The 72,089-nt window shown below is 38.8% G+C and overlaps 3 protein-coding genes across 3 annotated transcripts in view; all 3 read right to left on the bottom strand.

Moving 5' to 3' along the window:
- The window catches only part of sst1.1 (somatostatin 1, tandem duplicate 1), a 4,633-nt gene extending 3,621 nt beyond the window's left edge, over positions 1 to 1,012 (bottom strand). Inside the window, exon 1 of the mRNA XM_059331654.1 lies at positions 712 to 1,012. Within this exon, the coding sequence (XP_059187637.1) occupies positions 712 to 861 (150 nt within the window). The 5' untranslated portion in view covers positions 862 to 1,012. The remainder of the gene's footprint in view (positions 1 to 711) is intronic.
- A 16,153-nt stretch (positions 1,013 to 17,165) lies between these two features.
- Positions 17,166 to 21,029, bottom strand: sst1.2 (somatostatin 1, tandem duplicate 2). Its single transcript, XM_059331858.1, has 4 exons — positions 20,985 to 21,029; positions 20,720 to 20,898; positions 17,993 to 18,211; positions 17,166 to 17,295 (listed from the first exon to the last, which is right to left on the bottom strand). Exons 2-3 carry the CDS (start codon positions 20,894 to 20,896, stop codon positions 18,005 to 18,007), a joined length of 384 nt encoding a protein of 127 aa, XP_059187841.1. The 5' UTR covers positions 20,897 to 20,898; positions 20,985 to 21,029; the 3' UTR covers positions 17,166 to 17,295; positions 17,993 to 18,004.
- Positions 21,030 to 30,603: 9,574 nt separating this feature from the next.
- On the bottom strand, positions 30,604 to 69,997 carry col4a3 (collagen, type IV, alpha 3). The gene is made up of 52 exons (XM_059331091.1): positions 69,914 to 69,997; positions 57,076 to 57,132; positions 55,505 to 55,594; positions 54,868 to 54,912; positions 54,695 to 54,739; positions 53,983 to 54,045; positions 53,507 to 53,560; positions 53,328 to 53,354; positions 53,135 to 53,209; positions 52,859 to 52,921; positions 52,720 to 52,755; positions 51,946 to 51,993; positions 51,723 to 51,797; positions 51,573 to 51,617; positions 51,384 to 51,446; positions 50,258 to 50,302; positions 50,117 to 50,170; positions 50,001 to 50,042; positions 48,799 to 48,880; positions 48,178 to 48,213; positions 47,877 to 48,041; positions 46,775 to 46,867; positions 46,501 to 46,596; positions 45,766 to 45,836; positions 44,521 to 44,709; positions 43,954 to 44,122; positions 43,380 to 43,472; positions 43,146 to 43,250; positions 42,968 to 43,062; positions 42,503 to 42,653; positions 42,311 to 42,424; positions 41,950 to 42,117; positions 41,598 to 41,687; positions 41,366 to 41,500; positions 41,054 to 41,152; positions 40,782 to 40,871; positions 40,367 to 40,506; positions 39,999 to 40,125; positions 39,824 to 39,904; positions 39,592 to 39,693; positions 39,451 to 39,498; positions 39,170 to 39,355; positions 37,958 to 38,088; positions 37,670 to 37,742; positions 37,483 to 37,554; positions 37,236 to 37,361; positions 36,492 to 36,590; positions 36,199 to 36,411; positions 35,270 to 35,447; positions 34,420 to 34,534; positions 32,807 to 32,979; positions 30,604 to 31,395 (listed from the first exon to the last, which is right to left on the bottom strand). The coding sequence occupies exons 1-52, from the start codon at positions 69,995 to 69,997 to the stop codon at positions 31,314 to 31,316; spliced, it is 4,998 nt and encodes a 1,665-aa protein (XP_059187074.1). The 3' UTR covers positions 30,604 to 31,313.
- Between the last annotated feature and the right edge of the window lie 2,092 nt (positions 69,998 to 72,089).

Raw genomic sequence — 72,089 nt, 5'->3', positions numbered from 1 at the left:
TTGTCACTTGACATTAAATTAACATCATTATATTGTGAATTATAATTTGTTTTTCATGTTCAGAGTGACAAAAAATGGTTTAGAATATTAAAATATCACCAATGCATATATATGTGTGTATATATATATATATATATATATATATATATATATATATATATATATATATATATATATAGACATATCTAGCCTATATTGATGGAGTATGTGTTATAATTCTGCTGCAATGAATTTATCCGTCCAAAAATTACAACTAAAAATGTAATTGTTTGGCATCAAGACAATTAATTTGAAGACATTCAAACAAATAAGACAAACATTTTTATCAGCGACTTATAAACTGATTATTTTGCATTTTCTTTCAGACTATTTTAGCTATTTCCTAAGTCTTAATGGAACAAATCAGATTCATAATGAGAAAACTTATTCCTTTCTACATTTCTGTTTATTTCGATTATTATATTTTTTGGCATATTTTGTGTTTGTCTGTGAAGAAGAGATTCGAAATCTCACTTTTATGGTAGAATGTAAAAAAAAAAAAAAATCAAAAAAAGAAGAGAAAAATTCTCTCGAGCTGATTTATAAAGTCTCAAATGTCAAAAAATAGGAAGTTTAAACGTTTAATTTCTTTATGTTTCACTAAAGGAATGTCCCGCGTGTCTGTGTGTGTGTGTGTGCGTGCGTGCGCGCGTGTATGTGTGTTGCTCGGACCTGTTTGGAGCCCAGCAGCGGGGTCCGGTGCAGCAGCAGGCGGAGTTTGGAATCTCTCTGTGCGGCGGAGGAGCAGCTGATGGAGGCGGTGAGGGAGAAGAGGAGCAGGAGGAGGCAGCGGAGGCGCGAGGAGGAGACCATCGTCATCATCTGTCTGTCTGTCTGTCTGTCTGTCTGCTGGTCGGAGGATCTTCTGGGTCTGTCCCGTCAGAGCGGCTCTTATACAGCCCGCTGACGTCACTGACCACCGTCTGTAACGGGGGGTGGAGGTGGGGTGGGGGGTGACTGATGATGATGATGATGATGATGATGATGATGATGTTTCCACCGCCTCCCGCTTTAGTGAAATGGTCCGTTTTTCACTTTTTCTCTCCTTCCTGCTGCTCAGTTGACACAGTTTCTCAGCTGGAGGCTCGCGGACCCCCTGAGGGCCACTGAGAGCGCATTTAATTCACTGATCATTCTCGCAGCGATCGATATGTGTTTTAATATTCAAGTTGAATCTAAACTAATCTAATCTAATATTTCCATTTTAAGTCTACTGATGTTGCTGATTTCTTGAATAATAAACTGAGGCTGAAACGTCACTTATTATTGTCCACAAACCTTCTTACGAGCTCTTTTTACATTTTATTCTGTTTCCTTGTATTTCACTGCAATATATAAAATCTGTATAAATCTATAAGACCTGCGTGAGAGCAAGAAGTGAAGTGAGAGCAACTCAAACATGTATTTGTGCAGAATATCACAGTTACAGTGACAGAAATCAGGAAATGAATAAACAAAAACACAAGTGCCCACAAATTTCATGCATATGCTATATTGAAGTATTGTCATGTTTCCACCTTCTCCTGTCCTCTCCTCTCTGCTCTGTGTAAACAGCCTCTCCTGTCCTCTCCTCTCTGCTCTGTGTAAACAGCTTCTCCTGTCCTCTCCTCTCTGCTCTGTGTAAACAGCCTCTCCTGTCCTCTCCTCTCTGCTCTGTGTAAACAGCCTCTCCTGTCCTCTCCTCTCTGCTCTGTGTAAACAGATTTTCAGTGAATATTTGTCACGTGACTGTTTGTCTCAGCAAATGTATCTCAGCTTTGTTTTTGTTACTTTTTTTTAATGGAACCTTTTGCAGCTGATGATCCGTTCATGGACTGTCTGAAATTTCAAATTTTGACAATAACACCTGTTTTTACAGTTTCTTTCTATGACAAACTTTTTTTTACGTCTATTTTTGTCTCTGTGGCTATATTGTGTCTCTTTGTGATGGTTTTATGTCTCTTTGTGGCTATTTTGTGTCTCTTTGTGGAGTTTTCTGTCTCTTCTGGGTTGTTTGTGTCATTTTTCCGTGTCTTTGTGGTTATTTTGTGTCTATTTGTAGCAATTTTCTCTCTTTGTGGTCATATTTGTATCCCTTTTTGTGGTGGTTTTCTGTCTCTTTGTGGCTATTTGTATCGCTTTTCTTCATAAGGGCGACAGGCCAGCTCCATTATTCTAATCACCAATCAAATCACCATGTCCATCTTTCGCCGGCCAATCAGATGGCCGTGTTCATCTTTTGGGGAGAGAAGAAGCTACACGGAGGTTAGGGTACGTCATTCATAATGATTTCTAAATAAATGTATATGACATAAACTCCATATTTTAGCCGGCTGCTAATTGATAGTTTGCTCGTCGCGATAACGTTGGTTAGCGAGCGGGTGGACTGTAACGCCGTTGTAGTAACTTTCACCAGCTTTCACGGAGTTGGTAGATCGTTCATCCAGTAACCGGAAGGTTGGTGGTTCGATCCCCGACCATGGCAGCCTACATGTCGAAGTATCCTTGAGCAAGATACTGAACCCCAAACTGCTCCTGATGCTGCGTTCATCGTGTGTGAATGAATTCCCAATGGTGGCACACTGTAAAAAATGTTCGTAGAAATTACAGTAAAACACTGTCAAATTGCATCAGAAATAGGTCGTAAAATTGAACATTGTACATCACCGTAGTAGATACTTTTAATTACTGTAAATCAAAGAATAGCATAAAACTTTAAATTCTACTGTCATAAACTGTAGAAAACACACAGTTGTGCTGTAAAAAATAAACAATTTTCATGTAAAATGAATGGAGAAATACCATGATGACACAATTATCCTGAAAGTAATGGGATTATTCAGTATAAATTACAGTTTTTTTGCTGATATTTACATTTACATACGCTCACTGTATTTTTTACGGTGAAGTTCTGGCAACCAAAGCTGCCGGTATTTTACCGTAAATTAAACTGATTTTTTTTTTACAGTGTAGTTTAAAGCGCTTTGGATAAAAGCGCTATATAAGTGCACCCCATTTACCATTCATGGTTTATTTGGTGTCTCTTTATGGCATTTTGTGTCTTTTTGCGGCGTTTTCTGTCTCTTTATGGTATTGTTGTGTCTCTGTTGTGGTTTTATGTCTCTTTGTGGTTATTTTGTGATTTTTTTAAATGTTTTTTTTCTGTGTCTTTCTGGTTATTTTGTGTCTATGTGTAATGGTTTTCTCTCTTTCTGGTTGTTTTGTGTCTCTTTTTGTGGCAGTTTTTTGTCTCTTTGTGGTTATTTTGTGATTTTTTTAATGGTTTTCTGTGTCTTTCTGGTTATTTTGTGTCTTGGTTTTCTCTCTTTGTGGTTATTTTGTGTCTCTATGATTTTTTTGTCTCTTTGTGGCAGTTTTCTGTATCCTTGTGGCTATCTTGTTTCTCCTTGTGTTTTTTTGTCTCTTTGTGGCAGTTTTGTGTGTCTTTGTGGTCTTTAAATTGACAGTCCAACAAAAGATGTTCACAGTCACTTCAAACAGAGGCTCTGGTCCAGGGGCCAGAGGGGTTTGGGGGACCCCTGACTGTGCTGGTAGACCTGTTCAGTGATTCATCTAGGATCTGACTTATCTGCCTCAAACTGTTGATAAATGTCAAACATGTCACTAAGCCATCAACTCTGTTTTTAAAATATTATTTCCTTGGTTTTTGTTTTGTGTTGTTTCTGTTACACAGAGCCGTCGGATCACTGAGCACGTTGACGCCAGCTGTTGGTCGTCACTGATGTCGTCCTGCTGCCTGCAGGTCTGTCATTGAAAAGCTTTTTACCTGCTCACACACACACACACACACACACACACACACACACACACGGCTGAATGGTTATTAAACCTTTTATCTTTGCTCACAGATGTCTCCACAGCTTCTTATTGTTTCAGCTTTAATGAATTCCTCCTCTACGTGCGTAAAATAATCTGAACTCCATCACATGTCACATGACTCACTGCTGCTGACACGCAAACAGAAACTGATGTTGAGACAGGAAGTGAAATGAATTTGAAATGAGGAAATTAGTCTACTGACTAGATATAGTCAATTCATTCAATCTTCTGTTTCTTTGTAAAAATTGCTGATTTGGTTTCAAAACTTGCCATTTTGCAGATTTATATGTTTTCAGTGACGTATGTCGAGCACTTGTGTTATGTTGCCTGCTGAGAAACCCCCTTATTGTAAATATAGTGTGGAAAGCCATCCATCCTCTGAATGCTCCAGGTCTCTAGTTTGTGGATGTAAAGTTTCATGAGGCTTCTGATTATCCTAGAGATCACAGCAGCTCATTTTATAACAGTGAGCTCAAGCATCACTAACATCATCACAAATGAAGAACATTGGGCTCATTGGATCCACAAGAGTCTAAGCTTTCCAGTTAGACCCGATTTATGCAACTCACAGACTGTTTAGGGACCCCAGTATGCACAAATATTCACATACAATAGGACAACATGAAACATTTTACTGTATGAGAAAAACAAACTACATAGTTTTTGCATTAAACTGCTGTGGGTAAGCATAAAGTGGGCATGTCTGGAAAGAGGAGGCTCATGGATAGAACCTATTTTTATTTGGATCTTATGTTATCGAAGGTGAAGAGAATGCTTTGAAAATTACCATGCAAGTTTTTTCCCTCAATAAAATGCTCATTTTATACACTGAGCTCAAGTTTCACTGACTAACATCATCACACATGAAGAAAATTGGGCTCATTGGATCCACAAGAGTCTCAGCTTTCCAGTGATAACCGATCTTTGCAACACAAGGGCCCAAGTATGAAGAAATATTCACATATAATGGGACAAATTGACAAAAACTGCTTAATCATACTAATGTATTCCTGACGTCTTGTAGTTTCATATTTATATATTCACTCAGCTAATATAGAGAACTTAAATTACCACAGAAAGCTGTAAATGTAAGCACCAGTTGAGTCACTGTCAGCTAACACGTTACGTTAGTTCAGATCTTAAAGTCACAATAACACAACAAACATGACGTAGCGTTAGAGCAGACGATCCTGTGTTCTGTGAGTCACTGTTTTGGGCTTTTTTATTTTGCTTTTACTGATCTATGTGTCCTTTTACTGCACTATTTTGGTCAGTGGAGTCTGGAGACTTTGAAGAGGTCATAGCAGCTTTTGTTCCGTCAGAAAGAGCTGTCTGATAGGTAAAGAGGAGAAAATATTATAAATATGACGTACACTTAAACTGATATGGATTTTTTTTAGGTGTTTAAAGACGGTTTACCTGCATCCACAGCATAGCATTCTCTTCAAAGCCACCAGAATCAAATGTGAATTGCTTGGATTTATAGAGAACACGACTTGGAAAATACAAAACAATATAATAACAACAGAATAAAGGAATAAATAATGGGCACACTCTTTAAAGCAAATAGATGTAGTGGAGACGAGCGTATGGACTTGGATGTGGATGTTTGTGTGTGTTACTCATTTTATTTTAACTCTAACTTTATTTTACCATTCATGGTTTATTTGGTGTCTTTTTGCAGCATTTTCTGTCTCTTTATGGTATTGTTGTGTCTCTGTTGTGATTTTATGTCTCTTTGTGTCTATTTTGTGATTTTTTTTAATGTTTTTTGTGTCTTTCTGGTTATTTTGTGTCTATATGTAATGGTTTTCTCTCTTTGTGGTTATTTTGTGTCTCTTTTTGATTTATAGAGAACACGACTTGGAAAATACAAAACAATATATTAACAACAGAATAAAGGAATAAATAATGGGCAATGGAGACGAGCGTATGGACTTGGATGTGGATGTTTGTGTGTGTGTTACTCATTTTATTTTAACTCATATAAAAAACATCCTGTTGAGCTCATAATGTTCAGTAATATGTTGAATCTGTGGGAGTCTCAGTAATGAAGCTTCAGTCACAGCTTCCTACTGTTAAACTGCACACACACACACACACACACACACACTTCTTCACTGTTTTGTTTTTTAAATTTTTTTGCAGAAGCAGAGTCCATCAGACCTCGATGCATCGCTGTGAGGTTTGTGTGCAGCTTTAGTGACCTGTCAGCGCTGCCAGGAGGAGGCGGGGCTTCAGCCGTCAGGTGGCTAACAGCAGGAGACAAGACACATTTCACACATTTCACACCTGTCCAACACTGGACCACCGAGACGCTGACCAGTGACCGGCCACATTACAGCCGCTGATTCTGACTGCTGATTGGTTCAGCCTGTTGATCCGAGTTAGGGGACAGACAGGGGGACAAAAAGGGGGACCCTAGTCCTTTACAAGGATTAAAAAGCAATTTAAAAAAAAAACAGTGGGCATGAATGCATCGTTTTTCATAGAAAAATACTGTAAAAACAGGCAGTATCGTTTAAATTCTACCTTTCCGACGCTCCTTGAACATACCATAGGTTATAAACGTTTCCGCCTGCAGTTTGCATACATCTGAGAATAAATTCAGAATTCTGACTTTAGACAGACAGACAGACAGATAGATAGATAGATAGATTACTTTATTCATCCCCGAAAAATGAATTCGAAAATTCGGTTGTCACAGCAGTCCGGTATTCAAGTACAATAAAATACAATAGAATAAAATACTGAGGTAGAATAAATAAAAACAACAATAGAAAAAAAAACACAGCATAACAAGGACACTTAAGAAGTTAAAAAAAGAAGATCAGTTGGTAGGTTGGCAAGATGATGGTAGTTATACTGATATATATTTAAACTCAGAATTCTGAGAAAAAAAGTCGAAAATCTGAGAATAAAGTCAGAACTCTAATATTTTTTTCCTGTGTGGCCCTAATCCTCTTCCGTACTTTTAGTCTCTCTAACTGTCCACCCGATGTCCCAGCAGCTGGTCGCCCTCAGTCACCTGTTGCTCCACACCTGCTCATGGTCCCCTCATCAAACTGTAAGTCAGAACGTGATGTTTCATTTTCTCACATGTGTGTGTTTGTGTGTGCGAGTGTGTGTCCTATATTATTTCTCCTCCATTAACATAAAGTATCTGAGTATCTGCACCAACTGATTTACGTCAAACATTAAAGAAACCAATCAGAGATCTGGATTCTCTTCTAATGTTCTCTCTTTTTCTCCTCTCCCTCTTGTTTCCATGTTCCCTTTCCTCCCTTCCCCTCCTGTTTTCCTCTTCTTTTTTCCCTCTCTTAGTTTCCTCTCTTCTTGCCTTGTCTTTTTGTTTCCTGTCCTTGTTTAATCATTCCTTGTCTCCTCTTATTTCTTTGTTTCCTCTCTTTCCACTCCTTTTTTCCATGTCTTCCCTCTTTGTTTCTTCGTTTCCCTGCTTCCTCTCCTCGTTACCATCTCCTCTCATTGCCTGTTTCCCTTCCTTGATTTCCTTTTTCCTCCCATGTTACCTCTCCTCTTTGCTTCTCCTCTCCTCTCCTCTTTCCTTCTCCTCTCCTCTCCTCTCCTGACTGAGACATTAACTTCATGTCAGCAGACATTTTCTCGCTGCCTGTCAGCCGCAACAGCTCTCCCAGAGTCCCGCTGGGTGTTGGCGGGGGGGTCACATGGTTTGTGCTGACCTGCTAATCATGTGGACGAGGCAAATCAGTGTGTGTGTGTGTGTGTGTGTGAGAGAGGCAGACACACGCCTGCTGTGTCTCTGCTCATTGATTAGTCCAGACTGACGGACACATTCACCACCATCCGTGCGTTTGATTGGCCGGCCCACGCGAAACATTTTATTGGCCGGCTGCTCGGCGGGGTGTCGATGTGACTCAGAACCCACACCCCCCACACACATCCCCCCTCCCAACTTGACCTTTAAACCCATTAAAAAAAGCGTTCCACACATACAGACATGTTTATTAGCTCAGCCTGGCGAGGACACAGTGACCGAGGACAGAGAGAAATGGTAAATTGACTGCACTTATATCCAAAGCGCTTTACACCACAGACTGCACACATTCACCTGTTCACACACACATTCATACTGGTATCCTATATGGTGCCACCTGCCACCATTGGGAATTCATTCACACACCGATGAACGCTAGCCTGGGTATACCCAGACTGCCTTGCGTGCTCGAATTTAATTTCGAACCTCCATCCAGTCTGGCAACCAGGAAGCTTTCTTAGCCCTGTTTTTAGGGATTCAATCACAGAGCGGGGAGGGACGGCAAGACGATGACGCGTACTACTCGGCACTTGGAAGCTTGTAGTTTTCTTACGGATCCAACATGGCTGCTGCAGACGCGAAACTCTCTTTAGTAATAGTTTAGAGCGAAAGTTGAAAGGTCTCTCGCCGGCTTCGCTGTCCCCTGGCTTGCCAGACCAAATCTCATTTGAGATTTGTCTGGTGTTAGCCAGGCTAGATGAACGCAGCATCGGGAGCAATTTGGGGTTCAGTATCTTGCCCAAGGATACTTCGACATGTAGGCTGCCATGGTCGGGTTTGAACCACCAACCTTCCGGTTACTGGACGAACGATCTACCAACTGAGGCACAGCCACCCCAGAGTCTGTCTGTCTGTCTGTCTGTCTTTCTCACCTGTCTAAGCGAGGACAGAAACAGATGTGACTTTTAGACTTTAGACACTTACAGCATGATAGGCAAGTACTAGTGGCTGGTCTACCGAGCCAGCTAACAGCCACAAACATTCTGGCTGTAAGCTTAAGTTAAGTTTTTCCACTGTGAGTTTGTATACTTTCCTACAATGCACAGTGTTGGAGACGATCTCTTAAAAGCCAACAAAAAGATTACTGACCTGAGAATCGACATTGAAAGGCTGAGCTACGGAGCAAAGAGACTATGTTAGCTAGTTTTATGGATTTAGCCGCGGATCAGGCTCAGCAAATTGTCTCCCTGAGCGTGATAATTCAGGACACTGCTGTCTCGGCCAGCTTCTTGCTGAAGGCTCCAGCTCGCCTCGACCTAGATCCATCTCCGAGATCCGCGTCTGCAGCCACTGCAGATCAACTGGCACCAGTGGCTAGCGGCGGTGAGGGGACTCGCTGCCGGGACCAGTCCAGCGCTCCCTATCGCAGACAGCAATCACCGCTGCCCAAGAAGGCCGTGCTCAGGCTCTCCGGAGGTCTTCCTCGCCCCAAACCAGGGAGCTGCTCTTCCACATCCGGGGCCAACGGCATCGCACGGCACTCAGCTGTTTGCCCCCACAGTGCAAAGTCTGACCACACGGTCTCTGGCCGAGACAACCAGCGGCTATCTCCCCCCCACACCTCTCTTCACTCCAACTACAGTCAAAGTTGGAGACTCCATAATCCGGATACGCGGTTCTTCCTTTAAATCAGGACTAAAAACACTATTGTTTACTGCAGCGTACTCTTAACTTTAACACTTATCTGCTCTACTCTACTGCCCTTACTTTTTAACTACACAATGTTATTTTATCTCTTTTTTTATCCTACTGTATCTTATTTTATCCTATTTATATTTTTATTTCTATTTCCCTGTTTTAATTGACTGTTTTTACTGTTTTCAATTGTGTCTTGCTGTTTTTAATGTGTATGTAAAGCACTTTGAATTACCTTGTGTTGAATTGTGCTATACAAATAAACTTGCCTTGCCTTCCCTTGCCTTGCCTTGCCTTCAACACCACCACTTACTGCTTCCCTTGAACCACGGTTCAGGACCTGCTGAATAAACTCCCGGGGCTGCTGCACTCACTCCTGTCCTCTGTCAGGCGAAAAATAGTTCATGTGGGGACGTGCGAAACAGACCAAAAAAGATTTTAACATTATTTTTCATTTTTTAAGTTCCTGCGGAATGTCTGTTTTTATCTCTGGTCCCACCCCTTCACTGGTCCACGGGACAGGACTCCCCACCTCCACACTCGGCTACAGTCCACCTCCACAGCTTTTAACTTTGGTTTTATTTTTTTGTTATTTAAGTTTTTATTAAATTTCTTGTGTCAAACATCATACAAAATAAATCAAACTTCCACACAAACAAATTGACCATATCAACCCATAAGAACCCACGGTGACACGGGTGTCACAAACATTTTAAGTGTTCTAGTAATGTTCATGTATGTTTTTTCAAGTACATAAGTGTGTTTTTCAGTGTTCTACAGCCACAGTAGCTTGTTGAGAAGCCATCAAATGATGCAGTGGTATTTATATTCACTTATTATTGATTTATTATTTTGTTACTTAAAACAAATCTGAAATGGAATTTGTAGTCTAACAACACTATTAATGTCACAATTTTTATATATGTTGTGGAGATTCAAAGAAAAAGGCAAATTTGTGTTTTTGTAAGTCAAGTCAAGTCAAACTTTATTCATAGAGCACATTTAAAACAACCGGGGTTGACCAAAGTGCTGTACAGATATCACAGTAAGCAGAAAAGGTGTCTAGTTTATTCATTCAAAAATAAGAAATATCATAAACATAAATTTCATAAATGCCCAATGTATCATATATGTCGGATCAAAGATCTTTGACATTTAGGGCTAGTATTTTTCTTTTTTTTTAAAAACATCATAAATGTGTTCTATGTGTTCTGTTGTATATTCCCCCATAATTTTCCTTTAAGGATTACTGGGTCTGGGTTCTTATGGGTTAAACAAAAATACATAGAATAAAAACAAAAAATGCAAACACATGTAAATATACATACACACACAAATCCCATGTACACACACAAGTCGTCCTCTCCTTACATGTTATGGGCACCTATTCCCCTTATATGATTCAGAAAATGACCCCAGACCTGGTTAAATTTCCCTTTGTTATCATTCAACCTTGCTATCATCAATTCATAGGAGGCACATGTCATCAGCTTAATCCAGTCTGCAAATTCTGGTCGAGTCTGACTCTTCCAGTGGCCAAGAATGATTCTGGCTGCAGTGATGAAGCCTGTCAGTGCTAAACCAAACTCTGCTTTTGATATTCCTGGTGGTGACCTTGACCTGTCTCCCAGTAGGCGCTGCTGGGGGGATTCTGTCAGAGCTTTTCCAAGCCATTCCAAACCAGTTTTCCTATAGCCTCTTTCCAGAAAGGATAAATCAAAGAGCGCTCTCACAGTGAGTGTAAGAAGCTCCCTGCCTGTGCATTACACTTGAGAAAACACAGGTTGTTCTGTATCAAGCCCATTTTATTGAGCCTTACAGGCATATAATAATACCTGTGGATAATTTTGTAATGTGTGAATTTGCCTCGAACGTCCCTGATGGACCACCCTGTGTTTGTTATTTTCCCAAACATCTTCCCCATTGTCACAATTTAGATCTCTTTGCCAAATTAGTCTAAAATTATTATATTTCCCACACTGGGCATCCACAACCATATTATAGAGAACTGTCAAAATAGAGACTAATCACGTTTTCCCCTACGCCTGCCTTAGGTTTTAACACTACTTCTTAACTGGAGGTACCGCCAAAAGTCCCCTTTATCTTTTTGGCTGAAATGTGTACTGATCTCTTGAAATGAGAGAAACACCCCATCTCTATATAGCTCTCCAATCTTGTTCAGGTTCCCGTCTAGCCAGGACTTTCACAGGAAAGGTTTCCTGTCTATTTTTATAGATGGATTATTCCAGATAGAGGCATAATCTTGTCTGTATTGGAGTATCCTGAGCATCTTGTGTAATACTACCATACTACTCTAGATACTGGTGTAGGATTGGGTTACTTTCACAGCCAGTCAGATTACCCATTTAATTTTCTATTTATGTCCATCCAAGGTGTGAGCCATAGCTGGTCCAATGTTTGGCTAACTTTACCATCTCAAATGCTATGTTATAAAGTTCAACATTGGGCAAGGCCAGTCTCCTTTTCTTTTTGAATCATAAAGCTTTTGCATGGTGATCCTAGTTTTTCTGATTATACTTCCTAAATATCCCATCAGGAATTGTCACAGGTACTATCATTGATATGTAATTAAACTTAGGGGCAACTACCATTTTAATTGTATAGATTTTAATTTAAACATTTATTGATTTCCATCTATCTAGTTTATTCTTTATTTTCTGAAGCAACGGAATCATATTAAGTTGCACAATATTACTCATATCAGCAGTCAGTCTTATACAGAGATACTTCATCCCTGATAATATCCATTTAAATCGGAGTGCACTAACCACTGCTGGATGGCATAACCTCTGACTTATGCCAATTGATTTTATATCCAGAAATTTGTGAGAACTTTACCATTTGTGTCTAGAAGAATAGGGGCTGATGAATTTGGTTCTGTAGAAAGAATCCTCCACCGTTATTGTGATCGTCAGTGGTTCAAGTCATAAAATAAACAATAAAGGTGATAATGAATCTCCTTGCTTTGTTCCCCATGAGAGCTGGAAGAAGGGAGACATTTGTCCATTGGTGAGGACTGATGCTCTCGGTGTTGCATGGATCAGTTTTCATCATCATTCTTCAAAGACATATATTACATAGACATATATCACATGTCACACCGCTGCTCATTGAGCTCCACTGGCTACCTGTTGCAGCCCGCATCAAATTCAAATCTCTAATGCTGACGACAAAGTTGTCTGCTCCTACCTGAATGCCCTGATTCAGACATATGCTACCTCACGACCATTGCGCTCTTCCAGTGAACGGCGTCTGGCTCTGCCCCCCGTTGGTCCAAGACAATCCAGACTCTTTGCACTTCTTGTTCCCCGTTGGTGGAACACACTACCAGAGCAGGGGCGTCCCTCTCTACCTTTAAAAACCTCCTGAAGACCCAACTCTTCAGAGAGCATCTTCTCTCCTAGCACCACACATTAATTCTACTCCTCACAGAATTGTCACTAGCACTTATTGATGCACTAATAGCTCTTATTGCACTATACCTTGATTGTTTGCTTTTATTCTTCCTGTAAGTCGCTTTGGATAAAAGCTTCTGCTAAATGACTAAATGTAAATGTAAATGTAAATGTAAATATAAAAAAAACCCTACTCAACCCTATCAAATGCTTTCTCTGCATCAAGGTAGAAAGCTGCTACTGGTGTGTTTTCTTGACGGCTCTTCCACATAAGGTGGAGCAACCGTCTAAGATTGTCCTACCTGGTCTTCATGAATAATGTCTGGTAAAATATTCTCTATGCAAGGACTTTAGTGAGCACTTTGCAGTCTACATTAACTAAACTAACTGGTCGAAAGCTACCTGGATCCAATGGGTCCTTTTTTGAGAATTAATGATATCAAAGCCTCATTCAATGTATCAGGGAGCTGCCTCTGTGACAGTGGCTATGAGTAAACTGCACTTAGAACAGGTGCCAGCATATCTATGTGTTTTTTGTAATACTCTGCTGGAAAGCCATCTAGTCCTGGAGACTTTCCAGGTTTCATGCATCTGATGGCCCGGCTCTCCCACTTGATCTGAGGATATCTTGTTAATTTTTATTTTGAAAAAAAAAAAGTTTTCAGCTTGTTTGTATCCAAATCTGTCTCTGAAGTATAGAGTTCTGAGTGAAGGTTTTGAAACACTACATTCATTTCCTTTATACTAGTGAACACTTCTTCCCTTACATTTTTAATACCAGGGATCACATAGCCAGCCTCTCTTTGCTTAAGTTGTCTGGCCAATAGCTTGCCCAATTTTCCCCCATTTTCATAAAAAAATTTGTTCTCAATCTGAACAGAGCATACTCTGCCTTTTTGTTATAAATCTCATTCAAATCAAACTTCAGAGTGCACACTTGCTTAAGTAATGACTCACTGTAAGTATTTGCTAACTGCTTTTCTTTCTCTTTAAGTTGAGATTCAAGCTTCTTCAACTTTTCAATGCTTTGTCTTTTCTTTTTACAAGAGTATGCTATAATCTTGTAAATAATATAATATATAATCTTGGGCAGTCTGTGGCCTAGAGGTTAGGAATCGGGCTTGTAACTGGAGAGTCGCTGGTTCAAATCCCGGTACTGACAGGTCTAGGACTGACGTGCCCTTGAGCAAGGCACCTAACCCCCCCCTCCACAGCTCCCCGGGTGCAGTAATGTGCTGCCCACTGCTCCTTGCATGGTGTGTTCACTTGTGTGTAAAAAAGGATGGGTTAAATGCAGAGGTTGAATTTCCCCATTGTGGGATTAATAAAGTACTCTTCTTCTTCTTCTTCTCTCTTACCCCCTTATAAAAGCTTTTGATGCTCTTGAGGAGTTTTTATCTTACTTCTTATCTGCTTACAGCAAGATTCTCATTTTAGGCTGAGTAGCGACCAGTAGCCGGTGCGCTCATTTCAGGGTTTTGTGTTTTATTTCTGTTGGCGGGTCATGTTTTGTTGCCCTAATTGGTTGGGGTCAGGTTTCATGGCCCTGATTGTTTGGAGGTCTCGTCCTCACTGAGCTGCACAAGTTCAGATTATTTGGTCGTTCATGATTCAGAGACATTTCTAAACTCATAATTACCTAATAATTCATTAATATACTGTATTATATCCAAGTAGCTCATCAGAATTCACTCTGTGTTCGAGTTATTTCTGTTATTTTTGTGAGCTGGGTTGTAAAGTGTTCCAGATATCTTTAGTCCATCAGACTCAGTCTAAACTTTTTAATTTATTCTTTAGCTCAGACTGTGAAAAGATGGTTGTTTCCAATCAGCTGCAGACAAACACAAACACTGAGATCAGACAGCCTGATATCAGTCTGAGGACGGAGCGTTCAGGAGCTCCAACCAGAGGGGACACTTTGCACCGATCGCTCTTCAGCTGTAAACTAAAAATAAGAAGACAAAGTTAACACTGTCAGGTGGAGCAGTGGAGCCCACATGGCTAGAGTGCTCTGATTTGTCAAGCTCCAACATAGTCTGTCATGAGCCAAGACGTCATACTGATGATAATAATAATAATAATTATAATAATAATAGTAACAGGTTTGGTGCGTTACTTAAAAGCTGCAGGATTCAGACCTGCATCTGCTGACAGGAAGTTCATTCATCACCCTCAAAACACAGAGAGACTATAACCAACCAGCTGACAGACTGAGATAACACACACACACACACACACACACACACGTCACACACACACACACACACACACACACGTCACACATCTTTCCACTCTGTTCCACCTGATAACAGTTTAATCTATTTTCAATTATTTCCAATTTCTTTCAGTTGGAGTTGCAGGACATCAGGTGTTGTTTGGTTTATTTATTTATTATCATTTATTTTTAAATCTTTATTTAGTCTTTATTTAAGACAAGGAATTTGACTTTAAGATTTACACATCATTGCTGTGCAACTAGAATTAAAATATATTTCTGTTATAATAACATAATCATTAAATTACATTCTATATCACAAGATATAACCAAGGGCTTTACATCTCCACAATCATATTCTGTTAACAAACAATGTAAGATAGCAAACTGAGGAAAAGGAGAGTGACCAAGCAAGCAACCCAGTCTCATGGGAAGGCGTACAAATCACATTTAAAGCTTTTCATGTTTTAGGTTTAGGATTAAAAATGATATTACATAACCATGAAACAAATTGTTCAAAAAGTTATAACTAGGGCCGGGACTTTAACGCGTTAATTAAGATTCATTATTTACACAAAAATTAACGCGTTAAAAAAATGTACGCATTTTAATCGCACTTATTTTTGCACCGCGGAACGTTTCTCACTGGATGAGTTTCAGGCGGACCGATTATACTGGAGCACCAACTAGCGTTGATGAGTTCAGACGACAACAAACCACAGTGAACATGAAGGAAGAAGCTGATGAGACCTTTGGTTGGCCCCGTGGATGATGGGACATTTAGTTACTAAAAACCAACGGATGGAAGCGTCCATAAGAGCATGGTTGTGTTGCTAGGCAACAAGGAATTCACATATCACCGCAGCACATCCAGCCTCAAGTATCACCTCAATGCTAAACATATAGCAGCTAGCGGCTAGTGTGGTAGCTAGCGTGGATTGTGTTTTACTTAAAAAACCGAAGTATTCTAGTTTACAGAAGGTCTACCTCCCTATAGGCTACCTGGATTTATGAAATTTACTATATTTCTAAATATGCTATTGCTGCACTTAATGGCAAAAATTGCACTGGTCTGTTGGACTTTAACAAAAAATAACAATATTGTTGTTGCTTAAGCTTATGTATTAAGTCATTATTCAATGGTATACTGAAAATCCATGTGAAAAAATTACTTCTCACTGTTCTCAGGTCAAATATTTATATGCGATTAAAATGCGATTAATTTTGATTAATTAATTACAAAGCCTCTAATTACTTGGATTATTTTTTTTAATCGAGTCCTGGCCCTAGTTATAACTCAATGACATATTTTTGTTGCACACTGGAACAAGAGTTTCTTGGGTCGAAGTCTTGTGTTTGTTCCTCTGGCTCATCGAGCTAAAGGCTTCTTCCTCAGTGATAATTTGTCACGTCACCTGCCGTGTTATTGATACACCATTGGCTGCGACAGAAGTTATTGGAAATGGTGGCAAACACCTTCATGGAACTTTTTGTAAAACAAACTTTCATAACTTATGATCCATTGGAGGACGTTGGAAAAGTTAGAATTCAGACAATAATGCCCGTTTATACAGTTTGTTTCTACAATAAATGGTATATTCAAGGCAATTATTTTAAAGAAAACATGCTTTTCAAAATACAATTATCATTAGTGAGAGGGTTAATAGCTGCACAGACACGTCTAAGTCATGCTGTGCCACACACACACACACACACACACACACACACACTCTCTCTCTCTCTCTCTCTCAGCAGGATTTAATGTGTTGAGTCAATATTTGCTCTCTCTCTCTGCTCTCCATTAAAGGTTAATTAGACTCGACCCTCTCACTGTTCAAACATTAAAACCTGCTGCTGTTTCCACTCAGATCCTCTTCAGTCCTCCCTGCACCCTGCTGCATGCTGGACTCTGTTTATATAACTGACTCAGTGAAATCTGTATTTTGTGAAAAATTATATTTAATAACTCGTGTAATCTTTTCGAGTATGAGCGTGAACTGTTTCCCGACTGGGAACCTGATTCGTTCTACTGTCTACTGTCATTTTTACAGCTTTAATAAATTCGCATAAATATAAAGTTTTTATAATTGAACGAGATGGTTCATTAATAGAATGTTTTAGCATTACACATGTTCACAGCCATCAAGACAGATAAGAGTGTCTTCCATAATCTCTCTGTGATCTCACTTGTGTGTTTTTTATTTTGCATCAAACTCTGCACAGACAGAAAAACGGAGCCACAAACTTGACTGATTCCTCTTTTTAATTGATAATTACATTAATAATTTAGGTACACTGCAGTCAGACAGCTGCTGATTAGTCCGTCCAGTCGCTCAGGTGAAGGCAAGGGGATCTGGGATTGGTTGGTGCGTCGGCTGGGAACAAAACAACAAGGAATCACAGAATGCAAGTTACCTGGGTGGAGCTTACACAGGTACAATGGACATTGGCTTTGCTGGTGTCAGAGTGGTCTTTAACTTGTGGAAAAAGCATAAATTGAGGTGAAAAACAGGAATAAACTAAATGAAATCAGTGAGTTGAATCAGAGTTGCAAAGCCACTTGGAGTTCTCTCTAATTGCCACTGATTCACTAAGCTACATCACCCAAACAGCCACAGATAAGGTCGACTGGTGCCATTAGTTGAGGACATGATGCAAAGACTATGTGTGATGGTCTGCCACATGTTTAAAGCGCTGCTGTTTGTTGTGTTAGGGGGGATCAGTCAACCAAGGCCAGAACCACAGCTCACTGGCAATCAAGACCCTAAGAAATTTGGATCCAAGGCATGAGAGGGGGACAAATGCAAACTTTTTTAAATTTAAATTGGTAGTTAGAAACCTGGTTGGGGCCTTAACAGAAAATATATTACTTGGGTGGAGCATTAACAGGTGATACAATACCTAGGTAGGGCTTAAATGGGAATCAGGTACCTGGTACACATGTGTGGTTAGGTGTCTGGACGGGGCCTAAATTGGTAGCCAGGTACCTTGTGGAGCTTAAATGGGTAGTAGTATGAAACCAAGCAGCGTTTAAATCAGTAGCCAGGAGGGGCTAAAACTGGTAATCAGTACCTGGGTGGGGCTTTAACAGGAAGTGAAGCCCTTCCAGTAGAAGTTCTTGCAGCCAGCTTTGCGTTCGCGGGGGGGCAGGCTGTTTGGGGGGTCGACTGACCGTTCCAGATTCATTCTTCCTCCTGTTGCCATGGAGACGACTTCAGCCTCCCTCTGGGCGTCGGTTTCTGGTAGAGACATCTGAGCCAACAGGTCCTCCACTGCACGTTTACTCCATTCCTGAAAAATGTTTTGTTTTTTTACAGGTTTTTAGATCACAGACTGAGTCTTTGTCCTGCCTGGATGATTCAATAATTGTAACACATGCACTTCCTCAAGAAATAAGACTTACCTTTTAAACCAAAATGAACAAGAAGCCCTTAATAATGTCAGAAAAACAGGTTTGAACATCTACATTTCTGTGACACTAAGGCTCAAGATGGACTAAAGCATAATTCTGGATACAAACCAGATGTTGGTCCATCACACAGCTGCCTGCTGTAGTTCAGGCAGGACTCATTTTACAGTCACATGTTTCATAAACCCTCCAACCACCACCTGCAGCTTCCCTCACAACAGGTGGTCCATGTAATCATTTGCTGCTTATTCAAGCCGAAACAACAACACAGGATTTGCATCTTCACTGCTAATCTGCTGCCTCTACCCCCCAGGCCTCCTCCTGTAGCGTTTAATGCTCCATGAATTTTGAATATATTCATTAAATGTTGTGTATCTCTGCTGTTGGGAGAATATTAAGCTCAGTGACAGTCTGTGACAAGAGCATCACATCACATTTATTTCAGCATTTATTAACTGCACCTAGCAGGTCATGCTTTCAGATGGGTTCATCTTTTGTTAGTTTATCAGCAAGATTACAGAAAAACTACTGGCAAGATTTTATAAAATTTTGTGAAAGGGAGACGCTTCGAAGCGCACATTAAATTCTGGAGCAGATCTGAATCAAGATAGGGCATTTGTGCTGCATTCATTGGGTATCAATTTAATCTGAAAAATTGGCTGTTAAAAATATTGTGAATGTGAAAGTCAGAAGGCAAACATAGTAAGACAGGGCATGTCTTTGTAGAGGTTTGTAATCCCTGAGTAGCCTTCTAGTTGTTTAAATACATGGTTAAAACTTTGATGTTAGTGCCCTGAATGCATCAAGCTGTTCTTTCAAACTAAAGTAAAGGTTTGATTTCTTTCATTTTTGTGATGGAGTACTTCAGGGTACGATTCTGGGTCCTCTCAGAATCTGTAAAAACTGGAAACGTCACTGATCCTGTTGTTTTACAAGTTTCTAATATGTTAGTTTTGTCCCTGGACACTCTGTTCAACTGTTCTGTAGTTTGTGCAACAACTTAAGCTTTTCTTAAGATTTTCCATTCTGTGTAAATTAGTTCAGAAAGAAGCTCAGTCATTTCTGTAGACTACACAAGTAAATGTGAGGAATACCAGGTGTCGGTGCTACATCTAGTTGGTTAAATCTTTTGGTAACTACATTTTTGAAGTAGCAATTGTTACTTTCTTTTCATGCATAGTATCATGGGAGTTTAAAAAAAAATGACATGACACATTGCTTACATCATTTTGCTCATTTCATATAGAACAGACTATTTGATTACACAGTTAAACTCCACTTAGGGCCCTATTTGGTTGCTGGAAAGCCTTATAACCATTTTCTAATTCTCAATAAAAATTAATTGATTTACACTGTAAACTGTTTTGGTACTTGTATGTAAATAAAGGATCCAGACTGCAAATAAAAACATAAAAATAGAGCTTGTTGGTGGTTCCAGCTGTTTTATAAACTGTTGCACATGTAAACAAAACATTTACAGTACAGCTAAAATTCAGTTGCAAGTATTAAACACAGTAAAAATGCTGATTTATTTGTCATATGGGCCAAGTTAATTAAGTTAAGTGAGTTCATTTTAAAAGAAAGAATCTAAAAAAATTCTATTTAATGTTTATTTAATCAGATAAATATTGTTAACATTTGTTTATTACCTGTCCTCCTGGCATTTTGAAAAAGTGGTTGGTTTGATAAACCTCCTCCTCTAAAGAGCAGCACACAGAGGATGAACCTGAACCTTCTATGGACAGGAAAACCCAAAAATAACTTAAAAGTTGTTACATAAACTGTAACCAGAGCCCTGGTTCAGCTTTTATTGACCAGTCTTACTTTCATTAACTGGGGAGTATTTTGGTTTAGACCACTGATTAAATCTTGACTCGTGCCCTGTGGACTATAATGTCTGCAGTAATCTAACAGAAACACAACCGCCAAAATAAGAGTTGTGAAACAACAGGCTCATACTCAAGCTCAGTGCTGCAGCCCCACTTGTTCTGCTCTGGCCTGTAGCTCAGCATAGCTACTGTTAGCTCCCTAAATTAAGCAACATGTATATTTCTTTGTAACTGACAGTTGAAAGTCAGTTTGCTTAATTTATGACTTTATTAACTTTTGCTACTGTTTTTAACATTTAGCATTATCCTGGAAATCATCACATGTAACCAAAAAGACTATTATTCAGTTACAGTTTGGCTCTTAACTTTTATTCACCCTTGAATTAAGGAAGTCAGAATTATTTACAGTTGATTTTCTGAACATTAACTGTTATGTGAAAGGACATTCTGGAGTTTTGTAGTGTCGTAATAACATCAGGGCGCTTTAAGACCAAATTAGAGGCTATCACATCTTTTCCTCCATAGAGATAGAGCGTTCTGATTGGTTGTAGGCTCTCTCACCTGTGACATGAGTCCGGCGCTGCGAGCTCGTTGCAGCAGCCTGTGGTGACGCAGCTCTAGGTCCAGGTCCTGGTTCTGGTACTGCTCCTGGTCTCTGTCGGGCTGTGAGGAAACACCTGGACCACACAGAACCAACGCCACAAGAACCAAGATGGCGGGACAACGAAAGGACTGCATGCCTGCCGAGTTATAAAGAGGAGAAGAAGAATGTATACAGTGAGGAAGGGAACATTAGAAACAAAGTGGAGAGACAAAAGAAACCTACTGTCTGATGGTCTGGTATCTTCTTCTGGTTCTGGTTCTGGTTCTGGGCTTGTGTTTGGTCCTGGTCCTCCTGGTGCTGCTCTTTTTAAGCCTGACACTCCTCCTCCTGCAGGTCACATGGTGCGGTGTGTTTGATTGGCAGCTGGCGGCGTGCAAGGTGATGAAGGAATGCTGACATTCAAGTTAAACAAACGTCCATTAGTCCTTATTGACTTTAAATGAAGTCTGAACAATAAAACAATAAAACTATCAGCAGCAGCAGCTCTCGGCAGCAACCGGCGCTCATCTAAAACAAATACAACGGCAGAATGTCCGGCTGAAGAGGAGAGGAATTAACGGAGCGTTCAGAGGATTAGCAGACTTCATTAGCACTTGCTGATATCTCCATTAAACAAAGAGGCAGCAGCAACAGCAGAGAGTCGCCCACTCAACATTTAGTCAGAACAAACACTTTAATATTGTAGAAAAACACTTTCTATTAGTCTCAAATGTTCTACTGTGGGGAGACAGAGTGAAAGTGACATTAGGGAATCCCAAATGTAGTAACACCACAAAAGTAAGGAAAAGTAAAAGTTCAGTAAAGTAACACAGCATCTTCGGAAAATGAAGTAAATTCGGTAAAATTCATTTGAAAACAATTCAGTTCTGGGCATCACCAGATGTGTACCCAAGTCTGTATACATTATTTGGAAAAGCATGAATAATTTCATCCAAATTGCTGATTATGATTCAGGGTAAGCAATAGTAATAGCTTTATTTATATAGCACCTTGAAAAACAGTGTAAAAAATTAAATTGATACAAGAAGACAAAGATACAAAAACATAGCAAATAGAAGACAAATGAACAAGTTCTACTTGTCAGAAATAAATGAATAGAATAAACAAATGAATAAATCCGGATACACAAACAAAAAAGCAAATAAATAGGTAGAAGCAATATAGACATTAAAACAGTAAAAACATGATTAAAAAAAGGAGATAAAAAGGACAATATCACATAAAAAAAGTCAAAGCCAAAAGAACCACATCATCCACAAAAAGCAGAGATGCAATTCTAAGGTCACCAAACCGGATCCCTTCCTCCCCCCGGCTGCGCCTTGAGATCCTGTCCATGAAAACCACGAACAGAATCAGAGACAAGGGGCAACCCTGGTGGAGGCCAACACCCACCGGGAACGTGTTTGACGTTGTGTCGAATATGCGGACACAGCTCGGACCAGAGACCTCATAGCAACGAGCCCGGTACCCCATATTCCCATAGTACCCCCCACAAGACCCCAAAAGGGACAAGGTCGTAGGCCTTCTCCAAGTCCACAAAACACATTTAGACTGGATGAGAAAACTCCCATGACCCCTCCAGAAATCTCGCAAGCCACATTGTTCCTCCTGAATCTGAGGTTCGACAATAGGACGGAGCCTCCTCTGGATTTTGTAGCCTTACGTTCTCAGGCAATTTGTTCCAATGTGACATAAGTAGGTTGAAAGTTACCTTGTGGGGACATGAGCAGGTTGAAAGCTGCCTTTTGGGACAGTTAGCTTGTGAGGACAAGAGCAGATTGAAATCTCATGGAAAAAATTTGATTATGACTTCATATCTCAGATGAATTTCTGATTTCTACCTTTTTTTCCCCCTTGACTTGAATACAAAAGAACAAGTTATAATTATCAGAAAACAAATGAATAAAATAAACAAATAAATAGATAAATCGGGATACACAAACACAAAAAAGCAAATACATATATAAAAGCAATATAGAGAATAAAACAGTAAAAAGATGATAAAATGGGAGATAAAAAAGATGATATCACATAAAAAGCAAGTCTATAAAAGAAGAACACATACCACTAAGACTGAGTCCTCGTCACAGCAGAACTGGGTTCAACTCCAAAAAAGCAGGTAATTTACCTTGTGGGGACATGAGCAGGTTTAAAGTTACCTTGTGGGGACAGTTACCTTGTTGGGACACGAGCAGGTTGAAAGTTACCTTGTGAGGACAGTTACTGTGTGAGGACATGAGCAGATTGAAAGTTTCCATGAGGGGACAGTTACCTTGTGGGGACATGAGCAGGTTTAAAGTTACCTTGAGGGGACAGCTACCTTGTGAGGACATGAGCAAATTGAAAGTTGCCATGAGGGGACAGTTACCTTGTTGGGACACAAGCAGGTTGAAAGTTACCTTGTGAGGACAGTTACTGTGTGAGGACATGAGCAGATTGAAAGTTGCCATGAGGGGACAGTTACCTTGTGGGGACATGAGCAGGTTTAAAGTTACCTTGAGGGGACAGCTACCTTGTGAGGACATGAGCAAAAAGTTGCCATGAGGGGACAGTTACCTTGTTAGGACATGAAGAGGTTTAAAGTTGTCTTGTGGGTACAGTTACCTTGTGGGGACATGAGCAGGTTGAAAGTTACCTTGTTAGGACATGAAGAGGATTAAAGTTGTCTTGTGGGGACAGTTATCTTGTGAGGACATGAACAGGTTGAAAGTTACCTTGTTGGGACACAAGCAGGTTGAAAGTTACCTTGTGAGGACAGTTACTGTGTAAGGACATGAGCAGATTGAAAGTTGCCATGAGGGGACAGTTACCTTGTGGGGACATGAGCAGGTTTAAAGTTACCTTGAGGGGACAGCTACCTTGTGAGGACATGAGCAAATTGAAAGTTGCCATGAGGGGACAGTTACCTTGTTAGGACATGAAGAGGTTTAAAGTTGTCTTGTGGGTACAGTTACCTTGTTGGGACACGAGCAGGTTGAAAGTTACCTTGTGAGGACAGTTACTGTGTGAGGACATGAGCAGATTGAAAGTTGCCATGAGGGGACAGTTACCTTGTTAGGACATGAAGAGGATTAAAGTTGTCTTGTGGGGACAGTTACCTTGTGAGGACATGAGCAAATTGAAAGTTGCCATGAGGGGACAGTTACCTTGTTAGGACATGAAGAGGTTTAAAGTTGTCTTGTGGGGACAGTTACCTTGTTGGGACACGAGCAGGTTGAAAGTTACCTTGTGAGGACAGTTACTGTGTGAGGACATGAGCAGATTGAAAGTTGTCATGAGGGGACAGTTACCTTGTGGGGACATGAGCAGGTTTAAAGTTACCTTGAGGGGACAGCTACCTTGTGAGGACATGAGCAAATTGAAAGTTGCCATGAGGGGACAGTTACCTTGTTAGGACATGAAGAGGTTTAAAGTTGTCTTGTGGGTACAGTTACCTTGTGGGGACATGAGCAGGTTTAAAGTTACCTTGAGGGGACAGCTACCTTGTGAGGACATGAGCAAATTGAAAGTTGCCATGAGGGGACAGTTACCTTGTGGGGACATGAGCAGGTTTAAAGTTACCTTGAGGGGACAGCTACCTTGTGAGGACATGAGCAAATTGAAAGTTGCCATGAGGGGACAGTTACCTTGTGGGGACACAAGCAGGTTGAAAGTTACCTTGTGAGGATAGTTACTGTGTGAGGACATGAGCAAATTGAAAGTTGCCATGAGGGGACAGTTACCTTGTTAGGACATGAAGAGGTTTAAAGTTGTCTTGTGGGTACAGTTACCTTGTGCGGACATGAGCAGGTTGAAAGTTACCTTGTTAGGACATGAAGAGGATTAAAGTTGTCTTGTGGGGACAGTTATCTTGTTAGGACATGAGCAAATTGAAAGTTGCCATGAGGGGACAGTTACCTTGTTAGGACATGAAGAGGTATAAAGTTGTCTTGTGGGTACAGTTACCTTGTGGGGACATGAGCAGGTTGAAAGTTACCTTGTTAGGACATGAAGAGGTTTAAAGTTGTCTTGTGGGGACAGTTACCTTGTGGGGGCATGAGCAGGTTTAAAGTTACCTTGAGGGGACAGCTACCTTGTGGGGACATGAGCAGGTTGAAAGTTACCTTGTTAGGACATGAAGAGGTTTAAAGTTACCTTGTGGGGACAGTTACCTTGTGGGGACATGAGCAGGTTGAAAGTTACCTTGTTAGGACATGAAGAGGATTAAAGTTGTCTTGTGGGGACAGTTACCTTGTGAGGACATTAGCTTATTAGGTTACCTTGTAATGACACAGCCTGATATATATTTGGAAAATAAACTGAAACGGTTAAGAGAAATTAATAGAATATGAGTTTAAAGTCTGAATGTTTTCGAATCATATCTCTGATGAACTTCTGATTTGAACCGTCATTTCCTCTTCACACTCACCTTCATCTTTCTCCGAATGCTAATAAACAGCACATTAGCAGCAGCTAGTTGTCGTGGTAACACATTAACAGTAAGCAGCCGTTGCTGCGGAGCCACTGGCATGAACTCACACACACACACACACACACACACACACACACACACACACAATGACATCACACTTCCCCCCTGTGATGTGTAAAGTTTGTTGTTTCCACACTGAGTCACTGAGCGTCACGCAGGTTACAGAAAACATTTTAACTTAATTAAGACTGAAACGTCTCATCAGGATCTAATGAAAACTTTATGTTTCATCCATGTTTTTAATTTAGTGGAGACACTTAACTTGTAGACGCCAACATGAAACTTCCCCAGTTTGTTTTTTACGTTAAGTGAATATTTTGCATTTTAAGTTTTCTGAAATTTTATGTTTAGATATGCAAATGAGGTGCACACTCATTAAATATGCAATTTTAACTAATTATCGTATATTTCCAGGAAATTTCCTTTGCATTTTATTTTGTTGATATATTAGATTCAAAGTGTTTTCACAGGTACAGGAACTACACGCTGCAATACAACTTTTAGTGATTTTAGGAGAAATCTACTAAATATAGTAAAATGTTTGTTTTGGATCTTTCCACTTTTCATTATTATTGTGTATAAAATCTATCTTTAAAGTCCTGCAGCTCTATGGAATCAGCAAAATCATGGAGGTAGCAACAATAAATGGGAACAAGTCAAACCTGTCTTTGTGCAGAATTACTCAGTTATAATCACAGAAATCAGAAAAAAGATAAATCTGATCATTTATTTTTTTCAAATTGGACTTAAAACAAAATCAATCATGGCTTCACAGTGACACTGAGGGAACACTGTTATAAAGTTTTTTACGGTAAAAAAAAACAGCAGCTGTGGTTGCCAGGACTTTACCGTATTAAATAAACTTTTTTTGATATTATGTTAAAAAGATATTGGCACGGTTTATTTCACGTTTAAGATTGCCATTTTATTCCATTTTTTATCACATAAATAACAAGTTTCTCCATCAAAAGAAACACTGTTCTGCCATATAATTGACAAAATACTTTATAAATGCTGCATAAATTAAAGATTTTACCATTAAATATTACAGTATATTTTTGTTAGATATATGGTGTTTAGTACATTTAACAGTGAGAAAAAGTATTTTTTACAAAGATAAATGCAAAAAATACGGTGATGCTTGTGTATATATATATATATTACAGTATATTTTTGTTACACACATGGTGCCAGTGTATTTTACAGTGGAGTAATGTATTTTTTTTAAAGTGGTAAATGGTTTTGGCTGATGTATACATTTAAGGTGTTTCATTGGTACAGAAACTGAATTAACCCATTTATCATTTTACTGTCTTTTACTGTCATGGTTTAGCAGTTTTTCCACCGTAAAATCTACAGACATTTTTTACAGTGAAGAAGTAACATGTAACATGTAACATTGTGAGGTAGGGAATTTGTGCTGAATTCATGTGGTGTCAGAAAAATTAGTTACAAACTAGAAGCTGGAGCGGACACAGTCTTTAGTATCAGCAATGTGTGGAAGTACAGAAAAGCCAAAACATAAGACAAATATAAAGACATCATCTTCACAAAGTACAGAAATTTAGAAAAGCCTCTGTAACATGGACATATGTAGACTGTAGTTTTGTAATATACATAGTAATTGTATTTATGTTTATAATATTTATATTTATATAGTAATTTACAATAAACATGTATAGGTATTTACAATGTAATATAAATTGTTTATAGTATATATATATATAATTGTTTTTTTTAAATGTTATTTGTATGTGACTATATTGATTATTCATATATATATATATATATATATATATATATATATATATATATATGTATATAGATATAGAGACCTGTTAAAGGGTAGGACTCTATAAGTTTTTTTATGTCTTCCTACTCCCTTTCGAGCTTGCAGAAAGTGTCTGTTTTCTCAAATTCTTTTTTGCTTTTTTGTTTTGTTTTATATTTATTCATCTATTAATGTTTAAACTTGTTTTTTTGTTGTTTTTTTACTTGCTTGCATGTTCGAAATAAAGACAATCAATCAATCAATCAATCAATCAATCAATCAATCAATCAATCAATCAGTCTCTGCTCCCCAACTTCCCTTCTAGTTTAGATGTTTTTGTTCGAGAAGCTGTTGATGGCAAATCTCTGAAGTTTTTATAAACTGCAATGTTGAACTGTGATTCTGTCGCTGCAGCTGATGTGTTTTCATGGAAACTTTTTAAATAAACAGGATACAACAGGAAGTGACTTCTGTAAAACAACATGTTTTTATTAAACTAAACAAAAATCATATTCACAAAACAAAAATGTTATCACACTGTATCAGTGATATTTACCAAATAAATGACACGAGTATGTACAACAGGAGAGCTTCTAAAGACTGTAAACACGTCTTCTTATTTCATCAATCTGTTTACTATCATTGTTTCATGAAGAATATAAAGATTCCTGCAGAAAGAGTCCAGAAAAAATATATGATTGAAGCAACTACAAGATCCAGAGTGCTTTGCTGTGAGAGACTCTGTTGCGGAGCAGAAATGTTTTTTTTTTTGTGTGTTTTTTTCTCCTTCACCAAGTTTCCTTGGAGCTGTTGTAGGAACTGTAGCATCATCTTCTGTGGCATTTCAGCTCTGCCCCCCGCTGGCAGAAGGAGGTACTGCAGCTCCAGTCATAGTAGGAGTGAAAGTATTAGTCATATTAGTATTTGTGACAGTAGTCAGAGCAGTAGCTGTACTATCAAAACATCCACAGTGAGTAGTGCAAGTAGTTGTACTGCTGTGATGCTGATAATATCAGTGCTTACAGTAGTAGATGTAGTAGTATTTTGGTTGTTACTATTAGTAGATAATAGTAGCAGTAGTTGTACTTCCAGTAGTAGATGTAGTAGTATTTTGGTTGTTACTATTAGTAGATAATAGTAGCAGTAGTTGTACTTCCAGTAGTAGATGTAGTAGTATTTTGGTTGTTACTATTAGTAGATAATAGTAGCAGTAGTTGTACTTCCAGTAGTAGATGTAGTAGTATTTTGGTTGTTACTATTAGTAGATAATAGTAGCAGTAGTTGTACTTCCAGTAGTAGATGTAGTAGTATTTTGGTTGTTACTATTAGTAGATAATAGTAGCAGTAGTTGTACTTCCAGTAGTAGATGTAGTAGTATTTTGGTTGTTACTATTAGTAGATAATAGTAGCAGTAGTTGTACTTCCAGTAGTAGATGTAGTAGTATTTTGGTTGTTACTATTAGTAGATAATAGTAGCAGTAGTTGTACTTCCAGTAGTAGATGTAGTAGTATTTTGGTTGTTACTATTAGTAGATAATAGTAGCAGTGGTTGTACTTCCACTAGTAGATATAGTAGTATTTTGGTTGTTACTATTAGTAGATAATAGTAGCAGTAGTTGTACTTCCAGTAGTAGATGTAGTAGTATTTTGGTTGTTACTATTAGTAGATAATAGTAGCAGTAGTTGTATTTCCAGTAGTAGTAACACTAGTATTAATGAGGTACAGGACTGAATTAACTACTACACTTAATTATTTTATTGTTAGTATTTGTAGCAGAGTATGATTTGTTTGTTTTTGCAAAAATTTCAATCACTGTATTTGCATTAACATTATTTTCTAAAAATTAAGAAATTAAAGTTTGGTAAATTTTGCCTAGTTCTGTCCTCATGTGGACCCATAATGGGTGTGATCATACAAGACAAAGGGGTATTTTAACATGGAAGAATTAAACTTCAGCACCACAGATAGCACCATGCGACTTATTTATATACTTCAATTTTTAATAGAAAATAATATGAATGTGTTTTTTAAGAAATCAGCAAAAATGCAACGTTTTTGAAGAAACAAACAGACATAATCGTCAGAGTGTGAACTTTCCTAAAGTTCTTAAACGTAAAGGTTACGCTGCGAGAAAAACGGATCAAAACAAAGCTTAAAATAGTGACATTTCTGTCAGAATCACTTTATTCTACACATCTCATTTAAATGTCTCCAAAAATAAAGCGTTTGCACTAACCAGATCATGTAAAAAACATGAAAAATTAAGTTTCGTTTTTTTCTTTTTTGTGATTTTTGTTCTAAACATTTTGTGAATCACTACGAGGGGCAGAAACAAATCATGGTAATAATATTACTTCTTTACCTGTAACAAGTAGTGTAAGGCATAACTTTAAAACTTTTCAGTAATTAGATTATGATTAACCCCATCCATTTTTAATCCAATGATCCAGTGACATCTTCGGATTGATTTTCGTAATCATAAGTCAAATATGTTGTTTCTTTGATTTCATTAGGGGGAAAGACGACAAGGACATCGTTGCAAAAAAAAGAAAACTATTATAGTAAAATGTTACGACTCTTTCCAATGTGACAAACACGACAACAGCAAAACGAGACAAAAAAACGAATGAAGCTCGATACTGGAATTAACGTTGAGGAGAAAGGATTCAATTACCAATTTTGTGGGCTAATTTTATAATATAAAAGTGATATAATGAAGAAGTGAAAGAAATTACCTTCAGCAGGAAGTAATATTTAAGTAGTACATAATTTAATAGCAACAAACAGATACTAGACTTATTACTTCTACAAAAGAAGATAAATTACTACTTCTAAAGTACAGCTGAGTATTTTCAGTTTTACTCCGCAATATCCCCGATGGAAGTGCTTTCCTTTGTACTCCATTTATGTTTTAGCTGATATTTTTATTTATTTATATAAAGGTTTAGAAGTGGACACGTTTCCTGCAGTTTAACCTTTAAATCTTCTGAACATGCACTTTTCTTTTGGCTACATTTTATTATTCTTACTTTTACTGTGCAGTAATTTGAAATCTTTGACCTAGAGGCTTTGTTACTTTTACTTAAAGAATGCCGGAGTGGCAGTAACAGCAGTATTAACAGTTGAAGTAGCAACAGTGCGCTCACACCAGCAGCTACTAATTTTAACACATGTTGTTAGGGCTGCACAATTATTCAAATTTTAATCGTGATCATGATTTTGGCCGCCACGATTAAATTAACCTGATCGTGGGCAATATTTCCATTTTAAAATGTGGCTGTCCTGCATATCTAATCAGCACTTTCTACACCAGTAGTCCACCAACCAGCAGGGGGCGGGGCCGTTTTTCTCCCCTGAAAAAATCCTGGTTGCTGATTGGATAGAACGCTAAGCGGGATGTCGACGCCACAACAACATACGCCATTTGTAAAAGCCGGCAAAGCTGTGTTGCCAACTTAGCGACTTTGTTGCTAAATTTAGCGACTTTGTTGCTATGTATTTAGCGACAAATGGCGAAATGACAAATCCAGCGACTTTTTCTGGTGTTATTGGAGACTCCTTCTTACTCTACTTAACGAGCCACCAGCTCATTAAGAAGAGTAAGAACGAGTCGAAGTGGCCCAGTCCTCCTGCAGCAGTCTCTCCCAGCTGCAGAGCCAGAGGGGATGTTAACCCCTAAGCGTCCAGTCTGCAAATTGCTAACAGGCTAACAGTTAGCTCTGTAGCAGTACAGTGTGAATGTGCTAACAGGCTAACAGTTAGCTCTGTAGCAGTACAGTGTGTATGTGCTAACAGGCTAACAGTTAGCTCTGTAGCAGTACAGTGTGTATGTGCTAACAGGCTAACAGTTAGCTCTGTAGCAGTACAGTGTGTATGTGCCAACAGGCTAACAGTTAGCTCTGTAGCAGTACAGTGTGTATGTGCTAACAGGCTAACAGTTAGCTCTGTAGCAGTACAGTGTGTATGTGCTGCTGCTGCAGGAGGTGTTCACTTAGCGATCTCTGTTTGTTAACAACAAGCACCGGACACAAACTGTTCCTATTGTTTGTTTAAAAGTAGTGCAATAAAAATACAGATGTTTTCATTAACATGATGAATAATCGTGATTAATAATCGTGATTACAATATTGATTAAAATATTTCTGATTATCATTTTGGCCATAATCGTGCAGCCCTACATGTTGCGTTTGTATTTTTGCGGGTGTGAGTGCTCGGGAGCAGAAGCTGTCAGTAGTGAGAGTTTCAGTAGTGTTAGCAGCAACAGTATTTACAGGATATCAGTAGTACGAGCAGCAGGAGAGATGGTGGTTACAGCTGCTTCATACACACTCGACATCGGCTGATCAGACTGCCTGGAAACTCTCCTGTATCAGTCTGAGGCTTTGGTTTACTGCAGGACACACACACACACACACACACACACACACACACACCAGAGAGAGACACCAGGTGAGTTTATTATATCTTGTCCCAGCTTAAAAAAAAGCATGAATTGTTTCCTAATTGAAACGAAATGTTCCTCTTGTTCCGTTTCATCACTTTGTTTTAAACTGCTGCCTCCCTGTGGTGAGTAAGAGGACTGCAGCAGGATTATACAAGGATCTGCTTCACATGAAACACAATTTTAGTTGTAGTTTTATATCCCTGCTCCTACAGATTTTTCATAGTTGGACTAATGAATGAGCTCACATTTAGGCTTTATTGCAAACTGTGAGTCGATATCCAGAGGGGAGTTTGTTATAATAGATCGTGGATTGTTAAAATATTCATTTCGATATTGGACAAGATCAAGAGTTGAATTTGTGTTTGTTTGGGACAGTAAGACTCTTAAGTCACAAAAGACTGTTGGATACCTGACCATGTTGATTCATTTTTTGCATACCTCACTGCAAAAGAGGTGTTTAGTCTAAAAACAAGATAAAAACAGTAAATCTGAGGGAAATGATCTTGCTGCATGGACAGATAATTTCACTTGACAAGATTTCTTAAATTAAGATTGTTAAATCTAGAAATAAGCATGTTGAACCCTTAAAATAAGATATGAACTCTTAAGACAAGATAAATTAAAGCTGCAAGCAGCGATGAACTGGCCCGAGCAGAGTGACCTGCAAATTATTTGTTTCTTATCAAGATAAAAAAAAACCTTTTGTGTCATTTTTTGGTCTTTTTGTGTCTTTTTTGGTCTTTTTGTGTCTTTTTTTTTAATCTTTTTTTTGTTTTTTTTTGTGTTTTTTTTGTCTTTTTATGTCTTTTTTGTCATTTAACGTCTTGTGACCTGACAATTATTTGTTTCTTATCAAGATTTTAAAAAAACCCTTTTGTGTCATTTTTTGGTCTTTTTGTGTCTTTTTTTGTCATTTTGTGTCTTTTTACATCTTCTCTTGGTCACAAAATGACCAAAAAAGACAAAAAATGTACAAAAGAGATATATAAAAGCTTCAAGCAGCAATGAACTGGCCCGAGCAGAGTGACCTGCAAATTTTTTGTTTCTTACAAGATAAAAAAAGTTATTTCTTATTTTTTCTTTATTTCTAGATTTAATAATCTTAATTTAAGAAATCTTGTCAAGTGAAAATATCTGTCCATGCAGCAAGATAATTTCCCCCAGATTTAGTGTTTTTATCTTTTTTTTGGTCACCTTTTTTGCAGTGCTGAATTTGTTGATGACACTGTTGCAAACATGTTGGTGTTTGGGCCTGAACTTGGTTTTAAAGATGCTGCATAGCTGAACGTTGCAGCTGCTGTGCATAACTTAACTGAGTGATTGTGGCTGTGCACGTGTCCTTAAAGGTGTGTCGTACCTGAACATGTCGCTGGGGTTGAGAGCGGCCAGCCAGTAGCTGTAGGAGTCGGTGTAGTAATTGCAGGTTCCTCTGCCGTGACACTCGATGAAGGGAATCTTCCTGAAGTTTTCCAGACAGGATCCAGGAGAGGCCAGAGGCTGACCTGACCCCTCTGCACCCACTCCTGTTTCCTGAACACCAACAGCATAAACAGTGAAGGTTCAGTTTTTGTCAGCAAGATTACTGGATTACTGGATTTTCATGAAAGCCATTAAATTTTGGAGTGGATCAGAATAAAATAAAATGAAATTCACACAAGCATTTGTGCTGCATTCATGTGGCATCAGAACAATAATAGATTTAGAGTTACTAATCACATTGCATATGGTTTGGACTTCACAAAATGAATCATTGGCCCTATTTTTTGGTGAAATACGCTGCAGATGCATTTAAACATCTCTGTATTGTACTAATTGTTAAACTTTTGAGATTTGGGCTTGTGTTTCGAAATGAGAACTTTGCTTAAAAAATATTGCTGGCCGCATAGTTCGGTGATGATAAAACTAACGACAAAAAATATATCAAATGTTAAAACAGTTTGACTCGCTTTAAGGCTACATAAATGATATGTATCATATGAAACTAAAAGATCTGAGGTACATTTTATTGAGGGAAAAAATTTGCATGGTAATTTTCAAAGCATTCTCTTCACCTTCGATAACATAAGATCCAAATAAAAATAGGTTCTACCCATGAGCCTCCTCTTTCCAGACATGCCCACTTTATGCTTACCCAATGCAATTTAATGCAAAAACTATTTAGTTTGTTTTTCTCATACAGTAAAATGTGTCATGTTGTCCTATTGTATGTGAATATTTGTGCATACTGGGGTCCTTAAACAGTCTGTGAGTTGCATAAATCGGGTCTAACTGGAAAGCTTAGACTCTTGTGCATTTAATGAGCCCAATTTTCTTCATTTGTGATGATGTTAGTGAAGCTTGAGCTGTTATAAAATGAGCTACTGTGACCTCACAGCCTCATGAAACTTTACATCCACAAACTAGAGACCTGGAGCATTCAGAGGACTGATGGCTTTCCACACTATATTGACAATAAGGGGGTTTCTCAGCAGGCAACACCACACCACACCACACAAAATACACAACTCTACTGAATGTTTTTCTTGAAAAACTTGAAAGTTTTTGAAACCAAATCACATCATGTTTTTTCTCTAGTGTTCCTCAATGTCTTGGTGTCTCAATGTAATATTCTGGAGGGATTTATTACCATTTTTATCAACTCTCAAAAACAAAAATTCAGCACTAAATCTGTGTAACAAATGGTATCAACCCACAAATTGCTGCAACAACTAAGAGGACATAATTGAGCATGGACATGCACTTCATATACTTATATAATAATGTCCTAAACCCTTATATCCATATGAATGAATTAAAAATAGAGATTTATGACTAGAACATCTTGACACAGTGCTGAGCTCAAATGAATCTTCAGGTTCACAGCTTCCAGATGATGTACGATTCTATGTGACATCTACTGTTGACCTGCCGTCTCCCCCTAAAATCCACCACCCTCACACCCAACAGCACGATTCAACCGTATTAGCTCACCATCACGAAGGAGTATCCGGACCAGAGAGGGCCCCAGCCTGACGGACACTCTGGGATTATACTGGTCTGACTGTGGACGGCGATCACATTGGCCCTGGCCTCACATATAGTACACCTGCAGCGCGGGAAGCACACATGTTTTTGTTTTGATAGTGTTAGGGATTAATAAAAAATAGCAATAATCACATTATGACTTTTAGCAAGAATGCAGCTTGGACACATTTATAAAACACATTTATATGTCAGGCACAGCACACAGAAATAAGAAGTATCAAAAGAAAGGACACACTGATAACGCTTTAATCATCGCCACATAATTTGAGGGCAAGCAGATAAAAAACTGAAGCACTCTTTGTGCTCCAATTCAAGGCCACGGGCCCAGGTGGAGACAGGCACTGACCAGGTGGAGATAGCCACTGACGAACACTAGACAAGATACAATAGTGTGCTATTAGCTTTTTTCCTTCCACAGGGCGGTGACCGGAAGCTGAAGCACCAAGAGGCTAGGACTAGCCTGCATGCCAACCAAATGGGCGGGCCGAGTCTAAACCATGGTGCGGCCCCAACAGTTTTGACCAATCGGATAGCCGCACATTCATATTATAAAACTCTGTGTAAAAGTAAGTTAGGCATCCTTTTCTGGGAGGTGGTTACAGCTAACTGCTTAGCAGCCTGTGATTTCTGAACAGAGAAGGTCCATGTACATTATTTTACTCTTTCATTATTGTCTTAAATAAAGTCAAAAGGATTTTATTCTCCTCTCATCTGTTCTGCAAAAAAAAACGAACTCTAACAATAGCACAAGTTTTGTGTTGGTAGGTGTGTGCTTGAGAGTGTCTGTGTGTGTTACCGGCTGATGTAATTCTTCAATGACTCGCCAGAGATCAGCGGCATGCTGCTCGGCAATAGTTCATCAGTGGACAGCCAATAGGAGTAGTCGTTCCGTGAGGCGTAGCGACAGGTGCTATCGGGGTTACAGAACAGGAAGGGCATGGTGGTAAAACGAGGTAAACAACTACCTAAAGTACCTGGAGAGAGAGTGAGAGAGAGAGAGCTTTAACGACGGGTGAATTACATGTTTTTGTGATGTATGATCTCTCTTTATCCATCTTAATCAGTGTTGAGAAATGTTACTTAAATAGACTAAATAGTTACTTTACTAAGTACCTCTTAATTAAACGTAACTAATAAAGTATTTTTAAAGTTACATCTTTAAATGCTTTTTAAATATGCTGCTTGGTGTGTTGTCACATGTATTGTAAAGAAATACTCACACTACCAACCGTTATCAAAAGAAAACATTGAAAGTGTAACAACATACAAAAAAGCTTATCTTGTTCGGTGCTAAACTTGAGCGTATTGTGTCACTTCCGTTGTTTCTGTGTGCCCGTAGTGTCTGTTTGCTAAATACAGTTAAAGTTACACATTATGCAGATGATTGTCCGCTTTCCAGTTTTCCTTAAGCACTTATATCCTTCTCCTTCTTTTAGCGACTTTATCCCTAATCTCATCTGTTTATACGATAGTTTCTCTCTTTCCTGCTTGGTGTGTTAAATGTTTAGCTCCTCCTCGGCCTCTTTACTGATAATGATACATGTAATATGTGTAGTGCAGTAGTTCGGTTGGAGGCGAGGCTTAGTGAATTGGAAGTGCGGCTTTTTTAACGCATTACCCCCAACACTGATCCTAATAGATACAGTATCTGTTTAACTAACTGGGTGAATTTTTTTCTGAAGTGCCTCAGAACTGCACATTACTAGAGTCATTTTATTTAGTTACCCAGGTCTTGTCCATGAGCTCGGTTGTTCCCGTTGATGAAGAGCAGTGAGTATCCGCTGTACATCGGAGTAGATCCTGCAGGGCATTCTGGGATACTGAGTTTCTGGCTGTGTCTGGTGAACATGAAGCCGTCATTCTCTGGTGCATCCCTGCAGGGACCCGGTCGACCTTGGATACCTTTAGCACCACCTGAACCACGTGGACCCTCGATGCCTGTCACAGAGTCAGTTTTGAATGAAAAAGAGGTTATCTAGTCCTTAATATTTCCAGTGTTAGTTGTGTGGTTTTCTTACCTTTTGGTCCATTGTATCCTCTGTCTCCCTGATCACCTTTCAAACCAGGAAAACCACCTAGTCCTCTTCTACCAACTTCCCCTTTGATGCCCTTTAAACCTGCAGCCACAAAACACAAAACTGCTTCAAAAATCCCTTTACTCCGCTTACTTTAAACTGCATTCATACTGTTCTTATGTTTGTATGGAAAGGTGCATTTACATCACTAGGACCTGATGTAAATGTGAGGATTGAGAGCACTGTATACAACTATATACATCTCCGCTTTCCCAAAAATGCCAGCACCAACTTCAAGCATCATAACAACAATGTTGGACTACATCGTCTATCAACAAATGTTGCTCCTGACTGCGAGCCTACACTGTCAGCAAACATGACTGGTGCAACACATGTGTGCTGCTTGTATTGATTGCTATGGACGTCGATTATGTTCATATTAACACTGATAATGATTGACGTTTTCGTTAGTCTTGTTGGCCACAGTAATCCCACCCTCAGCCCCTGACATAAGTGGTTAGTGGTTCGAGACCAGCAAAGAGTTGGTGCCGCTCTGAAACCATATTTTTGGCCAAGAGCCGGTTCTTTGGCTGTCTAAATGCGAAGAACTGGTTTGAGATTAGACCCCGGCTCCAAACCAGCCCTCGAATTGCTTTGGTTGTAAAAGTGGTAAAAGATAGTCGTAAACTGATTTGAGTGCCTGCTTTTCTGCATGTGTAATCATGAAATATATCATTCCAGACACACCTGGACCTCCAGGTCTTCCTTGGGCTCCTGGGGGTCCTATTTCTCCTGGGTTTCCCAGCTCTCCTGCAAAGCCTCTGTCTCCTGGCAAAAGCACCACCTCTGTGGTTACGTCCCCCCCCCTCTGGCCTGCCGGGGGTAGCATCGAATAATATATTCAGTATTTTTACCAGCATACAGTATTCAGTACAGTACGGTCACAGCAGCACTACTCAAGTGTCTGGTCCACTGTGTGATATCACTGTGTTACCTCTACTCCCAGGTGGTCCTGGAGGTCCTCGTGAGCCCACTGTACCTGGTGGTCCACCATCCCCCTTTAATCCTAAAAAACACAGAAGAAGCCTAAATCCCACAACCTGCAGGCAGGTTTGAAACAATCTTTTCTTTGTTTGTAGTGGTACTGGTCAGTAAAGTGGCTATCTGACTCGGGTTCTTACCAACAGGTCCTGTGACACCAGTTTCTCCCATATGCCCTTTTTGTCCTAGTGGACCTTGTGGTCTGTCTTCACCCTGTCAACAACAACAACAGCTGTATTAAATACACTTCCTCTGGTGTGTTTCATGTGACACTATCAAACACACATTTGATTCTGTTCTCCGATTAAAAAATGGTAGTTGATACTTTTAAGACTTTTAATTTAAGATCAATGACACGATACTGTCAGTGGACGATCGATTGTCTGAGATAAACTGGATACTATCAAAAACTATGGTGATGTACTGACCGGCTCGCCTCGAGAGCCAGGATCACCAGGAGAACCAGATGGTCCCGGGTCACCTGTTGCACCTTTAAGTCCCTTATCTCCTTTAAAACCAGGACCTGGAGGACCAGGTGGACCCCGAAAGCCTGCTGGACCTACAGAGGGAGAGAGAGAGAGAGAGAGAGACTTGATTACTTCTTCTGATCAAACTCTGTGGTGTTTTGAATTTTAATGGTGACAAAGCAAAACATGTTTAGACTACATCATTTATCATTAAAACATAATCCAAAATAAATATACCCTGCGATCGTGAAATTCTTTAAACAGAATACCAGCCGAGGATATTAAATGTTGTTGTCTTCTGCTGTTTACTGTTATTATTATTAACCTGCTGGACACCGGAGCGTCAGCGTCTCTTTTACCAGCGGTGCTGCCCGAACAGAAACATTTCCAATCAGCGCTGCCACACGCTCCTCTGACTGGGACATCATTATCAGTAAATGTAAAGAAGTGAATAATATATCTCCATCATAATAATAGCAATATTCGGATATTAAATAGATTATTAGGCTTTATATATCACGATGTATAAATGAAATATTCCAACCTCGCCGGGAGTTTAATGGTCTGCTACTCTGCTGACAGCACCACTGATTTCTTTCTTTTTCACTTTTTATGCTGCCAAACAAAACCAGTTTGTTGTGTTGCAGCTGTTGGATGTCAGTGTTTCACTTTCTGACTGAGAAATTCCTCTTCTTTTAGAATTAAAACTTACTTTAAAACATTGTTTACCTCCTTCAAACAAAAGCTGAAAACTTCTAAGTCTGTGCTCCAAATGTAAAATATTCACTGAACTTGTTTGAGTTCAAGTACTTTCATTTCATAAACATCTGTCGCTGCGTATTTCTGTAATATGTCAATATTGCCATTATTGTTAATTGTAACGGTGCACTTTGCTGATAAAGCTGACTTTGAGGGGGTCCTCTTTTTGGCCGTATTGCGCCCTTCGGTGTCGTAAACTCTGGAGGCGAGCCATCTGAATCAGGTATATATTAGGGCGTGGTATTTAAATTACACTTGTTTTGAGCCGCCACATTTATCAACAGCCGATTATTTTTACACTGTGACTAGAGAGATACGATCGTTTGATAAATCACACGTGGACCCTGTCGTAAGATGAAATATACACTCAGATCTGCGCTCGCTTGATAAATGAGGGCCAGTGTATCTCATCACCTTTGGGTCCTTGTCCTCCAGGGAGTCCTTTTTCTCCTTTGTATCCTTCAGTGCAGACTCCCTCCCTGCCGGGAAAACCAGGAGGACCAGGGGGTCCAGGAGGACCAGTACAACCTGGGTTTCCCACAGGACCATGGGGACCAGGTTGACCACAGGCACCAGTAGGACCCATATCCCCAGCACACCCTGAGGAGACCAGAGGAGTTAGAGAGTGTTTTTTATTTCCTGTTTTCTGAAGTTCTGCCTGAAAACTGAACTCTTAATGAAACCTGAGGACTCACCAGGTGGACCTGTCTTCCCATCTGGGCCCCTGGGTCCAATTCCAGGAGCTGGGGAAAGATACCAATCAATCAGAGATTCAGAAGACCACACAACCAAACTGAACAAAATCAGATTATGTTTCACACAGTTCAGTATCCTACCTCCCATGGCTCCTTTCTCTCCAGGAGGTCCGGGTATGCCATCCTGTCCCTGATTTCCTCTTGGACCAGCTGGACCAGGATCTCCAGCACCTCCCGTGTTACCTGAAAGTAAAGGAAAAACCCAATGAGAGGACATCAGATCTGTCACTGGAGATCATACCAAAGTCTTTAGATCAGTAGCACTGTTATTGCAGTAGTACTGTAGTACTGCTACCTGATGACCAATATGTACCTGTGAGGCCTGTGGGTCCTGCCGGGCCATTTTCCCCTGGTGGTCCGTCACAACCTTTTTCCCCAGAAGGCCCAGGAGGACCTGAGATAGACAGACAGAGGTTCACGGTCTTAAAAGCCACTGTAAACTACTAACTCAGTAGTATAAATTGTATTATTATCAGTATTGATCCTACCTCTACATCCTGTGGGTCCTAAAAGTCCTTTGGGGCCACAGGGGCCACAGTTTCCTGGAGGACCAAAGTTTCCCCTGTCCCCTGGTTCCCCCTTTATACCTGCTGGTCCTGAACCTCCTAGATTCCCCTGAGAGCGGGAGATGACCCGAAATTGTTATTTCAATTTTAATTAGTTTTTAAGAAGATTTTACCAATAAAAACTGGTAAAGACTGGGGCCCAACATGAAGCAGAACATCATCTGCATACAAGGATATCAGGTTATCAGGACTTTAAATGCTATAGTATGAAAGGAACTTATTATTATTAATGTAGAAACCACCAACAGCCAATGAGACTGAGCTAACCAACCACTGTATGTATGTAATACCTTCTCTCCTGGAAAGCCTTTAGACCCTGGTCCAGGTGGACTTGGTTCTCCTTTATCACCTTTAAGTCCTGCTGGTCCTGGTATTCCATCTGATCCAGGTTCTCCACAAGGCCCTGTGCAACCTTTGTCACCTTTGACACCTTGACAGAAATCACCAGGAGATCTTAGTCTACGTACTGTTCCAGAGAGTTAATGTTGTGTTAATCGGCTGAAGTTTTCTTTAGTAATGTTCAAGACATTTAAATTTTGTGCTATCTATCTAATTAAGGACTTTTGAAATGTAGGACTCTCAAACAAAACCGTTCGTTCTTCTCTACAAATGTAGACCATATTTGTAATGAGACAGTAAGATCTTCTAATATTTGACCTTTTTCAAATGTTCATAGTGGCACAGTTTATGTTCCGGAGATGTTACCTGGCTTCCCCATCTCTCCTTGGTTTCCCTCTTGTCCACAAGGACCAGGAGGACCTCTCTCGCCCCCTCTACCAATGTCTCCAGGAGGTCCTGACAAACACACACATTCATCAACTGTCAAAGTATACTCATGCATATAACAACAAATAACAAAGTGCCACTATTAATTTATAAATGGATGTTGGGAAGAGAACAAACCACAGGTTTGGTAACTAATAGGGATCCTAACAAACAAACAAAAACCAAACAAACAGTGTTTTAGTTGGGTTCACCTTGCAGTCCAGCATCTCCTGGTTTACCATTGCAGGTTGTCGGGCCCTGTGGCCCCGTGATGCCCCTCTCTCCTTTAGTTCCAGTGAGACCACGGGGCCCTGAAGGTGAGACAGTAAAAGACAGGTAGAACATTAGAAGGTCTTTTGACTTGTTGGTTGTCTGGTGTACCCTTACAACTAAGACATTTTTACACTTCAGTTTTTGTCCGCTGAGGATTGAAATCTAACACCAACTAAAAACTAAAAAATGATGCCTGACACAGTTTGTCATAGTACTAGTACTTTCATATAGAACAGAATAGAATAGTGTACCAGGGTCTCCAAGGTCTCCAGGATCTCCATACATCTCCACAGGTGTCTGAAATCCTTTTGGTCCGGTTTCTCCTTGGTCCCCCTGAGGCCCTCGAGGCCCCTGAGAACCCCTGACCCCATCAACACCCATCTGACCTGAAGGACAGACAGGTAATCAACAGTTAGAGTGAGAAAAAAACTAATTGATTCTTGGTCTGGTCGAGTGATTGATTGAGGGATTAATTGACAATACCTTTCGGTCCTGGTTGTCCATCCTCCCCTGGTTTTCCATCATCCCCTGGTCTCCCAGGGACTCCTGAAGGACCAACATCTCCTGTGGTGCCTAAGACACACATATAGTGTGTGGGTGTTACTCTAACTGTTGTAGAGCCTGCCAATGCCTGGCCAGGGTTTAGCTAATTAGCTTTGATTTGATTTGATTTGATTTGATGAAACACAAAACTGAGCTGAGGCTGATGGTAACGTCATTAGTTCTGTGGTAATTGCTCATAAACAAAGTATTGGACACATTTAAATGTTGAGCTGATGACAGTACTAGATGAAGAGTTAGATCACCAAAGCCATTACAGGTCCTCTCTCATTACCTGTGCTCCCTGGCTCCCCATTGGTCCCTCTCAGGCCCTTCAGTCCAACCTCTCCTACTGGCCCTGGAGGTCCATCAAATCCTGGGGCGCCAAAAAGCCCCTGAGGCCCCGGGGATCCCACCCCCAGCTGCCCAGGGTCACCCTTTATACCTTTTGGGCCCCGGGTTCCTGTTGGACAAGATGCTTGTTAGACTGACAGACAGGTGAGTTTTCTCAATGTGGTTTTAAATTATATGCTCAAATCCTTCAAGGTAGGTGCCGATTCTTATCCCAGTTATCTGTTTTACATATCGGATGGAATTTGATATAAGATCAGTATTGTGAAACAAACTCTACTGTCAACAGGTTGTAAAGATGTTACCTGTGAATCCGATGACACCAATCTGTCCCTGCTCTCCTTCAGGTCCAGGAGCTCCAGGTAAACACAGTCCAACAGCACCAACTGGACCAGGTAGGCCATCCAATCCACTACGACCTGACAGAGACTTCAGTTCACTTCAGTTCAATTTGGTTGTTTTCAAACTTCAGCTTCATCAGATCTTAAATGGGGTACCTTTTTGTCCTGGAGGTCCATCTTGTCCTGGAGGTCCTGGAGCGCCTTCTGGTCCCTGGGATCCAGGGTTTCCTTGGGGCCCCACAGATCCATCTTCTCCCTGGGGCCCTGACTGACCCTGCTGACCTGGAAAACCGATACCACTGTCCCCCTATGACCACATAAGTTAGAGAGGAAGCCTTAAAGCCTTAAAAACAATACATTAGATTAAATTACAGTATCTTAAACCATAAAAATGAATTGCCTAATACTTGTAAATACATGTAAAATAAGTCCATTTGTACAAGGCATGAAATATTAATTTAAATATTAAAATTGTCAATTTCCCTTGATAAAAATCATATAAAAGACCATCTCTGTGTTACATTACATGTGGAAATCAACAAGTATGAGATTTTAATTTCTCTTTCTAAACCTTTACTTTCTTCCTGTTGAGGACTTCCTGTCTGTATGAGTTCACGTTACCTTGGGGCCCGGCATCCCTGGGGGGCCTGAAGGCCCCGCCCGTCCCTTGATACCAAAACTTGGTAAACCTGGAGCTCCTGGAACACCCTTGAGTCCTGAGCCAGACAAGAACATTATCTCACTGTGATTTATCTTCTTTAAAGCCTCATTTTTATTCAACACTGTTCGTAAACCTGACCTTTGACCCCTGGGAACCCTGGAGGCCCCTGAACTGAAAATCCTTCATTTCCTCCTTCTCCCCTTGGACCAACAGAACCTGGAGCACCTGGCTGTCCTGTCACACCTGAGACCGGCAGAGTCAACAGGTGAGTCAGAAGGTAAACATGTTTTTTTTCTTTTTTCTTTTTCTTTTCAAACATCAAAAGTCAAATCATGACAAAACATAAAGCAACAGTCGATCGAACTGCCTCACCTTCAGGTCCCGGATTTCCAAGTAAACCTTTCTCTCCTTTCTGTCCTGGATCTCCTGGAGAGGTTTTGGTTTCGCCTAGAGCACCTTTTTCACCTGAATGAACAAACTGAGTCAATTTAGGACTGAAACAAGCCCCTTCTCAGAGTTATTAAAGAAGATTATTTCTGTCCAATCAAGGAACATGATTTTGTCCAAATTCAAGTTTTGGTCCACTCTCAGAGAGGAACCTTGAGTCATGTGCAGTGTCGATCAAAGTTTGATTTTATATCTGTTGAAGTTATTGTTTCTGACAGTTCTCAAATTTCTCGACCCCAGTTTCTGCAGAGACAGCACAAGTTCTCAGAGTCCAAACAATCTTTTAATTAACTTTCTGTCATCAACATCATATAATTTTCCCTGCTCCAACTCATCTGCGGCTCTGATAAATATCAGCACAGACAGGAAGCATGTCAGGACAAAGAAAGTTATCTTATCTGGCCAATAAGTAAAGAAACTACAACCCAAAGTGCCTGACTCTGAGAATTTGTGGCCAGTTATGATTGAATTCCTGTTTTGACCCCCCTGTTGTCCAGACCTGGTTTTCCAGGAGCTCCTCGCTGTCCCAGGACTCCTACATTGCCTTTATCTCCTGGAAGTCCTGAATCCCCAATTCCAGGTGGTCCTGGAGGTCCCATTTGTCCTGGTAGTCCTATCGTACCAGTCTCCCCAAGTGGGCCCCTCTCACCTTTTGGCCCCAGAGGCCCCTGAGAGAAACAAACCAAAAACAAAAGATTATACGCCTGTCGTTATACAATGCATAAAACAATACAAATCAAATGTAAGATTTTTTGCAAAACAATATGATGTCGCAGTGAAGCTTCACCTTTTGTATATAAAAATGTCATTACTTCATCTTTTTATCCTATTAGACATTTGTTTAAAATTTGTGTAAAATTTCTTAAGTTATGGAAGAAAAAGTATTTTGTGACGTCACGGTGACCTTGACTTTGACCTCTCCTTCAAAATCTAATCAGTTAATCCTTGAATCCAAGTTTGTACTAAATATACAAAAAAACAAACACCTCCTGGCTTTCCTGAGATGTCTCTTTTCAGGAGAATGGGACGGACATGAATAATATAAAGTGTTAAATCTGACACTCACAGGGTTTCCTTTCTGTCCCCGAACACCTTTTGTTCCTGGAAATCCTCGAGATCCGTCTCTCCCAGGGAAACCTGGTGGTCCTGCTTCTCCCAGATCCCCTTCCTCACCCTTCTGCCCAACCCTCTGCATGATCCCAGGGTCACCAACGGGTCCTGGTGGCCCTGGGAGGCCGGGGATACCAAAGGTGCCCTAAATACAGACAGAGATACAGTGAGGAGATATCTCAACAATCACCATGAAGTTACAATTCAAAGAAAAAGAGAAATTCAATCTGCACTTTTTATTTTTTCTGTGATTTATGTCAATTTAACTGTGTTATTCTGCACAAATACATTTTTGACATGTTCCCACTTTTAGCTATGATTGTTCTATTTTATATAAATCCCATATTATATATTGCTGTGAAATGCAAGGCCACAGTGAGAAAAATGTAAAAAGAGCACAAAAAAACGTCCTGAAACTGCTTGTTGGGGTTCAGAGTTAATTTGGCTTTTTATCATCTATGTTGAGATATCACTGAGGCAGGCGGAGATACACACTAAAACAGTTGGGTCATCAGCATAGCAGGGGTAAGAAAACCATGTGAGCGGATAATCAGCTGAAAGGAGGGGGTCTAAATTGAGAAGAGTAGGTGACTGAGCACAGATCCCTGCGGTACTCCGGTGGAAATAAAGTGATGCTTTGCAAACTCACACTTTAAGTTCTTGCAGCTTTACCCAATGATATTGTCGTAGAATTAATTTGAAGAGGTATTAAAATATCTGACATATAGCAGTTGAAATATGCATCAAATATGTTTTGATAAACACACAGAAATCTGACCAACAGTCACAGTGTCTTTACAGGAAACTTCTGCTTGATTGAGATATGAACAGCTTGGATTTGGGAAATCCCAAGTGTGCTCTTATATCAAGTGTTTTTCATAACAGGAAATTACAGGACGTTGACCCTTAGTTACACAGAAACAATGACAGCCAACCTGCAAAGTAAAAAGAGAGAAACTGGGTGTTGTCTCTCAGTGTTGTTCTGACTTTTGGATTCGTCTGACACATTTGGCATCTGAATCTGTTTTTTGATACTTGCTAAATAAATCCTGCACAAGGCTGCTATTCGAATCGACCTGGTCGTCAGTTGTTTTTCTTTAAAGATTTTTTACAACAATATTCTCATGACTGAGCCAATCTCCAAGAATCTACAGTTATCCTCTGTGACAGAAGAGTTTCAAGAGGTTATCAAGGAGCTCACCTGTTGACCAGTTGGTCCTGGAATACCTTTGACCCCTAGTTGACCTTTTGGTCCTGGAAAACCAGCTGGTCCTGAAAAAAGAGCGACATCCCAGAGACAGACATCTTAACACTGACTCTGATTTTGGATCAGACCCTACTGCCTCCTGGTCTGATCACTGTGAACTGGTTCCCTTACTCTGTAACAACGTGGATTAATAATTTGCAGTTAAAGTTTAATCTATTTTATATTGTAGGATAATGTAGTCACTATTTTCGGTAACACTTTACAATAACCATCATTTATAAATGGTAAACAGATAGTTTATTAATGTTTAATCATCATTTATAAACCGTTTATAGGCCATTTAGAATGGTAATTACATAATTTATTACTGTTAAACTAACTACATTATTCATAAATGACAAATAGATGGTATATTAATGTAAGTTTCTAATTAATTTACCATTAACAAACAATTAAATTAGAGTTAATAGTTTATTAATAGTTTTAGTTTCACTCATTATTACATTTTTAACACCATATTTAGTATGTTAATGATTTTGAAATGATTCATATAAGAAATTGGTTGAAACCATTTAAATATTAAATATGTATAGCACTTTGTAAATGGTTAATAGTTGGTTTATAAGCCATCTATAAACATTACTTAGAAGATTATTGTAAAGTGTTACCCTATTTTCTAGTTGTTGTTTTTTTACTTCTACTGATAATTGAGTGTGGTGTGGTTCCTACCTGTCGTCCCGGCTTCACCTGGCTCTCCTGGTTTACCTGCAGGTCCCGGGGGTCCAACAATAAGTTGACAGGCCCTGCACAGGTCCCCCTTTTCACCTGACAAAGATCAGAGTTGATTTAGTAAAACATCCAATAAGTTTTATTTTACCTATTTCTTAAAAATAGCATTTTAAACTCCCACTGAAAATCTGCTGTTTTTACTCTGAGTGAAGCTCCGGTCCAGGTCAGACTTCTTCATATTTCATGTCTTGTCATTTCTTTTTTTTTCACTCACCCGTTTGTCCTTCCTCCCCTCTGATTCCAGGTAATCCTGCTGTGCCTTTTAGACCTTTAGCTCCTGGAGGACCAGCACCTCCCGGCAGGAACTCTGACGGAAATGAAGTAAGACAGACTTGAAGGTAATTGGAAGGTGGATTTTTTCTTTTGATGTATCTAGGCTTGCAATTTCCCCTGCTTCTAGTCATTATGATAAGACAGGCGAACCATGACACCAAACTGATATCTTCTTATTTGACTCTTTGACTCTATTTTTTGTCTATTACCTTATTTCGCAACTTATTTTGACCATTGACTGGTGGTGTAAATTATATATCGTGCTGCATCAATAAGTTTATATTAAGTATTTCATGATGACTGCAGAGAAAATGTTTAACAGATGATTGTGTCAAACATGGCAGGGAATTGATTTTCTACAGTTTTCCAATCATGTTTAACTCTGTAATTAAACATGGGGAAAGGCTGATTTGAGAATGAATGGAGGCCTCCTCTCAGTCTGCACAGAGGGGGACATTGACAGGCATTGTCTAAAGCTGTTTGAGATGCTGAAGTACACTGCAAAAAAGCCAACTTGTATTTTTTGGCCTAAAACAGTGATTTAATTTGGTAAAACTTGGAAATATAAATTACTGACATTTAGGGCAATAATGTAAGTTAGCACAACAAAGGAAGCCAGTTGTCTGCTCAAAAACAAATTTGTGAGTTGTTGTTACTTATATCTTTAAGTTGGGGTTCACAACAAGGGATAATAGTTCTGCTAACTCTTATTTCTTTGTTGTGAAATTTGGTCATTAGCGAAAGCTAGCGGCTAACTGATGCTAGCGGCTAACTGATGCTAGCGGCGCTGCTTGTTACAGCTACAAGAGTATCCATTAGCGTATCAATGCTAACTCAAAAGTGTGGTCACAACATCAGCTGACATTTCATTGCGGCGTTACAATCATGCCAGAGAAATTCAGAGTTGAGCAAACTCAAAAACAAAACTTAAAATATTTAGTTTAATTGTCCAACTTTTCTTTTTTTGCAGTGTATACGATGTAATGATAAGTATTCTATGTGACTTATCCCGGTAATTTACTGGACCACAAACTCTCCATTACCTGGTATTCCTGGTTCTCCTGGATCTCCTTCAGCTCCGCGACTTCCTGGGACTCCAGGCTGTCCGGGGGGCCCAACAATAATGGGCCCAGGCTCTCCTGGCTCTCCTTTGGGTCCAGTTGAGCCAGGTGGCCCCTGGGGACCAGGTGGACCAGTGACAGCCACACCTTGAGAAAAGAGGAAATAACAGTTACTGTCATTACTGGGGAAGCAAACTACAAATCTACTTGGTCCTGACATGTGGACATGAACAGGTTTAGTTAATCCTATAGGTGAGTGAGAGAATGAGTAGGTGGTATCTACCTGACTCGCCCTGCAGTCCAGGAAAACCAATGAGTCCTGAAAGATAGCAGAGGATGAAACCATTCATTACAAACGTTAAATAATCAGATGACTTAACTGCAAGGTTTCAAACTCTGGATCAGTGATGCTGTGCAGCTGATTTGACAGATTTTCATCGGTTGTCCCCACAAATACAAACTGATACATTAAACAGATATTTATTTTGTCAAATTTTGTACAAACCATTCTGCTTTCAAACAAATTAACCAAATTATTCAACTTTGACATCGACATATTTATGGAAAGTAGACAATCATGTGTCCTCACTGTTGGGGATAAAAGAGATAAATGAATAACAAACAAAAAGTACAATCAGCAAAATCAACCTTTGTTTTGATGATTGTCATTGGAGCTCAGGACCATTGTTATTCTATTAATAAAATTAATTGAGTCCAGCATGCAAAGTCTGATCTCTTTGTTTTATGTGAGAATGTTTACACCAGTATCAGAGACAAATTGTCCAACCATAGAGAAGATCAAAAATAGGGTTTGAAATGATAAAAAAAACCCCAACAAACACAATTACAATTTAAAGTAAAGTCTGAACCTTCTATTAACCTTACATGTTGGTCTCTATAATACCTTGTTCTCCTTGGACTCCTTTGGGGCCACTGGGCCCGGGGATACCAAGCTGGCCCTTCAGAAATATTTGTTTCCAGTCAATCTGACAAAACACAAATACATAAAACAAAAATTCACAAAAATATATTTAACACGAGGACTGGCAGTGTTGACCCTGCCCCGGCAGCCTCTCTGAAGAGCTGCTAAACTTATATTTTATATAACTGACAGGTTAACTGGTCAACAAGTAAACAGGATTTAGCATCATATTTAATCCTTCACCTCCTGTGTAAACCATAGCATCATCATCGTAGAGGAAAATATATAGGAAAGTATTTGTGGGGAATCATTTTTCAAAGTTGAAAGTTTAAAAACGGCTGAGAAGTATTATAATAATCTGATTTATATTCCTACAGTGTAGTAATTTTTGTTGGAACATTTATTTTACGTAAAAGTTCTTCATCTTTGATTGAAAAAAAAAAAAAACAGTGTCAAAACAGTCATTCAGGGGATCCACTGTTTCCGTCTGATTGTTTGTATGAGAATCTCACCATATTTGGTGACTCTAAAGTGTCGTAGGAGTGAATGAGAGCATTAATGTTTGTCTGTCTCTATGTGTCAGCACTGTGATAGTCTGAGACCTGTCCAGGGTATACAGCAATGTCACTTGGGATCAGCTCTAGCCTACAACAATCCAAGTTTTGATAATCGGTCGAGGATAATGAATGAATGAATGAATGAATGAATGAATGAACGTGGCTCTAATTTTGTCAGTTAAGTTAACATTTTACTCAGCAGAAAAAAACAACAATCAAGATGTAAGGTTAAAAACAGTTAAAAATGAATGACAATAATTTCATTGTATTTCATGCAATGCTAAGAGTATGTTAGTTTAAAATATACAATTAGAAATGTTTAAAGGGTTAAAAATGTTTCTATGCCTTTAAATCTTACATTGTGATGTCACTACATAGTGGTAACTATGGTAACTGACTGTGTATCTTAAGTTTCGTTTTTAGTCAGAACATGGTGGAAGCAACACAGTCTTTTGACCGTGCGTCAGGCTTGTAATTTACTTTGTTGTTTTTAAGTAAACATTTTAAAAGACAAAGAAGTTGTCATGTCTCGTCGCTCGTGTGGAAAAAGAGTGTTTTTATCGACTGACTGGAGCAGTTAAGAAGGAAGACCAAACGGAGTGCCGCTACACAAGACATCAGACTCACCTCTCCTTGAGGACCTGGAGAACCACGATCACCTTTTTCTCCCTAATAAAAACACACAGCATTAAAACAGAGTGTATTACTGAAGTAATACTTCCTGTACCTCATACAGTACTCACCGTGGCTCCATCGATACCTGGAGGGCCGAGGTACCCACGACGCCCAGGGTATCCCTGCAGACACAGCTCAAGTTAATTAATTGTCAGCAGCCCAGAAAAACGTGATCAGTCTCGCTAACACTGCAGAGTGTTTCATTTTACCGGTTCTCCGAGCTCTCCAGGGACTCCATCCTTCCCCGGTTTACCCTACAGCACAAACACCAAACAACATGTTAGACCAGGATCACACCTGTCCAGGTTTCTTATGAGGTTCAGGTCAAAAGCATGAAATAAAAAAACAATAATAACTAATGGGGTCCAAGCCACCCGATTAGACTGACAGAAGATGAGGCAATATCATCAGCTTCTTTTAGAACTGTTAGCTTGTGGCTAACATGCACAAAATGTTGTTCAAGGCATCAGTACAACACCATCTTGTGGCTGATTGGTGTCACTTTTTGCACAGAGGCTCGGTGGAAGATTGGAAGAATAATTAGACAAGTTTCGGGTTAATAGAAGTAATTGTTGCCGAGATGGGCAGCGCTTCCTGTTTTCACTGCAGCCTACAAGAAGTTGTTTCTCTATAACTTGAGAATTTTTTGGATAATCAAAATAGTTTTGATTGCTTTTTATCACAGGCGTCCACAGAGTCTGTGTACAAAATTTAACGTAGAATGGACTCCGATTTTTGGCAGAGTTTGGAAAAGTATGTTCGCGGATTTCGCCATTTTGTGAAAGAGCACCACCTAGTGGCCAGTTGGCATCAAATTTGGTTCAAATTCTTAAAGTGCATTGCACTATGGGCTGAGAAGGAGTTTGGAAATGTAGGTTGAGCATATCTCTCAATTTTGCAAAAAAGTGCCATCAAATTTTGCAGATTTCTCTGAGATCGAATTCTGGGCCTTAAAAGAGTCAGACAAAGTAAAATTTGCATTTTTATATGATTTAGCGAAAAAGATACTAGGCAGAAATAGGCATGTCTAATATAACAAAATACAGCTCAATGAAGGGAACGCTTGCATGTAAGAATTTTTTATGTCTTATGTCTTATGTTACTTGACAAAACACTATCGCATTGATAACTGCGTCACCTAATGCATGTTGTATGCTGCGGTACCACTTTTATCAACGGAAGAATACAAATAATTAAATCTGAGCGATTTAAATGGAGTTCCCAGCACCGCCCCCCTCAGGCTTGGAACTTAAATAAAAATATCACTTAGATATTAATCAATAACCACTTGTTTACAGGTTTCTGTTTTGTGTCATGAGTGTCTCGCTCTCTTACTGGTGATCCAGGGTCACCTAGCTCGCCCTTGTCTCCTTTATCTCCCAGTTTGCCCGGGAACCCCTGGAGGAGAAAACAAACACACGTCAGTCTGACTCACTGTTAACACAAGAAGAGAGTACATACATTTTTTTTTTTGCTCCTGTAGATGAAACAAGGTTAAAATTCTGTCGGACATCTTTCACTTACAGGAAGTCCTTTACAACCTTTTATTCCAACTTCACCTGGTTCCCCCTGAAAGACAACAAGAAATATCAGTGAAAACAGACAGATGGACAGACAGACACAGACAGACAGACAGACAGACAGACAGACAGACAGATATAAAGACAGACAGACCTTCAGTTCTTTGGGTCCTTCAGCGTAGAGTTTAATTCCTTTCTGTCCAGCGATCCCTGGCGGACCGCGATCACCCTGATAACCAAACACAGCTGATGGTAATGACAATGATGATGATGATGATGATGATGGTGTTTCACAGGTCAGAAATATCTGAAATCTGAAATATCTGTCTTATGTCACACGGTCTATAGATGGACATTAGCGTGAACAGTAAGCTCACCTTCTTTCCGCGGGGACCTGGTATCACTGGACTGGGACCCTCCTGACCCTGACAACGAAACACAGCATCATCAGGACTGAATGACTGCAGACTTGAGTCACATGACCAAACAGAGCATCGCAGGGTGCAGCACAAAAAGTGGCTTACTGACTTGTTGCACAACTTAACAATGGTCGCACATTTAAATGTTTTGTTCGCACGAGTCATTATTGTTTGCACATGTTATATCCTGTTTGCACATTATATGACCTTATTTGCACATGTTAGTATCTTCTTTGCACATGTTATTATCCTGTTTTCACAAGTTAATCTTTTGTTTGCACATTTTAATATTTTGTTTGCACAAGGAAATATCTTGTTTGCACATGTTAATATTTTGTAAACACGCTATCTTACACAAGTTAATATTTTGTTTGTACATTTTAATATCTTGTTTGCACACCTTAGTATCTCGTTTGCACATGTTAGTCTCTTGTTTGCACATGTTATTATCCTGTTTGCACATGTTATTATCTTGTTTGCACAAGTTAATCTTTTGTTTGCACATTTTAATATTTTGTTTGCACAAGGCAATATCTTGTTTGCACATGTTAATATTTTGTAAACACGTTATCTTACACAAGTTAATATTTTGTTTGTACATTTTAATATCTTGTTTGCACACCTTAGTATCTCGTTTGCACATGTTAGTCTCTTGTTTGCACCTTTTATTGTTAATATATATTGTTAATGTTTGCAATATTATACTACAGATCAGCCTCTCAGCACACTTACCTTTTCTCCTGATAGCCCTGGCAACCCTGGGTTTCCCTAAATTGAAAAAAACAAAACCAACAGCTGATGTCAGTTGGTTCAGCCATTGATCCCTGTAAATGTTTCAATAAAGTGAGACAGATTTAGATCGGAAGCATACAGGAAGTCCTTCGGGTCCCAGTGGACCTGGCAGGCCTGGATCACCTGGATCTCCAGTCCGGCCCTGCAACACAAACAGCCAATCAGTGCACACTCTCAGGATGCTGTGAGGGAAAACCCCCTGATGTTTACATGTTTGTCCTTAGCTACAAGCTGTTCCTTGAGAAGGTCCTTGGTTAACCTTCTTTAGGGGAAACCAGTCTCTCATTATTGTCAACATTGTAATATTAACGTTTGCATTGGCAACTTTGTAGCACACTAACTAAACCTGACTGACATTTTCACCATCTTGTCCACGTGGTCCTGTTGCTCCTTTAATGTCCTGTGTGGCGGGAAAGACGTACGAGTGTCCCTGGAACCAGAAACGACAACAGACAAAAAACAAACAAAACAGGAACTCAATATCGGTTGTTTGAATCAGGAGAAACAGGGTTTCATCATTCCAGTATATTAATAAGTTCAGGTGTTACCTTTGTACCTGGTAGTCCGGGTTGACCCTAAAAAACAGGAAAACCGCTAGATTTAGCTTCTCAGAGCAAAGTGGCCTAGCTTAGCTTCAGCCTGCAGTGATTAAATGTTTTTTTTTTAAGCAGAAAGAGGATGTTTTCACAGCGTTCAATCGCTGCTTTGTACAGGAAGTAGGACTTACTTGGTAGCCGGCAGGTCCTGGATCCCCAGGGTACCCTGGGTAACCAACATCCCCCTGGAAGACACCAATCAAAATATCACTCAGTGTCTCTGTGGATGAGGTCAGGTGTTTTCACTCACTAGATTACATCTTCCGTAATGTTGTGGGTCGATTGTAATACCATATCTGACAGGTCTGGAAATGTTTGAAATGTCCTAATGTTGCCTCATTTTCATGCTGGACTATGTGGAACCTGTAGTTTTATTGTACTTCTATTGCCTATAAAACACACATGTGGTGTACCTCAGAGCTCGATTCCAGGTCCCTTGCTATTCTCCATTTACATGTTATTCTCCAAATAGTATCACTATTAGGAGACAGAATATGTTTTGTTTTTTTTGCAGATGACACAAACGTTAATCTTCCTGTCCACCTGTTTGATGGTAATGATCTGCAGATTAACGGGGAAATAAAGAGGTATTGGGCCTCATCTCTACCTTTGTCCCATTGCATCCTGGGAATCCTGGTCGACCGATGGATCCTTCATGTCCGGGGAGTCCCTGGCAAAATGTTTTCAGAAAATGAGTGTTTAGCAAACAGTCTCTTTCCTCTAACATCTATCTACCGTCACAGACCTCAAATCCATTCTTGGTATTGCTGGCACTGCCCTCTCCTGGTTCCACTTCAACAGACATACATTTAATTGAATCAACATCTGCAAATCTCCCACAGCTCTCTTGCCACCCATGGTGTCCCCCAGGGTTTGGTGCTTGGTCCCCTTCTCTTCATTCTATACATGCTACCACTTGAATAGATCCTCCACCGCCATGGCTTCCAGCTATGCTGATGATACTCAACTCTACATTTTACTGCTTATTTTTTGGGCACTATGGATGTTGTATGTTGTTGTTTTTTTAATCTCTGAAAACAATGCTATGAGACAGTGATAGCAGACCACAACAGCAAAGTTGTGGGTCAGGCTGATTAAGAATGAGCTGAAACTCTGTATATCACTTTATAAAGCCAAGGGGAGCTGAATACTCAATAAAAAGTCTTTAAATTCTCTCAGTGTATGGATTGAGTTGTTTGTATAAAGTTGAAGAACATGGAGACTGTCCTGGAAACATTAGTAGAGCATGATTACAGTAAATTCTCTCTTTTTTGTGTGAACATTTGAATTGAATCTGGATTTTATATGATGATTCTTACCGGCAGCCCTGGAGGTCCTGGGAAACCTGGTTTTCCTGGAAGACCCTGGAGAATAGAGAGAGAAAGACCTTCATATAAAGGACTGTTTATTCACTTTATCTGTATTCATTCAGGTTTACAAACCAGTTTTAGAGTTACAGAGGTTAGAAAGATATATCATTTGTCATTCTCACCCGAGAGCCTTTCAGTCCTGAACCTCCCGCTGGTCCCTCATTACCCTCATGACAAAAAACAAGAAAAGAATTGTCATGCAATAATCGTGCAGAGATTGCTGACATTTATAATAATAATAATAATAATAAATATCTGCTGTGCTCCATCACACAGTAGAAAGACAGCGGAGCACCTTCTCTCACAGGCTGCTCCAGCTCCGCTGTCATAGGGACAGATACAAAAAATCTTTCCTGCCACATGCCATCACACTGTACAATAACAAATAGTCTGGTTCATTACATACCGTGTATGCACTTTATGTGTTCTTTATGCACACTGTTCATTGCACCTTATTTGTTTCATAGCACCAACATTTTTATACTGCATATTCATATTTATTCTGCACTGGAATTCTACTCCTTAATACATACTCCTTCTTTAGACACTTTATTTTTATTTTTACATTACATTTTATTGTATTTTATTGTATTTTTATATTTTATTGCTTGAAATATGCCTAGGTTGTTCTTTTTATTTAATTGTGTTGTTATTGTCTCTGTGTGTAATGCTGCTGCTACACTGTAATTTCCCAGTTTGGGATTAATCAAGTATATCTATCTATCTAGCTATCTATCTATTCAGTTTGGGTGTTGTTACCTTTTCTCCCAGTGAGCCCTGGTGGCCCTCGTTTCCAGGATAACCAATCCCGCCCGGAAGTCCGTCATATCCAAGATATCCAGCTTCACCCTGCAGAGAATGAAAACACACCGTACGTGTAATGAGGTGCAGCACAGACCCCGGGTCAGCAGTAAACTCAGGTGCACATACATCCTGGCTACAGTCCAGGCGCATTCAGGTTCCAGAGAGAACACATGGACGTTTCATGTTCAGCAGAGAGGAACCAGCCTTTGTTCTCCTGCTGAACACACCTGAGATCACAGAGTTCACACCTGGGTGGTCTCAGGTAGCACACATGCCTCCACCGCAGCTCGGCTCATATCTCACAGGCTTTTTCTTAAAATCATCTATTTTTTAAATATTTGGTATTCAACCCATAAGAACCCAGACCCAGTTATCCATAAAGGAAAGTTATGGGGGATATATCACAGACCAAGTGAACCACGCAGAACATATTTATGATGTGGGGTTTTTTTGTCATTCTGTGTCTTTTTTTAGTAATTTTGTGGGGGGTTTTTTGTGTCTTTTTTAAGTAATTTAGTTTTTTTCAGTCATTTTGTGTCTTTTTTTGGTCATTTTGTGTCTTTTTTAAGTAATTTAGTGTTTTTTCAGTCATTTTGTGTCTTTTTTGGTCATTTTGTGTCTCTTTTTTAGTAATTTTGTGTCTTTTTTGTGTATTTTTTAAGTAATTTAGATTTTTTGGTCATTTTGATACTGCCTCCAGCGGCCCCCAGGGAATTTGAGTTTGAGACCCCTGTTCTAGAATATTTAAAGTGTTTGTTACATTATTTAACCCGTGGGTTCTTATGGGTTAAATAATTTTCTTCTGAAGGTGCTATTGGTGTTTTTAATCTTTTATTATTGTGTTTTTAGTTTACCTTAAACTGTTTATTTTCAGGTGTTACACAAATACAATAATAATTAAATATGATAATTATTATTATTATTCACAGGATGCTTGAGGACACTGCAGTGATATAAAAACCAGTTTGAATGATAATTCACTTTGTCCATAAATAGTCCATAATAATATAAAGAGTAATATAAGAGAGGTTGGTTTTACATACTTGTAATAATTAAACATAAAATGTTAATTATGTCCACATCAAACCTATATCCTCCATTAGACCCTCATACAGCCATAATAAACTTAACAATAAAACATGCCTTTTGTAATTTCCAAGAGTTCATTGTGAGATTTTTAAACGTTTAATCTGACTAACAGTCCAAAAATACTAAACTGCTCATGTTGTATTACATTTTGATTTAAAAATTCCTAAAACTATTTGTAGATTATAAAAATTGTTACAGATTAATAAAAATAAAACTTTTTTACTGATAGCTGCAGTGACAGCAGGTCCCCACAGGAGGGCAGCAGACCACACACACACACACACACACACACACACACACACACACACAAATGGGATGGATGGATGGATGGATGGATGGATAGATAGATAGATAGATAGATAGATAGATAGATAGATAGATAGATAGATAGATAGATAGATAGATAGATATCTGTGTTGCAGTTGAGATCTTCTCACCTTTTGACCTTTGACCCCGTCACAGTGACACAGAGACTTGCCACTGCAGAGACACACCTGCAGAGACAGAGAAAAGGAAAATATATAATATATATATATATCACATATATATTTAATAACTATGGAAGAAGCATTGAACAACGTTTGGGTCACAAGAAAGAATTCAAGAATGTCACATCTATTTTATAAACTAATTTTCACATAAAAAAATGTAAAAACAAAAAAAGTTGAAGGTGAATTTCCCTTTCCATTAATCACTTAAAAAAAATTTGAAATAAATAAAAATTTAAATAAAAAAAGACGTTGAATTTCTAGCACTGAATATTTATGCATTGAAATTATGTGTCTGAATGTTTTTCTATGTTAAAAATTCAACCTCAAAAAATTCAACCGCAAAAAATTCAACCTCAAAAACAATGGGGCTTCGGTGAGTGTTTGAACTCTTCTATGTGCCATCAGTGTGGTTTGTTTCTAGATTCAGAACTGAATGAATCGTGGCCACTCTATCATGTGTATATGTCTGATATGGGTGTGTTTTTAGTGTTTGAGGTTGAATTTTTTACGTAGAAAAACATTCAGACACATAATTTCAATGCATAAATATTCAGTGCTAGAAATTCAACGTCTTTTTTATTTCAAACTCAGATGACAAAGATTTACTTCCATACCAGCCTCTCCTCTCCTGTCCTCTCCTCTCTGCTCTGTGTAAACAGATTTTCAGTGTTTGTCACATGACTGTTTGTCTCAGCAGAATCACTCATGGCTTCACAGTGTTGCTGAGGAGCAGAATTTAATTTTTTTTACCAGGATCTAGTTAGTGTAAAGCAGGGATGGGCAACTTAAATGCTGCAGGGGGCCACAATTTTTCATGGACACTACCACGGGGCCACATATAGGAGCGTGCACTTAACCAGATATGATGAAACTGCAATTTTAAATATGTTTACAGTGCAGTAACTTAACATATTTCATGCTGAAATGCATGTATAACAGTATAAATAGGAATACAAAAGGTGCAAAGGTGTTTTTCAGTGCCAGAACAGCAGACCAACATTAATTGCAAAATGTAATTTTGTGCAATTTTACACTGCACTTTTAAGATTTCATGCTTTTGTAGTTGTACTGAGGGCCACTTCGAGTGAGGGTGCGGGCCGTATGCGGCCCCCGGGCCTCCAGTTGCCCATCCCTGGTGTAATTTTTGGACACTGTTTAAATGACACATGTAGACTAAAGTGATTCTGACAGAAATATAAAGATTTTAAACGGTGTATTTTTGGCGATCTATTAAAGAAAACAAACATTTCAACCCAGTGCAGCAAAATGTCACCTGAAACATCTAAAGGCTGTGCTCATTTTAACTCCTTTATGTCCTGTTGGGTTGTTTTATCTGCAGAGATGCATCATTTATTCTATGAGATCATCGTGTTTGTATGGAGGCTGTCCTGCTTCCAGCTCCGTGTGTTCTGCAGCTGACACAGTTTAGTCCTGACTCTAACTAAACTTTAGTTTAGACTGCAGTGAAGCTGCTGAACGTGTTTCTTCATGAAGTCTTTATCTGTCAGACATATTTGTGACATTTAAACCCAAACAGCTCTCAGTATCCTGCAGGTGTAACAGTGCTCTTCCTGTGTGATAAAGTGGAGCAGCAGACAGGCAGACAGACAGGCAGCTCTTTCAGCCTCTGATGTCGTCTTATCTTCATTCCCGTCTCACATCCCGCACGACGCTCGATGCCTCGACACGTCCCGGTGCAGGGCATCATGGGTTATGCTCTACTTTCTCAGTTGTAAGGATTCAGACCTGCAGACTCTCTAGTATTTTCATTTTGACCCTCATGACCTGCCGTACAAACCTCACTATGGGAGAACGATGGAGGAGGTCAGAATAAGCTGTTTTCTGCTGATTTAGAGAGAAAAGTAAAAAAACTCTCAGATATTATTCATATATTCCATCTCAGGTACAAAGATGACTTTTTGAGGCTAAGCTGCTTTTATACAGTGCTGGAATGTAACTTTGTACATTCACTTACACTGTAGAAAATGGAACCTGGTCTCACAGGAATCTGTGAAATAGCCACGGATTTACTTAACTCAAAATCCGTGGAATAGCCACGGAATAGCCACGGGATATGACTGTCATTAACTTGCATTGTAGCGAAATCCGTGTCAGTTTCACGGAAATTTGAGTGATTCCGTGGCTATTCCACGGATTTTGAGTTAAGTAAATCCGTGGCTATTTCACGGATTCCTGTGAGACCATGTTGAAAAAATGTCTGTAGATTTTATGGTGAAAAACTGCTAAACCATGACAGTAAAAGACGTAAAATGATAAATGGGTTAATTCAGTTTCAATAACAATGAAACACCGTAACTGTATATATCTGCCAAAACAGATTTTTTTTTTACAGTTAAAAAAAAAAACATTACTGTAAAATACACTGGCAATATACTGTTATATATATATATATATATATATATATATATATATATATATATATATATATAAGCCATCACTGTAATTTTTGCATTTATTTTTTGTAAAAATACTTTTTCTTACTGTTAAATGTACTGAACACCATATCTCTAACAAAGATATACTGTAATATTTAATGGTAAAATCTTTAATTTATGCAGCATTTATAAAATATTTTCTGGTCAATTATATGGCAGAACAGCGTTTCTTTTGATGGAAAAACTTTTTTTCAATGGAAAATATGGAATAAAATGCCAATCGTAAACGCGAAATCAACAGTGGTTATAACATTTTACCGAATATTAGAAAAAGTTGCACCGTATTTATTACGGTAAAGTTCTGGCAACAACAGCTGTGGTTTTTTTTACCGTAAAAACAACCGTTTTTTTTACAGTGTGAGTATTGTACTTAAGTACTAATTCCATGTACTTGGGTTTCCATTTTATGCAACTTGTACTCCACTTTAGTAATAATATTTATACTTTTACTTCAGCACATTTATCTCACAGCTGCAGTGCAGAAACATCTGATAAACAACAGTGTTGTCAAGTTCATCACATATTTTGTGCATAAAGAATAAAAAATATATAAAAGATCAAACCAGCTCAACCATGACCAACTAGAAATGTTATTAATTGATGGATTAGTAACAATAATACTGTCATGATTAATCCACCACTGCATTTATGACATATTTAATACTTTATAATTTGAGCTTCACTTGCATGTGAAGAGGATTTATGTGTTTCATCAGCTCTGGGTTTATTCGTCGTTTAGTAACTGAGTTTATTTTAAGAAATTTGTGCAAGAGATTTGGAGAAGCTTCTGATTAGCTGAGTGTAAATCAGTTTCAGATCAGTTTGACACATTTCTGACTCTGCTGGAAAAGTACCATTTTTTTAACCATTTATACACACCAAAACAGCAGAAAAAATAATAAATTCTGTGTCATTTTTTGGTAATTTTGTATCTTTTTTAATAATTTTGTGTCTTTTTTCGTCATTTTGTGTCTTTTTGTGTCATTTTGTGTTTGTTTTTGTTTTGTTTTTTTAACATTTTATTTGTCTTTTTTGGTCATTTTGTTCCTTTTTTAAGTAATTTAGTTTTTTTCTGTCATTTTGTGTCTTTTTAAATAATTTTGTGTCTTTTTAAAATAATTATTTATTAACCATTTATACACACCAAAACAGCAGAAAAATAAATAAATAATAAAACTACAAAACAGTCTATTTGCATGTAAATTAAAATAGTAATAGTGTCATTTTTTGGTAATTTTGTATCTTTTTTAATAATTTTGTGTCTTTTTTCTTCATTTTGTGTCTTTCTGTGTCATTTTGTGTTTGTTTGTTTTTTTCAAACATTTTTTTGGTCTTTTTTGGTCATTTTGTTCCTTTTTTAAGTAATTTATTTTTTTCTGTCATTTTGTGTCTTTTTTAATAATTTTGTGTCTTTTTAAAATAATTATTTATTAACCATTTATACACACCAAAACAGCGGGAAAAAAATAAAAATAATAAAACTACAAAACAGTCTATTTGCATGTAAATTAAAAATAGTAATAGTTTTCATTGTGGAAAGAAAATTCACATTTTAAAAATGGTCTAGAAACATGAATGTCACACTGTGAAAGCTCCTATTATTGCACTTTCAACTGGCTTTCTCAGCTTGTCTACATCTCATATATAAATAAAGTTATTACTGTAAATAAAACGTGTATTTCCAATAAATCGATGGACTCCAGAGGGTAAATGATAAACTGGTGTTATGGTTTGTTTTATGTCTTAAATCGGCCTGTAGGGGGCGCATCTCATCACTAGTTACAGAGACATTTCCTGCAGCTGGCTAAAAATAATCCTTATCTGGTCTGTTGCAGGACACATTGTGGTCTCTGCAGCGCGTGCATCATAGAACCTCATGCTTTTCATTTCAGCACCAGTTTGACCACAGGATTACATTTGTTGCGCACACGAGATGCACCAGTAAACAATGCAACCATAAACGTTACTTTCTGTCATCCTCCGTGTATGAAATAATCCCTCCTGCAGATACGGCGCCATGTCTGGATATATAATATGATCCTGACCTGTGTCTGAATGAATGCTGGTACAGAACTAATTCATCATCAACCCAAAATAAAGTGATTTCTATGTGATTTAGTGCAGTGGCGGTTCTAGACCAGTTTTACTGTGGGGGCAAAGGAGGGGCCAGTGTTAAATCAGAGGGACACATTAGCATTCAAAATCTTTGAATGTCTTGAAAAAGACATAAAAATGACAAAAAAAGACACAAAATGACCAAAAAAGACACAAAATGAGAGGACAGAATAACAAAAAAAAAACCCACAGAAGACATAAAAATGACGAAAAAAGACACAAAATGACCAAAAAAAGACACAAAAAAGACACAAAAAGACACAAATGACCAAAAAAGGCACAAAATGACTTACAAAGACACGTAAAGACATGAAAAGGATTCAAAAATGGACAAAATAACCCCACGAGACTCCAGAGAGTTAAACTATTATACAATGTACACATTCAGGGTTCCTTTTGTGTACAATGAGATATTGTTTGAACAATTTGACACAGGGGCCACAGCAGGGGCCAAAGACTTCTTCACAAGGGCAGTGGCCCCTGGAGGCCCCTGTGTAGAACCGCCACTAAATTTTAGTGTCAATAAACAGATCAAAAAGAAGCTGAAATAACTACAATGCTGATGTGGAAAAAGTCATCATTCATGCTTTGTCAGGTCCGTCTGCAAGAACACAAGAAAACTACTTTTAAAACACTTGTTTTCTGAATGGAGTTTGTTTTCCTTAGTATTATTGGGCCTCATTCACGAACCGTTCTTAAGAACAAATTTGTTCTTAAGTCCTACTTACGAAGATTTTACGAAGATTGTGGCATTCATGAATTTTTTTTCTTATCCAGGATTTTTCTTAGGTAAGAACAAATCCTACAAACACTCAGGAGTGTTCATATGTATGTATTTATTTATTAATTTCATTTTTTTTTAAATTAAATTAAATTTGCCAACGCTTTAACATGAATCAAGTAAATTGGAAATCATTTTAGTGATCCCACACATTCAAGGGCAGTTTGATTTCAAAAAATTATTAGAACATTATTTTCTTTATTTACATTAGAACATATTTTCTTCAATTTCTTGTTCATTTTAATGCATCCACTGCACTGTAACTGCCCCCCAGGCCTCCTTTGATCTCCTGCAGCAGAACTTGTAGTTCTGAACTGCTAAAGTTTTTTTTTCTTTTTAGCATACATAGTTATACACACGCATACATAGCTTTGTACATAAATCCCATTATTAACTATTACTGTGTGCCTTATTTGTAATTTACAGTATTTTACTTGGATGTTATTACCGTAAATAAATCTTTTTCCTATTTTAACAAGAAGTTTCCTGGTATTGTTTATGAAATATTGTGTGAAAGCCAACCTCTGACACGTCAAGGATTCATTGACTTTTAAGATTTGAGACTGTGATTTTTGCTATCTTTCCCATTCCTACGTGAATGGGTGGTGCCCCTTTTATGGGCATTAATGGGCGGTTACCTATGCTAATCCTATGATAATTAGACTCACCTGGCACAATTTATGAGGAGATAGCATTCATCAATTTAAGAACACGGCTGCGAACAATTCAGCAGCTTCAGAACACGTTGATGAATCTGACGTAGGGTCTTCTTAGAAATCTTCTTAAGAAGGACTTAAGAAAGAATCTAAGAAGATTCTTAAGAAGATATTGGTGAATGAGGCCCAATGTTATTTCACCAAGTTCAGTGTTTCTTGGACATATTCATTAGGGATCTCAATAGGAGCGACTCAAACCTTCTGAAGGTCTTCCTGGCCGCCAGCAAAAAGACAATTACAAAATGCTGGCTCCCATTCTCCCTTTTTATCAACATAATCAAAGAACTGTATTGTACAGAGCTATTGTATACTGGAATGGACTTCCGTACTGCTTCATTCTTAAGTGTAAGAAATCAAGATTTAGAAGGGAATTGAAAAAAGCTGTTTTGAGTAAAGAAATGAGGTTAAATTCAGTTGACTGATATCTGTAAAGCTGCAGAACGCCTTATTTTGTATTTTTTGTTTGTGTTTAAACTTGTAGAGAGAGCTCTTAATGAACTGATCTCTGATTGTGTCTGTGTATATGTGTGAGTATGTATGTGTAGGTGCTTGTACTGTGTATGTATATACTTGTACTGTGTATGTATATACTTGTACTGTGTATGTATATACTTGTACTGTGTATGCATGATGCATGTGAATTTTACTGTTATGTGTCTTGCTTTTTAGGGACCCCAGGAAGAATAGTTGTCACCATGGTGACAACTAATGGGGATCCAATAAACAATAAACAATAAACAATAAACTCAATATGTGTCATGGAGAAAATGACTTTCACCATTCGTTTGCAAAAAGAGAGGGGAGATAATTATTGGGGAAAATGGGACTGTTATAACCATATAGATCCGTAACATATGTGTGTATGCATATTTTTTATTTTTCTAACTGAACCTCCGGGGGTCAATGCCCTGTACCTGTTGTTTTCCTTATGGCTAATCCTTATTTTATATGTGTAAATACACCAGACCTCACCCTTTATATACTCACGCTGAAGGAAAAATAGAATAAAAAAAAAAAAAGTTCAGTGTTTCTGTCACTGTTCAGCTGCTGTCAGTGAGAAAGACTTTGACTTTCACTGCAGCTCAGCAGATCAGATCTGTGTGTGTGTGTGTGTGTGTGTGTGTGTGTTTGGTCAGTAATAACAGCAGATCGGGACAAAGGGCTGAAACAGAAAACAGACGAACTAAAACAACAGACAGAGACCAGACTGTCTGACTGACTGCACACAGACAGACAGACAGACAGACAGACAGACTGAGAGAGACAGACAGGTTTTATTTCCTGTCTGACATTCTTTATGCATTCTTTTATTCCTGCAGCAATAAAAAAAGATCAACCTGTTAATAAAACAGCTTCAGCAAAGAGGAGACTCTCCCTGTGACTTGCAGGGTCACATGACTCACAGCTGAAGGTGTCGGGAGTTTTAAACCCTAAAAACCCACAAAGACTGTCCGTCTGCATCACTTCACTAAAAACCAACCCAAACCACTGGGACCTGGTGGTGGCGCTGCGTGAAGAGCTTGATGCTCACCAGTTACAGTTTTTCTCAATCGCTAAAACACATTTTTCAAATCCTCCTGTCCTTTTCCCAGAATTCTAAACACAAAACTCTTTTCTCACACTACGTTCACAAAACCTCTGATTCTTTTAACAAAACCATACCTTCGCCTCGACTGTGTGTTCATACTGTTTGTTTGTTGTTGTTTTGTTTTTTCCTGTGCATGTATGTCTGGGTGTGTTTATGTGTTTGTCTAAACAGGGTATTTTGAATTGTACATATTTTTTTTCTTTTTATATTTATATTTTTAGAGACTTTAAATGTTGCACTTACTGTAGAGCACTTTGAATTTCGTTGTACATGTGACAATGACAAATAAAGACCTATTCTATTCTATTCTATTCTATTCAAAATAGTTTGACCTCTTCTCAAAACCAAACAATGTTGTCAGATCTTGAACTAATTGGTCAAAATGGAAAAAACTGCTAAGCAGTTATTACACACTGCACCAAGAAATGTAAAACACAGTGTTCAAGGCATGTAGCTCATGGTCACATTAAAGTACAGCACATGCATTTTGCATCTCAAAAGTAAAAAAATAAAATAAAATAGATTGCACAACTCAGTGGATTCAGCATTTACTCTGCATTGAAACAAAGGTACTGTGGAAAAAAAAAATCAAAAAACAATTACAAATCAAAGTGTACAGCCTACAATGCAGTGGAGAAAAACTCCTCTATCGCATTGAGGAATGGAGAGTATGGTGGCTAATCAACCTGGTCTCACAGGAATCCGTGAAATAGTCACGGATTCGCTTAACTCAAAATCCGTGGAATAGCCACGGAATCACTCAAATTTCCGTGAAGCTGACACGGATTTCGCTACAATGCAAGTTAATTATGTTAATTCCAACATACAAAGTGATTATGTACATTCACTGAGTGAATATTTAGAAAATAAAACATATATTTCTCGCTAGAAATGTGATCAAAATCCATTTTTATGCAGAAACTAAGTCAAAATATTGATTTTTTTCACAAAAAATGAGAGAACTGTCGGCCATGTTTATTGTTCTGACCGCCGGGACCTTGTAAGTCACGTGACTTGGAACAAACCAATAGCCACGGGATATGACTGTCATTAACTTGCATTGTAGCGAAATCCGTGTCAGTTTCACGGAAATTTGAGTGATTCCGTGGCTATTCCACGGATTTTGAGTTAAGCGAATCCGTGGCTATTTCACGGATTCCTGTGAGACCAGGTTCTGGCTAATATAGGATACAGAAATCTGGATTCATATTGAAGCATCGTCTCACTCTGACAGCATGGTGAAAACTTACTTTATCCCAAATGTTGTCTTGACATGATGAGAAACAAGTGTGATCAATTTTCAATCGTTGTGTTCACTGGATGACGCATGTGTTTCATTTGTGTTCATGTTTTGTCGCTTGTTGTTAACATTATGTATCACAAGTGCATCACACTGACAACTGTGTCTTATATATAGAGAATTGTGTTTAGAGTTTTGCAAAAGGAATGACTGAGATCTGCAAATAGTGTTTTACTAGATGAAGATAGTTTATGGTTTTGTCAAACGGATGTTGGATTCGGGGAATGAGTTTAGACAACTGAGCGACTGATTCACACAACAGGAATAATTAGTGTTTTAGCAATGGAGAAAAACTGTATTACAATCTATCCTGAGGAACATGACGATAAACCACATTTCATCATAACCCATCCAATATGTTCCAGTCTGCATCAAAGTAGAGGACACGCGACCATAAATCACGTTATCATTAAATAATCATACTTCTGATTCATAGGATGCTTTTTAAGATTTTTCACATGCTTTTCATGAAACAAGAAAAGATCTGGGAGAAAGACACAGAAACATCAAATGATCTGTGAGACGCCGTGGAAACACACTGCAAAAAAAGAAAAGTTGGGTGAACTCAAAATTTCAAGGCAACTAACTTCGATAAAATTTTAAGTTGGACAATTAAACTCAATATTTTAAGTTTTGTTTTTGAGTTTGCTCAACTCTGAATTCAGATTTTTGTCAACTCAACACGATTGTAACGCTGCTATGAAATGTCAGCTAATGTTGCGACCACAATTTTGAGTTAGCATTGATACGCTAATGGCTACTCTTGTAGCTGTAACAAGCAGCGCCGCTAGCATCAGTTAGCCGCTAGCATCAATTAGCCGCTAGCATCAATTAGCCGCTAGCGTCAGTTAGCCGCTAGCTTTCGCTAATGACCGAATTTCACAACAAAGAAATAAGAGTTATCAGAACTATTGTCCCTTGTTGTGAACCCCAACTTAAAGATATAAGTAACAACAACTCACCAACTTGTTTTTGAGCAGACAACTGGCTTCCTTTGTTGTGCTAACTTACATTATTGCCCTAAATATCAATAATTTATATTTCCAAGTTTTACCAACTTAAATCACTGTTTTAGGCCAAAAAATACAAGTTGGCTTTTTTGCAGTGCGGAGGTGAACGCAGCTCAGTGAATTTCATCACCTTCTGCAGGATTTGTGTCTGGATGACTGCTGGTACAGCACTAATATATCAGTATGAAACCAGAATAAAGTGATATATCTGTGATTTAATGTAATAAATGGATCAAAAGGATGCTGAAATAACTACAACATGATACAACATGCTTGTTTTATGAATGGAGTTGTTCAGGAGATCCTCAATGCTGATAGCATTTAGCAACAGAGTGTTACACACATTTTAGGTGGAGGTGTGAATATTAGTGTATTAGAAGCAACTAATCCACAGCTAAAAGCATGCTGGGATATCTGCTCACAGTGGGAATGCACCGCGCCACAAAAAACTGTGAACACATTTTAAGAACCAGAGAGTTTTTCAAAAAATATATTTTTTACATGTGTTTAACTAGTGTGTGGTCAAGAGTGTGTGTGTGTGTGGCAGTAAGTATGAAATTCGTAGCAACGCCATAGGTGTGTATGTAGCTCACAAGGCTATAATAGTTTTGGATTTTTCATTTGTTTTAGTTTTAATTTCGTTGTGATTTTTTGTTGTCGAATTCAGTTAGTTTTAATATGATTTTAGAGTGAGTTTGCTAGTTTTAATTATTAGTTTTTATTTTTGGGAAAATGTTTAGTTTTAGTTTAGTTTTTATTAGTTTTAGTTTTTTTGCAATGGGGTATCTGTTGGGTGCCAGATTTTTAAAAAAGTAACAATAAATGTTTCCTTTATTTCCTTTGTCTGATCCATCTCAGCCCCAATAAGTTTATTAAGTCATAAAACCAGATAGATTAATAGATTTCATATCAACTAAAAAGGTTTACGTATGAAAAAAGTTGACACGAAGCACATTTACACTATAATTTTAGTTAGTTTTGTAATCACACAGTACAGTTTCAGTTAGTTATCGTTTTTATTTTCATTTCAGTTAACGAAAATGTTTTTTCAATTCTAGTTTTCGTTATTTCGTTAGTTTTCGTTAACTATTATAATCTTGGTGTGTGTGTGTGTGTGTGTGTGTGTGTGTGTGTGTATGAAACGCCATAGCTGTGTATGGAACTTGTTGCAGGAATAAAAGTTGCCAGATGATGTCATATGTCGTTTGCATATTGGTGACATCACCATGCACATTTTGCATCAAGCTCATATGTGGATTATGGATTATATTATCTTCATGTGTTTATTTTACAATCAAAACAGAAAATTGAATAGCAAAACCTTCCACACTGCAGTCAGAAATCTGTGATGGGAAGTAAAATAAATTTGTGATTAAAATTCCAAAACATTTGTTTGTTGTTGAACTGAATATGGTGGGCGGGGCCTATGCTGACAGGTGTAACACTGCTGTCACTCAGATCCAGACTAACCAATAGAGACTTGTCCTTCAGCATAGGCCCCGCCCACCACATTCAGCTCAACAAGAAACTAAACTTATTTTTAGGTTTTTGATCCACAACAATACATTTTTAATCAAAAATGTAATTAAAAACATTTTGAATGCAGTGCTGATAGTTTTGCTCTGAAATCTGTTTTATGGTTGAATAATTAAGACAAAAGTAACTCTGCACGTCCCGTTATTTACAAAGTATAACTCTCTCTCGTGTGTGTGCACACCAGAGGGTTATTTACAAATTTCGTGCATTACTTTTTTTAAACACGTGTTTATACACTATACAAATAACTGTAAATATTATATTATTATTTATTATTATTATTATTATTATTATTATTGTTATTATTGGCTAAACACCACAAGAATATGTCATAGCAACATGAACATGACGACGAAGAAAAGTACTACTACCTGATAGTGACAACTGCTACTACTACTAATAATAATATAATAATTATAGTAACAATAAAAAAAAAAACTGACTTCAAACAAACACTGTCTGTCAGTTACTATGGTCACATACACACGCGCACACACACACACCTCTCTGTCAGTTACTATGGTCACACACACACACACACACACACACACACACACACGCACGCACGCACACACACACACACACACACACCTGTCTGTCAGTTACTATGGTCACACACACACACACACGCACGCACGCACACACACACACACACACACACCTGTCTGTCAGTTACTATGGTCACACACACACACACACGCACGCACGCACGCACACACACACACACACACACACACCTGTCTGTCAGTTACTATGGTCACACACACACACACACACGCACGCACGCACACACACACACACACACACACACACACCTGTCCGTCAGTTACTATGGTCACATACACACGCACACGCACACACACACACACACACACACACACACACACTTGTCAGTACTACTACTACTAATATAATAATTATAGTACCAATAAAAAAGAACAAACTGACTTCACACACACACTGTCTGTCAGTTACTATGGTCACACACACACACACACACACACACACACACTCACACACACACACCTGTCTGTCAGTTACTATGGTCACACACACACGCACGCGCGCGCGCACACACACACACACACACACACACACACACACACTTGTCAGTGAGGCAGCAGGTGAAACAAACCAATCAAATCAGAGTCACTTTAACCTCTAACCTCTCACACACTTTTCTACATAAAAATACTAATTCAATTATTTAATATATAATATGATATAAAAAAAATCAGATTTTTCTAATGAACTTGGGGTTTCTCGGGGTGTGTTCACTCACAGTCTCGGCGTATCCCGGAGCGGGCGAGCAGAGCAGCGTGACCAGCAGCAGGACGGTGCTCCTCGGGCCGCCCGGAGCCTCCATACTGACGGGCACGCAGCTGCGGAGTCCCCGCTGAGCACACTGACTCCAGGCTGGACTCGGCTCGAGATGGGCTCCTCTTGCAAGTTCGGCTCACTTCGGCTCGGCTCGGCTCGGTTTAGTCCAGAGGGGGTCCGTGCAGCTGATCGTGTCGGGCCACAGCAACCTGCTGCGGGATGGAGAGAGAGAGACAGTCCGCTGGCAGAGGAAGGGGAGTCAAACCCGCAACACTCAGCACTGCACTTCCGACTTACGTCTTCAAAATAAAAGTCTGAACTCACACATATCTGATCAAGTCTTTCACATTTCTCTCTATGACTGAATTTACTTAAAGATGACAAAACTCTGGTTACTTGATGAGGTATTTGTAATTTTTTGTCCATATTTTGGTGCTTCTACTACATTTCAGGAAGAATGTTGTACTTTTTACCATTTATCCAACAGCTGGAGCAGAGCCTCCATGGGGCCCTAAGAAAAATTAGAATTTGGGGCCCTTTATTTCTGCCATTAATACTGATACATTATCCTATTATCAGCCTGATATGTCTTTACACATTTAATGGAGTGGCCCAGTTAATAACATAAATAATACCAATGCAATAATAATACAAATAATACCAATGATTAATGATGAATGATGTCCAGGGTGCCACATATTGATTTTAATCTCAAATGTAGCACATTCAGCTACAAGAGCAACCTGGGGTTGATTTACACAACATTCCAAATGGTAAAGCATAGTATTTACTGTAAAAGAGTCATTTTTTGCTTCAAAAAACGGCAACAGCAATGTGCAAAAAATAAGTTGTAGTGCAAGAACAACAATAAAGACACACAAAATCATTGTGTGTTGTGGTGAATTGCTGGTGTGGTTTGCACTTCAGGGCCACCGTACTTTGATCATATAGAAATCATCATTCATACATGCAAAATATATATATATATTTTCTTTTTCTTATTTTCTCTTGGGGGCCCCTAAGTCGTCGCTTAGTTTGCTTATGCCTTGGACTGGCTCTGAGCTGGAATTATTGATAACGTTCATTCAACATACAAAACATGTAATTGACTTGTTAAATATGATGCATTGTGATAGATGAAAGGACCCACAGACCCTCGCAGGTGTTTACAGATTTGTGTCTGATTAGACCAACTCTGATCCAGATTTATGACGTAATCATGAATTCATGTGAATGACAAAGTTAGATGGGAGACCCCCGAAGTCAAAATCATTTATTGTCTAGTTGCAGAAGGAAATTAACATGTGCACAAATTATGATCCTGTGCGCACAAGATAAAACATTGCCTCTCTTTAATTCAACACTCTAAATCAGGGATTCCCAAAGTGTGGCGCGTGGACCCCTGGGGGTGCGCGAGATGAAAAATGTAATGGCGGTCTGATAATTACACAATTACATTTTTTCCCCCACACAATAAAGACATGTAAATAAACATTTCCTTTGTAAAATGTAAAATCAAAAACTGTAATATTAATTAATAAATACAGGCTATTCAAAATGCACTTCATCTTAAAATGAAGCGTAGAAGAAGTTATCTTCTTCCATTTTTCCAGCCTGTGTTATGATGACGGATTGTTTAGCTCCATGCTCATTTAAACTTGCTGCAATTTTTTTATTTATCATATGTGTGTTCTCATTTGAGCATGATTAAACATGTCGCCTTTAATATGGCGATAAAAAAGCTTATTGCCTTTTGTTTTTTTTAAGGTGTGGGGGATTGGGGGTACGTCAACACGGTTGGGACATAGAAGGGGGTGCACGGCTAAAAACGTTTGGGAACCGCTGGTCTAAATGAATTAATTAAAAGTACTTTGAATACTTTGAAAAACTTTTTACTGAGGTGTAGTTCGACACCACTACTACTAATACTCCATCTTCATAGTTTATCACCAATAAGTTCTACAAAACACAGGACCTCATATGTCGGTTATTTCCACCCTCTATTTTCCAATGGGTGCAGATGGAAATGCCTTTGAATAGACCCCCAACCAATCAGAGCAAGGAAACGCTTGAGAGCACTCAGTGACATGTAGGTTGTGGCCATGTTTGGTCTGTTTTGAAGCAGGTCAAATATGGCG

The sequence above is a fragment of the Centropristis striata genome, chromosome 4 (genome assembly GCF_030273125.1).
Source record: "Centropristis striata isolate RG_2023a ecotype Rhode Island chromosome 4, C.striata_1.0, whole genome shotgun sequence".
NCBI lineage: Eukaryota > Metazoa > Chordata > Actinopteri > Perciformes > Serranidae > Centropristis > Centropristis striata.
This window is presented reverse-complemented; position numbering and strand designations above follow the sequence as displayed.

Excerpts from the sequence above, each read along its gene's own strand:
- sst1.2 (XM_059331858.1), bottom strand. The coding sequence starts at position 20,896 with ATGCAGTCCTTTCGTTGTCCCGCCATCTTGGTTCTTGTGGCGTTGGTT. Across the intron at positions 18,212-20,719 it reads GCGCCGGACTCATGTCACAG|GAATGGAGTAAACGTGCAGT; the intron begins GTGAGAGAGCCT and ends AACATTTTTCAG.
- col4a3 (XM_059331091.1), bottom strand. The coding sequence starts at position 69,997 with ATGGAGGCTCCGGGCGGCCCGAGGAGCACCGTCCTGCTGCTGGTCACG. Across the intron at positions 51,447-51,572 it reads AAGGTTGTAAAGGACTTCCT|GGGTTCCCGGGCAAACTGGG; the intron begins GTAAGTGAAAGA and ends TTTCTCCTCCAG. Across the intron at positions 34,535-35,269 it reads TTGAAGAATTACATCAGCCG|GTGTACTATATGTGAGGCCA; the intron begins GTAACACACACA and ends CCCGCGCTGCAG.